Source organism: Siphateles boraxobius, unplaced genomic scaffold, assembly GCF_051911475.1.
Source record: "Siphateles boraxobius isolate OS27281-9 unplaced genomic scaffold, OSU_SipBor_1 7, whole genome shotgun sequence".
NCBI lineage: Eukaryota > Metazoa > Chordata > Actinopteri > Cypriniformes > Leuciscidae > Siphateles > Siphateles boraxobius.
The window spans coordinates 14,924,926-14,985,873 of NW_027509197.1; the positions used below are offsets into that span (position 1 = coordinate 14,924,926).

At 41.3% G+C, this 60,948-nt stretch overlaps 2 protein-coding genes across 3 annotated transcripts; one reads left to right on the forward strand and one right to left on the reverse strand.

The window, feature by feature from the left end:
• Positions 1–22,878: 22,878 nt before the first annotated feature.
• spopla (speckle type BTB/POZ protein like a) lies at positions 22,879–38,982 on the forward strand. 2 transcript variants are annotated; one of them, XM_077216184.1, is made up of 12 exons: positions 22,879–23,256; positions 23,965–24,095; positions 24,671–24,807; positions 27,629–27,750; positions 27,846–27,997; positions 28,145–28,272; positions 29,709–29,886; positions 30,304–30,359; positions 30,463–30,585; positions 36,992–37,134; positions 37,233–37,286; positions 37,707–38,982. In XM_077216184.1, exons 3-12 carry the CDS (start codon positions 24,730–24,732, stop codon positions 37,849–37,851), a joined length of 1,179 nt encoding a protein of 392 aa, XP_077072299.1. In that variant the 5' UTR covers positions 22,879–23,256; positions 23,965–24,095; positions 24,671–24,729; the 3' UTR covers positions 37,852–38,982. The 2 variants fall into 2 exon arrangements, with proteins under 2 accessions (XP_077072299.1, XP_077072298.1); XM_077216183.1 differs by lacking the exon at positions 23,965–24,095 and having other exon boundaries at positions 22,890–23,256.
• A 1,321-nt stretch (positions 38,983–40,303) lies between these two features.
• Positions 40,304–60,498, reverse strand: nxph2a (neurexophilin 2a). The gene is made up of 3 exons (XM_077215364.1): positions 60,339–60,498; positions 60,094–60,236; positions 40,304–43,292 (listed from the first exon to the last, which is right to left on the reverse strand). Exons 2-3 carry the CDS (start codon positions 60,136–60,138, stop codon positions 42,552–42,554), a joined length of 786 nt encoding a protein of 261 aa, XP_077071479.1. The 5' UTR covers positions 60,139–60,236; positions 60,339–60,498; the 3' UTR covers positions 40,304–42,551.
• Positions 60,499–60,948: the final 450 nt, after the last annotated feature.

Genomic DNA, 60,948 nt, shown 5'->3' on the forward strand with positions numbered 1-60,948 from the left:
ACGTCCGTGCTCTCTGGATGCCGTTGGCTGCGGCGCTTCTTCCTCGGCTGAAGTAGGGGCGGAGAAGGAAGCGCGGGTGACGCGGCGCCGCCGTCGCGAGAGAGCTAGCCGAGTTCGCAGCACAGAGATAGGCATGCACTCGCAGGCCGCACATCCGCCGACAGAGAGTGCATTCTCTGCATGGTAGAGTCCCAGGCATTAAATGCAGCTCGCGTGTTCGTAGGCCTCGCTTAACAAGAGGCATATGGAACAACGCTGATACAGATATAAACACATAATAAACAGATATTGAAAAGGATATCGCCGGATAGCCACAGGAGTGACGGCGTCAGGAGAAACACGATTGAGATGTGTAGTCTGCGGAACTGTAGCTCCCTCAGGCTGAAGGCTTGTTCGACGGCGAAGGCTCAATAAATGGTCAGAGACGTGAAGTTTGTCGATGAAGGAGTAAAATCTGCTATAATGGCGAATTCGGGGACTATTATAGACTGAGGTCACGCCCCCTTGGCGGGCTCTGAGGTGTATGACGCAGAATGATCTCATTGGTCAAACGTCAGAGGCGCCCGCGCCATTGGATGTGCAGTTGCCGGAGCGCAGCCTATGAGCGAGCCAGACGCTCATGTTCTAGCCGTGCAGCTGCAAATGCGCTTTACATAAAGGCTTCAGTAAATCGAGGAAAAGGAGTTTCCCCCACTGCGTATAGCTACGCAATACGAAGTGACCGTTCGAAAGGGAACAGCTGGTCTCTCACTCTCAGCCATTCAGCTTCTGCCGACTGTTGTTTGCAAGTTACGCCCTCATCCAAAGGCTGGGCGGGGATATCCAGCTCTTTTACATTTAAGGTGGTACACACCAAAACAGCTCTTTTTAAAACAGGCCCCAAAAATAACATTTTCAAGTGGTTATAATAAATTAATTGTGGGGTATTTTGTTCTGAAACTTCACAAATACATTCTTTTACATCTTGTAAAAAGGGGCATAATAGGTGCCCTTTAATGGGATCTTTTAACGAAAGAAGGCCAGTATCACCGATACCAATACTGCTACTGATGTCTCTATGAAATATATTTTTTCCGCAATTAATTAGGCATTCAGCATTACAGTATAATTGCATAAGTTATACATTTTTATAGGCTATAAATTATATAACAACTTTTAATTTAAGTGAATTTAAGATAATCTTCACATAATCCTGTTTTAATAAATGTCACTTTTAGCTGCCCTTCAATATATCAGAGCACATTTTGTTCTATTGGTCCAGTCAGACCAGTTCAGATTTTTACTTCCCCACTCAAGATGCACATTTTCAGGTATGTCTAACAGGTAGGATATATACAGAAATTGAATAGTTATCGAACACTTCATAGTTATCCCTGCATAAATTATCAATTAAATATTAATCCTTCTTAAAGCTACAAACATTATTCAGTCATGCACTGATTGGTTTAAAGCATGTGCTTGAATAAAAGCGTAATCATATACTGTAACGGAAGTGTCACGTGTGGGTTCAGGAAGACAGAAGAATCAAGTTCGAACGCGACATGTAATGATAAATATCCACAAGGAAGGAAAACAGGCAACACACACATAGGGTAATTAGGGTGACCACCACCAAATGTGGGACAATTACAAGTTTGTGTGGCACAGTTTGGGACATGTTATCAACACTAAAACATAACCTGAAACTGTTATATAATGTTTATCTAACTTAAAAAAAACATTTCTGCCTTTCAGCTGATAAAAATGCTTTGTTCTTTAGTCCCTTCCAGAAAACACCATTACATCACAATGCAACATAACATGTCTTTATTTTACATGACATTTAAATTCAACATCACTGAGCCCAAAGTCTGGCATCATGCAGATAACTATTTTTGAATCAGTTCTACTAAGTCCAACTAAAATCCAACAAAATAAATAATGAACAAATAAAATATAAACCAACATGAATTTAGATCATTGACAGTCTTATATATTGTTGTAAACTTCTTAATTCTTCAGTGTAGAAAAACTCAGAATCGAAAACCAGGAGACTTATTTAAGCAGGATTCTTTATTTGCTGTAGTCTGCTTCGTACCCAAGTCAAGTCAAGTCTAACTAAGGCAGTATACATTGAGTTCATATATACATTTCAAGGGGGAGGGATTACATTGTGATGAACAAAGCATGTAAATGGCCTGAGACAACGAGAACAGGAAAAGCCTAGCCTTCTCGTACTGAGATGGGACAGTCAGGAATATCCCGCTGGGAACCCCTACCGTTTGCAGAGATTTCCTGGTCTCATGTAGTTTATATACATTTCAAGGGGGAGGGATTACATTGTGATGAAATGAGCTGAGACATGAGAACAGGAAAGGCATAGACTTCTCGTACTGAGATGATACAAATGGTCTCAGTAATAAAATAACAGGTGTTCAAACTTGCTCAGCATGACTCTTCACCCGGTAAACAACGAGACCAGGAAAAGCCTAGCCTTCTCGTACTGAGATGAGACAGTCAGGAATATCCCGCTGGGAACCCCTACCGTTTGCAGAGATTTACTGGTCTCATCATTTCTAAACTTTCTCAATATAAAATACAATTTTATTGGAAATCTAAATTAAACATTTAAATAAATTTGTAATCCTACATTTCCCCCTTTGAGAGTTCTAAATAACTCTCACAAAATACAAATTTAGACACTTAAAAGTTAAATTCTTGTAACTTGTGATCATTACAGGCTCATGCTTCTGTGTTGCTGTTTCTGCAATTGCATGCTGACACAGAAACAAACATGGAAAATTAGGGTCCGTGAAGTCCTTAAGGGTAATAGTCTTTTCTATTTGGAACTGTCATTTCTTTGTGAGGGGCGCGAGTCATTTGTTGAATGAAACACTTGATACTGTGGACGCATAGATAGTACGCTATTAGAAGAAATAACAGCAGAATTGCTATTTCCTTTATCCACAGCCAGGGTTTCCCAATCAAGTTTCCGAACCATGAAAAATTAACTTCAGTCATCTGGTGTAATTTTGCTGAAAGATCAAGAATGTCTTGTTGGATTTTGTTCAAGTTCTCTGTAGGATCCATTAACCCGGTGCAGCACTCAGGTCCGATGATGGTGCAGGCTCCTCCTTGCGTTGCTAGAATGTAATCCAAGGCCACTCTGTTCTGTAAGATCATTATCTTGTGCGAAGCGAGAGTGCCCGTGATGTTACCAAGGGCCAAAGCCGTATCATTGGCCAATTTCTGTACAGAATTCGATAAGCTTCTGACTTGATCAAGGGCTTGCATGACACCATAAGATGGTATTAATGCTCCAAGAGTTCTTGACCACCATGTTTGTGCACAAGTGAGTCCTGGAATGCAGCCATCTGCTTCGTTAGTGGTAGGAGCTGAATTTTGTAGCTGTGGGGAGCTTGGGGTGGAGTGTGTATTTTCTCTGATAGCTGGTAGAATACAAACCAGGGTGCACCTTCCGTTAAATTGGCTGGGGAGGATGCTGTAGACAGAAGTTCCACATAACCAAAAAGTGTCAGTTGGTGGAGAGATCATACACAACTGATTTATTTAAAAAAAAATTGGTAGGGATGGGTTTCTGGAGAAACACCCTGTTAAGTCATTTTACTCTTTCTTATCTGTTGTAGTAATGTACACGTGGGATTCTGCTCCTCTTTCAATCACAAAGCTGCAACGTTCACGAGGAATTTCACCCAGTGGAGTCGATGCTGGAGCATAATTTTCCATGCACCAATAGAACATCATTGGCAGGAGTAGATCTGTCATGATGGGAGTAGCTGAAGTTAGGTTGCAGGATGGTAGTCCTGGAATGCAACACGGAGAAGCTGGAGGAATTGTTGTATTGTGACATGTATCCTTGTTGTATAATTCACTGGTATGATGATTGAATAAGGTACACGTGTCACATTTGGAGATAGGGTGTGCCACCCAGGGGATTCCTGCTCCTACTGAAGGTGCGTGTGGCATGCAAACGTCCTTTCCAGCAAACAAGGCATTTCTTGACATATTCATTAGCTCTAAGAATATGTTGTTTCTGGAGTCCACACTTTGTGCGATGTCCATGATGCTTATTAGAACGACAATCTTGATCATGTTGATGGATGATTGAAGGTTTCGTATGCGAGTCTCTGCGTTGTGTATTTTTTTCTTTCGTGATAGTTGGTTCGCCAGTGGGTCTAGTTGTTTTCGTATGGGTCTAGGTTGGTGCGTATGGGTCCCGGACTGTCATCAAGTGGTGTCTGCACAGAATAAGAAAGAAAAAAACAAAAGACAGTAGAGCAGTATTTGTTCAAACACTAGGGTTGTAAACTTTTCTGAGTCTGCTATTGTTGATTTCCTCTTTCCCTATTTCTTAAACCTTTGACACCTAAGGAACAGTGAGGTAAGGATGGACTAGGATAGGGCATATGAGGGAAGTCTTCACCCCAGGGTTAACCCACGAAGCCTGTTGCGTTCGGTTCTTCCCTGGGCTCCTCACTGGTTCCGTGTCCTAACCTATCCCTGTTGGTGGGGGAACAACCTTACAGTGTGTACAATGAGTCCAGGTTTTCCTTCCCTGACACAATACTGCAACGGCTGTAATCAACATCACTTGATGTGGCCCATGCCACTTTGGTTCTAATGGCTTATTTCTGAATGACTTTATCATGACCCATTGACCTGGGATGATTGTGTGTCCCCCTTCTGGTGGAGTCTGCCAACATGACTCAACTCTCCCTCTGGCACTCTGTACCGCCTTTGTTAGGTTTTCACAGTAAGCAATCAGGGCATCTGAGGCAATGTGTACATCAGCATTTCTAAGATCAATCACACCTGGCATCTGCATGGGGCGTCCAGTAATAATCTCATGAGGGCTCAGTCCTACTGTTCTGTTAGGTGATGCTCTCATACTACACAGTACTGCTGGCAACGCTTCAACCCATGGTACTCCTTCCTGATGCATTTTGCTTAGCCTGATTTTGATTGTTCTGTTTGCACGTTCAACCTGTCCTGATGCTTGTGGCCTATAGGGGCAGTGAAGGTTCCACTTAATCTGCAACATTCTAGACACTTCCTTGACTATCTGTCCTGTGAAGTGTGTACCTTGATCTGAGTCAATCCAATCTGGTAATCCCCATCTGGGAATGAAATCAGTGACAAGACATTTAGCAGTATGTGCAGCTGTAGCACGCCCTGTTGGATAAGCTTCTACCCATCTTGAGAACTTGTCTATTACTACCAAAACATCAGTTTTTCTCTTGCAACGAGGAAATGATATGTAATCAACTTGCAGGTGACGAAATGGTCCTGGTGGAGCTGGGGTATGTGCTGCTGGTGTAGTGGCTGCTGGTATATCATTATTTTTCTGATATGTAACACACCTCTTGGCTGTTTCTGTGGCTACATTTCTGAATTTTGGATTCCACCACTGATTTGAGAACCTGTGATTCATCGTTGCTGGACCACTGTGACCTAAACTGTGTATTTGTTGAGCCAAATATGGCAGCAGTGATTCGGGAGCGACATACTTTCCCCTTTGGTCCAGCAAACAGATGAATCCACTGTGGCTCCTTTGTCTAACCATGTCCATGCTTCATACAGAGGAACGTCTTTGTACAGATCAATTATTGATTCAGGAGGCATAATTATCTTCTGTGCTGCACTACCTGAACACACTTGTACAGTTGCATAGAAACAAGCCTGTTTAGCTGCCATATCAGCAAGAGCATTACCTTTAGCTTCCGTAGTATTAGTTGTGAGATGTGCTTTCACTTTGATCACTGCTAATTTCTTTGGAAGTTTCATGGAAAACATTAGATCTTTCACTAATTCAGCATGCTTAATGGGGGATCCAGCAGAAGTTAGAAACTGTCTGGTTTGCCAAAGGACACCAAAATCATGAATTACCCCAAAAGCATATCTGGAATCTGTGTAGATATTAGCAACTGATCCTGAAGCTAGCGTGCATGCTCTTGTTAGGGCTACTAGTTCTGCAGCTTGAGCTGAAAAATGATCTGGAAGACGTCCTGAAGCTAACACTTCCGTGGTGGACGTTACTGCATAACCTGCTCGTCTGTTACCTTCAATTACTTGAGCTGAACCGTCAACAAACAACTCAAATTCTGAATTCTCTGTGGGAGTTTCTTTTACTTCACTCATAGGTGTATATGTAAGCGTAACACAATCGTGTGTCATTTCTCCTTCATCCTCTAACAAAACTTCAGTCATAGCAGACATCATACATGAGGACGGATTCGTGACAGGTGCATGCTGTAAGACAATATTCGGGGCTGTGAGAGTTGCTAACCAATTTCCCCAGCGAGAGGAAGTGACAAAAGTGACTTTTGCTTGATTCATTAATGCGGACACTGCGTGCGGACATCTTACGTTTACAGACTGTCCTAACACCATTCCTGATGAAGCCTGAAGCGCTAGATGCACTGCCTGTACTGCTCTGAGGCATGGGCCCATACCTTGAGCTACTATGTCAAGTTTACCAGAATAGTAATGAATTGGGCGTAAACTGCCCCATGATCTTGCATTAGACATGCAGTCATGAAGCTTAAGGCGAGACACTACAGGTGAATAGGGTATTTTTTTTAACTAGCAGATATCACCATGAAACTTTGCCAGTTGATTACCTACATTAAGATGAGAAAAAAATGTATTAGAAGTTTTCTGTAATTTAATGTTTAAATATGCAAATTAGACATTATCTAATTAAATATGCGCAAATCTGCATATATTTTAAAAAACGAAATCTGAGTATTGGATAAAGCCAGGTTCAAAATTATTTTTGCATTGTGTTCACATATTAGATGGGAAAAAAATTACAGAGGGATTTATGGATATCTACTTTTGTTATCCTGTAAATCAGAATATACTGCCAACAGCCTTAAAAAAATGATTTTCGACATGTTTTTTGGAATAAAATGTTATGTAAATCAGGCTAAGAATAATATATTTACAAATCCCTCTGTAAATGTCTTCATAATATAACTAGGTACAAGACTGGAAAGTTTGGTGTATATAGGTGCTACTGACGTGGAGATTTCGGACTTGGAGTGAGAGAGAAAAGTCATTTTGAGAAAACGGGCTTTAAAGAATTAGCATCAGCCAATGAGATTGCGCATTTAGAGTAAAATCCCCCCTTTTACTTTCGCGATTGGTTGCTGATAAAAAGGAAATTACCATATTTGGATCCGGCAGTATTGTACAGCAGAGAGCAAGCTTTCTAACGGTGTGTGTGATGACAGAGTGCAGATCGCGATCGCGGAGCAGAAGGATGATTTATAACGACAACTTTTGATGAGTTTATGAGAAATCTACAGACGCAAACAGGCAAAGTGTAGTAAAATAAAGACCTAAATGTGTATTTCTGACTTTTTTTCACCACAAGTCTGAAAGAAGACATGTTATTGAAGACAAATATCCTAAAATCTCAAAATTGACCAGTGAAAAAAAAAACGATGTTTTTGCCTACCGTGTCTCGCCTTAAATGTTCATGGACATAAAGCACAAATGGTCTATCAGTTTGGGCAATTCCTAATGCTGGTGCTTGACATAGTGCTCTCTTCAAATCATTGAACGCTTTGAGGTGACATTCTTCCATAAAACCAGTATCAGAATCTTTACCATGGCCTTTCAACAAGTCATAGAGCGGCTGTGTAATTGAGGCATAGTCTTCAATCCAAGGTCTAAAGTAACCTGCTGTTCCTAAAAATGATCGGAGTGTTTTAATGGTAGTAGGCGGGGGTATGGCTTTGACTGAAGCCGCTCGATCCTGTGTAATGGATCTATTTCCTGCACCAACTGTTTGACCCAGAAATGTGACTTGCTTTTTAGCAATTTGAGCTTTGTGAAAGCTGCATTTGTGTCCTTTCTTATGCAAATAGTCCAACAATGATGCCAATTCAGTTTGATGTACCTCGTGATCTGTTGAGGCAATCAAAATATCATCGACATATTGGATCATAGTGGACTGTTTTACCGGACATTCTGGGTCACACAAATCACGTCTGACAGCCTGATGGTATATGGTTGGGGAGTTTTGAAATCCCTGTGGCAAACGTGTCCACTGGTATTGCTCATAGTCAACTGTGAAAGCTAACCATGGCTGGCTGTCAGAGTGCAACGGTACAGAAAATAATCCATTAGACATATCAATTACTGAAAAAATCTTACTCTCTAATGGTATGCCATTACAAATTGTGGAAGGATCTGCCACTAGAGGGGGGATTTTATCAATATTTCTATTGGCTACTCTGTAGTCTATTGTAAGTCTCCATGTCCCATTGGATTTCTTGATGGGCCAAATGGATGAGTTACAGGGATTGTTGGTTTTAACTAGCACTCCTTGCGTCAGCAACTTTTCTACAATAGGTTGGATCCCCTGTATAGCTTCCTTATTGATCGGATATTGTTTGGTGACCGGAGGTGGAGTCCCCGTCAATTTTATTGGTTCTACACCTGTCAACAAACCACAATCATCCTTGTCTTTAGCCCAAATTGGATGATTCTGTAAGAAAGCATACTCTGGAGGGATTACATTATTGGTAGAAACTTGTGCTGAGGAAATTTGAATGCTAGCAGACTCTGAGGACATGTCTAAAGTTAGATGTACCTGTCTCAGGAGATCCATGCCTAAAATTGCACCTGTGTTTAATGGAGCACATAGCAGTTTTGTAGTCAGAGTTTTAGGGCCAAATTGTACCTCTATGGGCGGGGTTTCATACAAAACAGAATCTTCACCTACTACACAAGTTAAAGAAAGTTTGGTTTTCTTGTACGGTATGTCTAAACCTTTAGCCAATTTTGTAGGAATTATTGTAATCTCTGCACCTGTATCAAGCAAAAAATCTATTTCTTTCTCTTGTATGCTACCTTTCACAAAAATTCTTTTGTCATTATGATGGATTACAGGTGAAAGGTAGCTACTCACAGCCCCAACAATTAGTTTTTTTCCTGGTCTTTTTGTGCTCTTAGAAGAGCCTGAACTAGCTGTCCTAAAGTTTCAGTGGACACTTGCGGAACTATTTCAGGGTTGTATGCAGCTGAGAAGGAGCATAATTATGCATAGCATTTCTTTTTGTATCTTGCAACTTCTTCCTACACTCTTTCTCCCAATGTCCTAATTTTCCACAGTAGTGGCATTTGCCTTCTTTTTTAGACCACATGTTTACTGGTGGCGTTGTGCTAAATGTAGCTGCTGCTGCTAATCTCACTTTGGCTTTAACATCAGCATCTCTTTCCCATGCTGCCAAACTGTCTAAGACAAACTTCTGAGAGTTCTGTTAGACCAAGCTATATCTAGGAATGGCAAAGCTCTTCTGTATTCAGCAACAAGACCATCTGACCAGATACTAATCAGTGGTCCTTTGTCATCAAGCACACTTTCAGAGTCATCCACTATTCCACTGTACGTTACGGCTGACTGACAAAACCTCTCAGTATATTCGCACACATTTTCATCTTTCTTTTGTACACAGCTAGTAATTCTAGACCAATCTATTTTGGGCCCTAAGATATTCTTTAGGATTTTCAAAACACCTTCTCTCATATCACTTCTACTGGCATGTTGTAGTTCAGAAGTCACGGCAGATTCAAAATTGTTGAATTCAGTTTCAGTTAAAATTTGTGACATTAACTGTGTGACCTCTGTTAACGACATGTCATATAGACGCATTTTGCTGATTAATGTTCTTCTAAATTCAGAAAACTGTTTACGTGCTGAAGGTAGGCTCTGGGACAGTCGCTCTATGTCTTTAGGTCCAAGTGCTTTTGCAACAGTTTGGATTTGGACAACAGAAGAGTTGGGAGGAACACTTTCAGTTCCCTCAATTCCCTGCGATCTCTTTCTAGCACCACACACATTTACTGAATTTACAGGCACATCAGTTACTGGGCGGAGAGCCGCATCCGTTTCAAAGAACGCTCGTAAGTCAGGGTAAATGTTATCCGGCTGACTAACTTCTTCTACATCATTTTTTTCTATAGGTTTGTTGCGGTTCAATTTCTTAGTCAAAGAAGAAATTCTAGCACGTAGCTCTTTGTTCTCTTTTTCTAGTTCTGAGTTATGCTGAGACTGTTGTGTAGCTAATGCTAAACCAAATTTTCTATGGCAGCATAATATCCCTTTCACATTTTTTTGCGGATACTTGCTCCAAGCACCTTTTTACACTCATCTACCGACCAAATCTTGTCTGGATGAATCTCATATTTCTGTGTTAGTTCTTGTCTAACTTTTTCTGTGACTATTAGGTTCATTTGTTCTCCTAACAGTGTTTTAAATTCACTATCTGACCACAAAGGGGTCGCAAGACCACATTTTTTAGTTGTGGAGATTAGTCTAGCACTTTTCTTAATCATTTTGTGGATTTCTTTGTTACCACACAAACAAACACTAAACTTCTCTGATCACAGAGGGTACGCTTGTTAACACAAATCAACTATTGTTAAACTTCCTTGTTACCAACAGATCACAAACTATTAGTACGTTACGCTAATCTTCCCTAAAAGAAAAATGCAAAAGGATCTTTCACCTTCTTAACTTTTAGAGGATAAAACAAACAAAAACACTAAATCTTCTCTGATCAAAAGAGGCTACACGCGATAACACAGATTACTGTTGTTAATGCTAACCTTCTCTGCCTAAAGCAAAGGATACACAAATTACTAGCAATTTATACTAAAATCTTCCCTGCCTGAAAAAAAAACATTTGCCACTTCCCTGGCAAAGCAGAGGATAAAACAATATTAACATGTACGTTAATCTTCCCTGCCTGAAAACAGAGGGTATAATATATTAGCACTTGATGCTAATCTTCCCTAACTTTATAGAGGATAAAACACTTCCCTGGCAAAGCAGAGGGTATAACAATATTAACATGTACGTTAATCTTCCCTGCCTGAAAACAGAGGGTATAATATATTAGCACTTGATGCTAATCTTCCCTAACTTTATAGAGGATTAAACACTTCCATGGCAAAGCAGAGGGTAAAACAATATTAACATGTACGTTAATCTTCCCTGCCTGAAAACAGAGGATACATTTCATCTCTAAAGCAACTTTAGAGGATAACTTTAGTTAACAAACCCTACAGCTGTCTGTTAACTACTTCTCTGATGGCACAGGGGATAATTTTTACTGGTTTTTCAACGGTTCTTTGAATGGAGTGAAACTCACCAAATCTTTGTTGTATGGAAAAATTCCGTCTGGAAACTCAGTCAGAGATCTTTGTTGAGCTTGGTTCTGGAACTCAGTTAGCTTTGTTGAGATCTTTGTTGAGATTCAGTTCTGGAACACAGTCAGCTTTGTTGAGATCTTTGTTGAGATTCAGTTCGCAAACTCAGGCAGCTTTGTTGAGATCTTTCTGGATTCAAAAGATTCAGTCTGGAACTAGAAAATCAGATCTTTGTTGAGATCTTTGAGCTTTGAAGTTTCAAAAGTTCATTCTTTGTTGAGTTTCAGTTTCTCCATCCGGGTCACGGCACCATCTGTTTAAACTTCTTCCTTCTTCAGTGTAGAAAAACTCAGAAGCGAAAACCAGGAGACTTATTTAAGCAGGATTCTTTATTTGCTGTAGTCTGCTTCGTACCCAAGTCAAGTCAAGTCTAACTAAGGCAGTATACATTGAGTTCATATATACATTTCAAGGGGGAGGGATTACATTGTGATGAACAAAGCATGTAAATGAGCTGAGACAACGAGAACAGGAAAAGCCTAGCCTTCTCGTACTGAGATGGGGCAGTCAGGAATATCCCGCTGGGAACCCCTACCGTTTGCAGAGATTTCCTGGTCTCATGTAGTTTATATACATTTCAAGGGGGAGGGATTACATTGTGATGAAATGAGCTGAGACATGAGAACAGGAAAGGCATAGACTTCTCGTACTGAGATGAGACAAATGGTCTCAGTAATAAAATAACAGGTGTACAAACTTGCTCAGCATGACTCTTCACCCGGTAAATAACGAGAACAGGAAAAGCCTAGCCTTCTCGTACTGAGATGGGACAGTCAGGAATATCCCGCTGGGAACCCCTACCGTTTGCAGAGATTTCCTGGTCTCATCATTTCTAAACTTTCTCAATATAAAATACTATTGTATTGGAAATCTAAATTAAACATTTAAATAAATTTGTAATCCTACAATATTAAAGGGATAGTTCACCCAAAAATGAAAATTCTTTCAGTATTTACTCACCCTCATGTTGTGCCAACCCCGTAAGACCTTTGTTCATCTTCGGAACACGAATTAAGATATTTTTGAAGAAATCTGAGAGCTGGATCACTCCTCCATACTAGTCCATAGGCTTCATCAGGGATTGAACTTGCCGGCCTCAAAAAGTTATTAAAGACATCGTTAAAATAGTCCAAGTGACTACAGTGGCTCAATCTTAAGATTATCAAGCGACGAGAATACTTTTTGTGCGCAAAAACAAACAAAAATAACGACTTTATTTCAACTATTCATTTCCTTCTCTATAGACCAACGCTACTTTTGCGTCATCGAAGGGTAACGCCCCTTTTTGGGAGAAAACAAACGGATTCCTCTGAGAACAGAATTCGCTCTAGATCTGCAAAGTTTCTTGATAGCAAAAACGGCACAAACATACACACTCTCTTTGCCAGTCGAGGACCGTGAGTGGTATTTAAAGAAGCTACTGGATACGGGGTTACAGAGGTGTCCCTTTGAAATGGTCGAAAACTGGATTAATGACCCCATGCAGTGGCCAAATATGGACTATTCAGACATCTACCACTATCTCGTGGAATCAACAAGTAGCCTATTTTTTTGTCATTAACACACTCACAGTATGACAAACTAGACGATGAGGACATGTCACTTGGATCATATTTAACTTGATTTAAACTATTGACATAGTTTTGTTGTCGACTAGCTATACTAGTTAGAAAGACGAAGCTGCTAGCAGCTACATGATTAGCTCTCACTAGGCACGCTACCTTGGCTGTTAACTGATTTTATTGTTGAAACAGTGGCAGGCTAGGACTTAAGTGGACTTAGCTGGTTTCTGCTTGTGTCTAAGTGCTGGGACTTTGAAAGTTGTAAAAAGGTTTACAGTGTACGGCAAAATATGTAGCGTTGGTCTATATGATCCTAACAAATTATATCTCTATTCTGCGTTCACTTGCAAAACTTTTCAATTGCTCGAGAAAGTTTTATTCGGTCATAAAATTTCTACGAAAAATTTCCCCAGAGAAACTTTGGAGAATGAAATAAAGCACTGGGAGGAAATATCTAGCCTATATCAACACAAAAGTTATGCAAGTAAACGCAAAAACTATTATAGCCTAATCTTTCCTGGCATCTCATCTTTTCCCATCACTTTAGGTTTGGTTAACATTTTTAATATATCATTTCACAAGCTATCTTGAACGAACAGAGGCATGGTCTGAGATAATAGTGTATTTACCGGTGTTGAATTCTTGGAAGATGAAGAAAATATCCGTCAGATAAAACATAAAAAAAGAAGTAATTTCTTCACCAAAATACAAACCGCCACAATGGAATATCCCTCATGGCCTCATCGTCTAGTTTGTCATACTGTGAGTGTGTTAATGACAAAAAAATAGGCTACTTACTTGGTGATTCCACAAGATAGTGGTAGATGTCTGAATAGTCCGGCAAAGAGAGTGTGCATGTTTGTGCAATTTTTGCAATCAAGAAAATTTGCAGATCTAGAGCGAGTTCTGTTCTCAGAGGAATCCGTTTGTTTTCCCCCAGAAAGGGGCGTTACCCTTTGATGACGCAAAAGTAGAATTGGTCTATGGGCCACTAGTCAGTTAACTTAGTGTAATAGCGTAGAGCTACGTCACTCGTAGGCTCACTATTGGCCGATGCTGGTCATGTGTGTGACGTACAACAACAGAAGCATACGCTGTTAAACTAGTGAGCTGACTCGAGGCCCACAAGAGAAAGAAATGAATAGTTGAAATAAATTCGTTATTTTAGGGGTTTTTTGCGCACAAAAAGTATTTCCCGTCGTTTGATAAACTTAAGATTGAGCCACTGTAGTCACTTGGACTATTTTAACGATGTCTTCAATAAATTTTCGGGGCCTGCAAGTTCAATCCCTGAAGAAACCTATGGAGGAGTGATTCAGCTCTCAGATTTCATCAAAAATATCTTAATTTCTGTTCCGAAGATGAACGAAGGTCTTACGGGTTTGGAACAACATAAGGGTGAGTCAATACTGACAGAATTTAGATTTTTGGGTGAACTATCCCTTTAAGAATATATCAAACCAAAAACTTTCATTTTTTTTTTTAGGAAGGATGTGAATTAAAAAACCATAGCAGGCAAAAAGTTGATGAATTCTGTTAAATTTAAAATTTAATTGATTGAATTATCCATTTGTTTTCTGACAGAAACACATGGAACGAATCACCGCTCCACATTTTGATCAACAGCCGTCACAACCTACTAGTGACCGTGCTTTGCATTCAACCATTGGAGGATTTTAAAAACGGCTGTTGTATTTGTACTTCCGACGAAGCGCTGTTAAATACAGGTGAAAAACTACGCCGCAAAAAGAATAAATAAAATGCTCTTTTTATAAAGGCAAAAGAACGCACGCACGTTTTCGTACAATAATTAAAAACCAACAGACTGATGAAAATGCGGGACATTTTCTCAATATGCGACGTGCGGGACAAGGGGTGAAAATGCTGTGCGGTAGGCTACAACGCAAAGCGGGACGGGTGGTCACCCTAAGTGATCGGACAGAGAATGAATGTGAGGGACCAACTTAGCGCATACACAAATTAGGATGATTAATAGAACACAGCTGACACATAAACTAATAACGAGGACCGTGAAAACTGAACAAAGGAACACATGATGAACAGGAAAATAAACTAAAAGTCGATGAACATGAAAACAAACTAAAAGTCCATGAAACTAACTGAACATAATGTGACAGGTAGCCAAAGGATGACTGGAAATATTTTTTAAGGGTTCTTGGGACCAAATGGTCCCGAAGAATTTAAATAAAAAAATGTGTAAAATCATAGCTTCATCGGAATGGTCCGAAATTTGGTGACTTTGTTGGTACTTGGTATATGAACACCCCAAAATATTGGGGACAGGATTTGAATAGTCTAAGTGGTTGTAAAAAAAATGGTCACACTCAGGGCCTTCGGGACCAAATGGTCCCGCCATAGGAAATGAATGGGAAATTGGCAAAAATGTGACAATACAGAGTTTTTTTGTGCGTACAATCTACAAATCAGCCACGATCCAGAAAAAAAGCACACAACAGTGAAGGGGTGAATCTATAAAACATCAAGAGTGCAAAACAGACACATCCACACACACACACAAACACACTTTTATACATAAACAAACGAATAAATTCAGATTACATATGGGTTTTGCATTTTTAAAATGCTCAGTTTGTCCACCAGATGGCATCCATCTAATTTCAAAAATTGCTTTTATGAGGTCTAGGCTTGACTCTAAAATGAAATACAGCTTTAAAAAAATAAAAAAAAATATTTTTTTTATTTTTTTATTTTCTATTATATTCAATGGGGGGAAAATGGGTCATATTTATTGCATAAATATTAATTATAAATCTTAAATTATCTCAAAACACCAAAAAAGAAAAGTAAAAATATTATAAAAAACAAGTAAAAAAATATATATATATGATTTTCTTTTAATAAATATGAATCAAACCCTTCAGGACCATTTGGTCCTGAAGACCCTGAAATGAAGGACCCCAGAGGGTTAAATATTAAAATTTAAATGTTAAAAATTGACAGCACAAATTTATATATTTCTATTTGTTGGATGACCTGCTAAAAACGTCCACTCAAAACCTCTTTTGACCATATAAAACTTTTTTTAAGCAGCTCCAGTAGATAGAACAGATAGATTACCTTGTCTTAGGCTATAATTACCACAGCACATTTAAAGCAACATCCAAGAATAAAACAGACAATTAGGCACTTCAGCGTCTGTCAAAATGTATAATGATCATTTAACTGTATTCACATCCATCGTGACCTTGGCCCTTGTCAGCAGAGGATCTTCATTTTAAACTTCAAAAAAGTGTTGAAAAGAGAATGGCTGATCTGCGCAATTAAGACATTATTCTTCATTTCTATTGCTCTGATTTGCACTTGTTTTCAGTTTCCAACTTTACAGTATTTGCGGATATTGAGTAACCATCATTCTGGAGGTGTTGATAAATACAAAAAAATGGTTTTCTTTCTTCCATGTCTTGACAATATTTAAAGTTTAAAGAATGTTTAATGTTCACAGGCAATGTAATAGCTAATGTGCACTACAGTATTTCAATTTTCCTGATGAAATGTGGAATCGATTTTTCAAAGACTTTGCACTCAGCTGGTAATTTTATTATAGGGCTTTGTCCAGCCTCTCAACAGTCTTTCACAGTTAACAAAGAACTCTCCTCAATGTGAAGGCATATTAAGCATGAAACGCTGTGGAGGCCATGAGACCCATGTGAAAATGGTGTATCATTTCAGTAGTGAGACACTTCCATGCTGATGTAAATGCGAATTAGTTATCACAGGCCTCCAGGGTATATATATATATATAATCACAGCGCATTGTTTCAGAGTGGCTTACCCAAAGCTTCTTTTTGTTTGTCAGGAAAATGACATCAGAGCACTACGGAGGACAGTGTGACGGAAGAGTCATCTGCACTCAACTACTGGCAATCAAAGGCGAACGTACCACACAAGCAGAGATCATTTATGTTGCGTGTTTTGCTTTCGAACACAGATGATACATTTTCTGAAGGACATTATTATACAGGTGATTAAAGGAATAGTTCACTTCAAAATGAAAATTCTGTCATAATTTAATCAACCCTCAAGTTATTTCAAACCTGTATGAATTTCTTTCTTTTGCTGAACATTTACATTTATTCATTTAGCTGAACACAAAGGAAGATATTTTGAAGAATGTCAGTAACCATACAGTTGATGTACCCCATATTCATTTTGAAGTGAACTAATCCTTTACACTGACCAGTGCAGTTGATGAAGTTCATCTCCAGGTTTTTATGATCATAACATCATTTCTTTGGAAACATGGTCTTCAGGGTAAATTCAGGGTTTGCTGTCACTTTGCTGCATGTTGTTCTATGCTTTTTGGACACAATCCTTCTTAGTTTTCGACAGTCTTAGTGTTGATTAGTTTTTGCCCTCTATTCTTCGCTGATGAAGTCTTGTCATGCTTTGTGTACACAGTCATAATAATAAAGATTGTTGTTCTTAAAACACACAACAATTGGGCGGGTAAGCAGATGCTCTTGTTAAATGGGCTCAGATGATTCGCCCTTTTGGACGTCTCAAAAGCTGCCCACATTTCACACACGTCTTGTACTAACTGCTAAAAACCACTTATACTGCAATGATATACAAACTAGAATACAAACAACAAAAGGATAATTAAAAGATAATAGTCATGTTTGTTTTATCACTGTAGCCTACACAAATGATATGTACCTCTATAATGGGTGTTCACATTATTTTATCCAACCACTGTATAGGCCTATTATTATCTCCCAGTTTCACAGACCAGGCTTAAGCTAGTCCCAGACTAAAATACACGTTTGAGCTGTTTTAACTGAAAGCAACTTGCACTGACAGATCTTAAAATATGTCAGTGGCTCAGTGCCATTGTTTTGTCTCAAGATGCACACCAGTAATGTTTTCTTCTGAGGCACATTTATAAAAGCTAGCCTAAATGTCATAATTGAACTAAGGCATAATCCTGGCTTAATCTAAGCCATGTGTGTGAAACCAGGCCTAAATAAAATATCCAAAATTGTGCTAGTTGTGATGAGTTGTGAGGAGATCCAGTCAGATGAAGGAATTCTGATAAAAATCTATTTATTTCCTAATAGCAAATTATCAAATAATAAATGATAAAGAAAATGTCCAAAATGATCAGTCAAATTTAAAAAAAGAAAGATACAAAAAAAATCACTTTTAATATATCTAAGTAACTAAGTCATATCTGAGTAAAATATTCTTGCCACCCTAAAGTGTAAAGTGGTCAAGAGCCCTCTTTCAGTAAGCCAGAGTGCAAAAGAGCAAAGGTTTGAGTCAAAGAGGAGACTGACTAAAACAGGAAATCTGTCATCCTTTTATACTTTTCAACTCAGATGAGAAAAGGAAAGTTCCCTTTTTTGTTATGAACTAAAACAACGTGAGCCCAGGAGCCACAGCTGCAAAATTAGATACCTGGCTATAATGGTTTTGAAACTTGGGGTAAAAGTACAGTTTATCATATGGCTCTAGACAAGACGTAATGGAAAACTGTTGGTTTCAATTCACAGAGACATATTGTACCTATTCAAATTAGTATCCAAAAGAAGATGCTCTTGGCTCTTTGCTCTACAATGTAGATGGTTGACGGCTTTAAAGAAAAATATTTGTTCCCCTGTGGTCTGTGGATACTTTTAAAACTCTTTCAAACGTCTACAGAAAGAACAAAAGGTCAACATCAGTCAAAAATATAGATATATCAAGAAAAACACTCATTAAAAGAAACACTAAACAGATATTTCAGATTATATAATGATGAACACAAGAATAGGTCTTATATGATCTATATGATCTTTCATTATTAAAAATATGATTGATTAGATGATAGCCTACAACATAAACAAGAGAGATATAGCCTATTAATAGGGACATCCCGCGTGACGTCACGCCATTCGAAGCAGCCATTTTGACGGAATAGAAAATGCTATACCGCCGGTGATAATACAGCTCGTCGCGAAATATTTCTATCATGCCCGAGCGATGCTGTGCAGTTGGATGCGATCAGATACATGATCATACAAAAGGAATATCTTTATACCGTATCCCAAAAGAAACAAAACGGAGAAACAAGTGGGTAGCGGCAATAAACAGGCAAAACGCTGATGGCGGTGTTACTGTTTGGCTTCCAACTCAACACAGTCCAACTCAACACAGCTTTGCACTCTTCATTTTGGATCAGGTAAGTTTTCCCCTCGAAGACTAATGAATGATTTCTCGAAATTCGGGATCAAATGTTATAAATCCACTGTTGCCATAGAAATCCGCAATGTGTGTGTGCACTACCATTCAGCATAACATAACAGGGCTCTCAAGTGTCACGCATTGAGCGTGACATTCACTCATTTCGGTCTTTTTTCACGCTCTCCCGCCACACATTGTATTTCTCACACTGAAAAACTATTTGTAATATATTTAATATGCCGCAGCGCCCAAAACTCTGGCCGCACCGCTCTCACTTACCCCTTTTCCACCAAGGCAGAGCTGGTGCTGGTTCGGAGCCAGAGCCTAGTTTCAATTCGGTTCTTTGGTTTTCCACACGCAAAGCACCAGCTCCGAACCAGGAAAAGTGGTTCTTAAGTAGCACCAAATCATTGCTGGTCTAGAACAGAGCCAAGTAAGAACCACTTGCGTCAGGGGCTGGGGATGGGGTTACCGTGACCAACAAGACGAATAGAAACTTGTGACCGCCATTTTTAAATAGCAGCTAGTCGAGCTAATAGCAGCTCGATTATAAATATCAGTCTATGTAAGTTACGGCGAGCTGCACAAACGCGTTGGACTCCGATGTATTTTTTAAACCCATGAGCATCCATAGTATTGCAACGTCCGTTATTGTTGATGGCTTGTTCGAGATGCATCGGAGCGGCGCGGACCAATCGGAGCTGCGGGAGTGTTTGGAGAACATACGACTCCTTGTGCTTTTAGATCGCTATCGCAGTGCTTTGATGTCATGCGGAGATCGATCTGCGAGAAGCCGATGCATCTCGAACAAGCTGGCGTACTGTTTGGCGCTACCGCACTAGCGTTGCTGGGCAACATGAGACGTATACAGTGACGTAAGATCTGGCTCTGTTGTGGCTCTCTAGCCATTGGAAAGGCAAACCGGTTCTTAGTAAGCTCGTCAGTCGAACCCACTCCGAACCAGCTTTGGCTCTGGCTCTGAACCAGCACCCGGTTCTTGTTGGTGGAAAAGGGGTAACTGTGGAACCGGCAGGAATCAAGCTCGTCCCCTCTGGTGTTGTTCGTCGAGCTACACAATAGCCAATCAGAAAATAGCACTATTGTATCAGGGTAAGATTTAACACAACAACCAAAGAAAAAAATTTACACGGTTCTAACAGTGTATGGGTTGACTACATTTTTCTACGTTTTTTTTCTGTAGCAGTGAAAAAAAACCTACCAACATTAGCTAGAAACAGTATTAAAGTAGTAGTAAAGAGTAGAGAAGAGAGCCGTGGAACTGCTCAGTTAGCTTCAGAGTCAGTAACGTTACTGGTAAATGCATTTACCTAACACACTGTAGCCCAATGTCAAAACGTTTTATGTAATTATATTATTAGTATAATAATGGCCCACCCCTAATAATAGATCCATTGCCACTGAGTAGCTGACGGATGTATTCCGTCAAAATGGCTGACACGCGGCTAGGGGTCACGTGACTGGGAGATCCCTAAGACGAAATAAGACGTAAAATAAAAATAAGCAGGTGATTTGATGGAATTTACATTTGGGTCAAATCTATCCAATCAGCTGCCGGTCAAAAAAAAAAAAGTAAATAATTTTCATTTACGGCATTGCTATTGCTAGACGGAATAGAGGCAAAATGTCCGAAATAAATTACGATAGTGGAGTACAAAAACAGAAAATTCAAAGGTTCAAAGAAAAACGTGACCAGGATATACTGAAAAAATCCCTGGATACTTCAACGTAGGGGTGTGAGATATTACAATTTTTTGATCGTGGACGATTCAAATGTCTGCACGATCTGCTTTTGTATCGTGCTACAGTGCATTCTATTAGTTCAGTTCTGGTGCCTCCGTCTCAATAGGGATCTCCCAGTCACGTGACCCCAGCCGCGTGTCAACCATTTTGACGGAATACATCCGTCAGCTACTCAGTGGCAATGGATCTATTATTAGGGGTGGGCCACCCCTAATAATAGATCCATTGCCGTGGGTAATATATATTATTAGTATATTATTATACTAATAATATAATTACATAAAAACGTTTTGACATTGGGCTACAGTGTGTTAGGTAAATGCATTTACCAGTAACGTTACTGACTCTGAAGCTAACTGAGCAATTCCACGGCTCTCTTCTCTACTCTTTACTACTACTTTAATACTGTTTTTAGCTAATGTTGGTTTCACTGCTACAAAAAAAAAAGTAGAAAAATGTAGTCAACCCATACACCATTAGAACCGTGTACATTTTTTTCATTGGTTGTTGTGTTAAATCTTACCCAGATACAATAGTGCTATTTTCTAATTGGCTATTGTGTAGCTCCACGGACAACTCCAGAGGGGACGAGCTTGATTCCTGCCGATTCCACAGTGAGAGCGGCGCGGCCAGAGTTTTGGGCGCTGCGGTATATTAAATATATTACAAATAGTTTTTCAGCGTGAGAAAAACAATGTGTGGCGGGAGAGCGTGACAAAAGACCGAAATGAGTGACTGTCGCGCTCAATGCGTGACACTTGAGAGCCCTGTTATTTTATGCTGAATGGCAGTGTGCACACACACATTGCGGATTTCTATGGCAACAGTGGATTTATAACATTTGATCCCGAACTCCGAGAAATCATTCATTAGCCTTCGAGGGGACAACTTACCTGATCCAAAATGAAGAGTGCAAAGCTGTGTTGAGTTGGAAGCCAAACAGTAACACCGCCAGCAGAGTTTTGCCTGTTTATTGCCGCCAACCACTTGTTTCTCCGTTTTGTTTCTTTTGGGATACGGTATAAAGATATTAATTTTGTATGATCACTTATCTGATCGCATCCAATTGCACAGCATCGCTCGGGCATGATAGAAATATTTCGCGAGGAGCTGTATTATCACCGGCGGTATAGGATTTTCTATTCCGTCAAAATGGCTGCTTCGAATGGCGTGACGTCACGCGGGACGTCCCTATACTGTACAACGTGGCATAAATTCACATCACATGTTAATCACATGTACATTCACAAGAGTTAAAGCTTTGCCGGTAAATAATTTCATTCGCTGATGCACTTTTATATATGGTCATAACACTCGCTTTTCTGAGAGCATGTGCATACATAATACGTGGCCGAGAGAGCTCAACCGCGCTGCAACTCAAGAAAACGCATGCAAATAGAAAAAAACACCCGCAAATTAAGAAAACATCTTCACCAGTTTCACAACACACGTGTGTCCAAATGCTCACAACACAACCAAATACAGGAACGCTGCAAAAGTTCTTCAAATAACACACACCACAACGGAAATGTTTTCAGGGGACCCCAGTAAGTGACGAACCCGACTGGGACGTGCTTACCAAGGGGGTAATCCATCAGCCGGAAACTGAAGCTTCACGGGCGCCGCCATTTTAGCAGAACTTCACCTGCTGTTAGCATTCCATCGACTCCCATTCATTTTGGCGTCACTTTGACAGCGAATAACTTTACATCTGAGGCGTCTAAAGACATAATTTGTGCATTATTTATTTCTAAAGAAACACGACAATGTATAAAAGGCCCCATTACTTTGTATCTTACGTTATGGCCCCGTAGAAAGCCGTTTTTGTAAAAATAGACTAACGATTGCGTCATAACCAAGCGACTATCTGTCGCACTTTAGAGAAATTACAGTATAGCCAGGAGGAGACGCTCGCAACAATCTTTTACTGTCTATGAGGCAATCGGGGGGACATAGAGGCATAAAGTCAAGGGAGAAGCCCATAGATAGAGAGTCCATAAAAGCAACAGGACAAAATATTTCAAAAACATGTTTGAAGAATTAGGTGATTCAGATTTGTCTTGGCACAGCTACTAGAAGATTTACAACTGTCAGACTGTCGTCAAGCTCAGTTTGAGCCTGCGCAGTCGCTCAGCCATCAGGAAGGAAGTGCAATAATCGGGCTTCAGTTTCCTCCGTTGAAAACAATGGGGTCGCTGTGTCCATTTCTTTTACTGTCTATGCGAAATACCTGTAATTGTTTGGCCAAGGCGCGCCCCCGGTTGGCGGAATTACGTACAGTCCCAGGATTGAGTTGAGCGCGGCCCTGTCTGCTCACGCTCCTGTGCTTTGCTGTCGCTTCCTTCATTGGCAGGATAAGCAGCACTCACTGCAAGCTACTGTGATGGGCTGCTTTTGAAAAGACACAAATACACTTCAATCTTAAATAGTGGTGATTAAACTTAGCAGATCCACCAGGACCCACCGAACCTTGAATTTAACAGTATTTACAGAATGGCGAGGAAAGGTTTGTGCTTTAACTGCTCTACTTTTGTCAATGTTGTGGATATAGTTTAGCTTGCTAACAACATAACGTTAGCCAACTAGCCGACAAGAATCTGACTAGCTCAAACAAAAGACTTGATTCCTTTTGTCCATGTAAGAAAATATTGCGTCTTTTAGACACTAGGTTTGCAGTTAATGATATTTAGCTAATTTAGACTTAAACAATCGCTGACCACACATTGATTTTAATTAGATTTGTTAGTTTTTTGCATCAAGGCTAACCAGTTTCCTTTTCCCATATTGACCAAGCCCAGAAAACAATCTGACATTTTAAAAACAGAAGCCCAAAACAGAGGGAACAAAAACAGTTATTCGTGTTCTAAACATTTTAATTTTATTGGCCTGAGTTAAATTGGTTGTCAGCTCAATTTTAGGAGCAGTCAATCCGGATTTGAACTCGCTCAGCTGAAGTTAAACCGTAAATGGCGTAATGAAGTTTACAGACAGTCCAGTAGAGTTCGATTAATGCTATTCAAAAAGAATATAGCTGTGGATGTTGGATATGTTTTATTATGTATTTTGTATTAAATGTGATTATTTCTCTAATTGTCAGTATACATAATGTGATGGTGTACTGATCTTATTTTACTTAGTGCCTGATAAATGCTTATGAGTGGATTAAATTGCAAAGTTTATTGTATGAAAGATATGTATTTATTTATATTTACAGGTTGGGATGAGGAGCCTTTGGATCATGCTGTAATGTCACAGTAAAGCTTAAACTTGTTTCTGCAGTGTTTACCTGATACATGTGTACAATGGCATCAAGAAATGAATTTCAAGATATTTACTAAGGCTTAGGTGAGTTGGAGGGTTGTTGTGCAGTCATTATTTCAACTTGAATTTGGTTCTGTAAAGTCAAAAGACTTTGGTCAAGAGTGAAATATAGGTGGATTTGTCCGTTGGTTTACCAAAATGCAACTAATGTGCCCTTGACTGTACCTTGTCAACAAGGGCAAGTTCAGACCTGCCTATCAGGCCTGTGCCAACAAGCCATTTAGTCACTACATTGGACTTAACTGATTCTGATGTTTCTCATCAAGCACAGCTATATTTAGAGTGATGGTTTCTCGTAAGCATTTTCATGGATTTAAAACACATTTTTGTGGTTATGTTCTGTCACACTACAGACCGGATTGTGATATTGCACGCTTCCGGTGTTATAGGTTTTCATAAAGCTCATTCTTTCATTTCCTTCCTCCACTTTTGATAGATTTTGTGCCCTGAGTTGGGGTTTGCAATGACTCTCATTTGACCACAAAATGGCTTGCTGATGGCAAAGTCAAAGATTTGTTATTTTCAGGTCAGGAGGAGAGGCAGAAATTGCTGCCGTTTATTTTTCTTATATGATGTCTTTGCTCTCTGTTTCCATAAAGGTCAAGTGGTGAAAGCTTTGGGACCGTCAGCGCTTCTTGTAGTGGGGAGTGAGCTGGCGATGTCAGGGGTCCCAACCCCTCCTCCTCCAGGGGAGATGTCCAGTGGGCCTGTGGCAGAGAGCTGGTGCTATACCCAGGTGAGATGGACTCACTGCTCAAGCGATCATGTACAGACTATGCTGAAGAATTTTGGAAGCCATTTATATTAGGGCTGAACGATTATGGAAAATAATCGAATTGCGATTTTTTTTAACCAATATTGCGATTGCGATTTAATATGCGATTATTTTAAGTTCTTTACCTTCTGTATTAGTCGAAAAGAAAAGAAATAAATCATTGTACAGTAGGGATGGGAATCTTTAGGCAGCTCATGATCCGATCTAATTTTTTTCTTATTAATCTTAATAACACTTAAAATAGTATTTAATTACATGTGTAAATGCATACTTTATATATATATATATATATATATATATATAAACACATTTAATTGAACCAATTACATGTTAAGAATTTTAAATGGGCTATAAACTAATATAGCTTCAAAATATAAAAGCTAGTAAATAAAGAGGAAAAAAAACACATTACAAGTAATAAACAAAGAGTGCTTTCAGTATTTAAAAGTAGGCTGTCTGAACATTTTCCATTCAAGAGCTGGAGTGATTTTCCCCCTATACGATAAGCTGCATTCACACTAATGCACATATCTCTTTTGAAATTGTAAAGGTGGTTTGTCCTGTTGGTTTAAGATATAACTGACCGTGTTTACATTAATTTCACGACAAAAGCATTTTGAGATGCAAGTACATTTAACCAATGAGTCGCTCACAGCCGCATGCACGAGCGCTCTTCACAAAGCGCGCGTAAGTATTTTAAAAGGAAAGCAGCTTTCTCAGTGATTTTTATATTTTTAATATATAAGCCAACTGCATTCCAAAAGACATAAATAATGCCTTTGTGGAGCATTTGTAAGGAAAATTTCAGCGGCCAAGACCGCGCAAAGCAAGAGTAACATCAAAGCGGCAAAACCTGTGCAATGAAGCCCGCGACTGTCCTTGTAATTCGCTTAAACCCCGAACTTTATGAAAGCTTATTTTTCGGAAGGTTCGATCGGTGTCGTGTGTGTGTGTGTGTGTGTTTGTGTGTGTGAGAAAGAGAGAGAGAGAGAAATTAGAAGCAAGCAGAATACGGTAGTTTCTAAAGCACGCGCAGCGTCATCACGCATCTGTGTTTAAAAACTAAGCTCAGACTCTATTCTGAAATTCTCTGAATCGATCCAGAATTGTTGGAGAGAGAATAAATAACACAATATCACATACATAAAAAATAAACTGTTCTTTCCTGTATGCCAGACCTATGCGTAGCGTGCCAAGGTGATGCTTGATCTGCAGACTGCTTTTCTCTCGCGTGTCACGTGACCAGTGTAATCGCAGCTTTTGCGGTCACAAAATCGCATTTCATCATATCGCGATATTATCGCAAATGCAATTAATCGTTCAGCCCTAATTTATATAGCTGCTTAATTGTGTATATCCAGGTGTATGTGTTTTTCGTGTGTATGTGTTCGTCCAAGCGCAAGTAAACTAAAAAGAGGAATCAATTCTGTGTTCGAGCGCTGTCTGAAACACGCCTCTCTCTCTCTCTGCATGCGCACGCTTCTGGTGTGTGTGTGCGCCGCGGTGCACAAGTCCTGATTTTCGGCTCTTCTACCTCGTTTAATTTCGTTTGAATGTGTACTAAAAAGCACTGCTATTCAAGTTTTCTTCTGCACATCATTTATTTTTACCACGCAGTTATGTGCACCCCTGTTTATATTATCACATAATGTAGACTGTATTATTGCACATATATAGGCCTATATAACCATTTTTTTGCAAATTGTAATTATATTATCTGCCTGCTCTTTATATAAAGTTGGACATATAGCTAGTATATCCAACTTTATCCGTATACATGCAATATTCTCGCACGGCAATATATAGGCCTACTATATAGCATATCTCAACTACTTGATTGCTTGTATCATTTCAAAATATGAACTAGGGCTATATTATCGTCGAATCTGCTAAATGCGACTATAACACCATGTCCTAACCAGATGTGGCACTGCAACACCAGGTAAAAGGTGTCTTTTCCATGTTAATCAGATTTTTTCAACTGTCAACTCAATTGTAATCAAACAAGTCTATTCAATAGCAAAGGTTGTCTCAGTATTTTTAGTTAAAATTGTGTGTCCACATTTCATTGCGAGTGCAGTGCGCTTGCAGAGAGAACCAGCACCCACGTTATTCTGATTGGTTGTGATTTATTTATCTATTTATTTTTTGCATCTGGTCGTTGTCGAGTCTGGTGTGGACAGACAAAATGCTTGTCGCTGGAATCTTATGGCATGGTGTCTGGTTAAGACATATGCTGTCAGGCATAAAGATCGTATAAACATTAGCATCATGATTTTCTGCAAAGCTGCTTTGAAACAATGTGTATTGTGAAAAGCACTGTACAAATAAATTTGACCATTTCTTTCTTTTTTTATTTGAATGACTCTGAAATGACGAGTGTAGCTTGAGCAAGTGCATACGTTTTGATATCTTGCTTGTTACGGCGCTGTGCACAGTTTGATCTAATGAAGGGTAATCAGTGCATTAAAGTAGATAGAATGACACTTTATCAGGCAAGTAATAATGAAACTCAAGCAGTCATATTAATGTGGTCATGCTGGTTTATCAGATACGGTAAAATGATACCATCGGAAATTTGTCTCAGTATGACTTAACCTCAGGCTAATACAATTCAAAGTTGAATAGGAGCTATGCAGTTGCTTAGGAAGTGAATCGGATGTCGGTAAAACATTTGAAGTTGAAGCTACTGGAAGTGCATGTGTTCTCATAGCATTCGATGTGTTGTTGACTAGGGATCACTGCACATTGGTATGCGTGTTGACATTTATCAATTTTTTAGGTCAAGGTAGTGAAATTTTCCTACATGTGGACCATAAACAACTTCAGCTTCTGTCGAGAAGAGATGGGTGAAGTTTTAAAGAGCTCTACCTTCTCATCAGGGCCTAATGATAAGATGAAATGGTGAGGAGCCCAATTAATGTGTGTGTGTTATAATACTTTCATGCTCATAAGATCAAGCTCATAATCTCAATCACTGCATCTTTGTCTATCTTCAGGTGCCTGCGGGTCAATCCGAAGGGACTCGATGATGAAAGTAAAGATTATCTATCGCTATATTTGCTATTAGTTAGTTGTCCAAAAAGTGAAGTCAGAGCCAAGTTCAAATTTTCTTTACTGAACGCTAAACGGGAGGAGACAAAAGCTATGGGTAAGAACTTTGTCTAAAAAAAAAGTTTTTTTGGAGTCCTGTTGTTTTAAATGCTACATAGATTTGTAATTCTGTATCAGCTGATTGCTTTTGGTGCTCTTGAACAAAACGTTTCTAACTTAACTCTTACTTGTTTTCCAAATGCAGAAAGCCAAAGAGCCTATCGGTTTGTCCAAGGCAAAGACTGGGGCTTCAAAAAATTTATTAGGAGAGATTTTCTGCTCGATGAAGCAAATGGGCTGCTACCAGATGATAAACTCACATTATTTTGTGAGGCAAGTATGCATTTAATTAATTATCTGTTCAGGACTTCAGATTCAGACCTCCATGCATGAAAGTATTGGTTTGGGAGGGTCAGTCGCACCTGATTAATCTTTTTAAAATTGTATTTATGTATTTATTTAGGGATGTAAATCTAAAACATAGATGATGTACATACAAAAAATGTTTCGCATTAAACTTGGATATCTAAAATTTGCACAAAACAATCTATCATTGCAATGCTGTCAGCATTTTTCAATAATATAGGCTAAATTAAATCAAGAATTCAAGAAAAATCAAGAATTCAAATAAATTCAAGGATTAAATCTCTTGAACTTGACACTTGCTTTTTGAACTAGATTTGAAACAAATTGTTGAAAACTTTTTTTTTTTCATTTGTAGTTTCTTCTGTAGTTTCTTTCTTTTAGTTACACTGTTACGGTCATTGGGGTAATTTACAAAACATGGAAATGTGGAACTTGCAAAATGTTATGCTTCTCTCCTGCAAGTAGGCCTAGATTGCAGATTGAATTTCCTGCACGCTCTGATCCGTTTGTATGAATATGCTAGTAGCAGTCTGACAGATCACCCTTCTCTTCAGAACGTAGCAGTATAGAGACATCACCTAGAGCGGCAAATGAAATGGGTTGTCAAATGAATTTACTGTAACACAATTATGAGTCTTGCTTGAAAAATAGCCGACATGCCTGTTGAGATCTGCTGCAGGGTTTAATATTTGCAGGGAAATTGGCAATATCACAAGGCAAAGTTGAAACTAAATGCAAATTGCAGATATGTTTTCCCTCATTAATTAGACCGTTTTTGTAGATGATTATTGCCAGAAAAACTATAAAAAAACCTGCAGGATGCTTTCATCAGCTGTGTTTCTGATAACTGCAGTTGTTTTTCATTTTGCAATTTTGCATGAAAGTTTTTTTTTCTTTTTTTTTTCTTCTTGCATTCACCTTTATTTGTATCAACACTCTGAAATATTTTCGAAGCAGGCTAGGTTGCTAATACTCTAAATGAGTTTGTCAACATTGTATACAGAGAAAGTATAAATAGGACCACTTAGTCAATTAGTACTTAGTTTATTAGGAGCTGCATTTTCCCTGCCATATCTCCATTACTGTTGCAATCACACAATTAAAGAAATAGTTTGCTCGAAACAATTCCTTGGACCAGTGTAGTACTTGGATGAGTCGACATAGCTTTGATATGTTTGCACTTTGCAGTCAAATTTACCATAACCTGCTACCTTGGGTGCTCTATTGCTTTTACAGGGTTCTGAGAAGTAAATGAAAACTGCCAAGTAACATGCATAAAAATATGCTTAAAACGTTGTTATAATAAAATATAAGAGGACAGTGTGCAGGCATTGCAGTACATCACATTGCGTTACCAGACCAAGTGGTTTAATTTGACTAGTAATTTAATATGTCTTAATTAGGTAAGTGTTGTCCAGGACTCCGTGAACATTTCCGGACAGTCCAACATGAACATGTTGAAGGTTCCGGAGTGCCAGCTGTCTGATGACCTGGGTAACTTGTGGGAATGCTCACGCTTCACGGACTGCACTCTATATGTGGGGGGGCAGGAGTTCAAAGCCCACAAATCCATCCTGGCAGGTGAGTCTAATCCCAACCCCCAGCCCTGCTGACGACATCACCTCCATGTTCTCCTCTCATCCCAGCGACGCTAGCTCAGCAGCACCCACCCCTCAGAGGGGTTGTGTATGTGTGTCGGGAGACAGTTTGTGTGACCTTGACAGTATATATTTTTTTCTTTCTGAGGTTGTAATTCTTCAATATGACAGTTTTAGATTCATCATTGAAAATCCAGAGTGTGATCCACTATTAATGTCCTCAAAGGACGACTGGGTTCATGAATGTGACTTCTGCCTTTTGGTTTCTTTTGCATATCTGGATTCACAGGTCTGGAATAATTTAATAAAAAAACTGGACACTTGTGTCATTTGTTTTTGACTGTGAGCATCGAGAGATGCTCATATAATGTGACTGACAGATTTATTGCTTTTTTGACAGCGAGATCACCGGTCTTTAATGCCATGTTTGAACATGAAATGGAGGAGAGTAAAAAGGTATGCATTTGATGCACCTCTTATATTGCAATAGCAATATAGTTTCAGATACTTTTGCCGTAATACAGCGTATGAGTTCATAAGGTGCTTTGTTTTCTTCCAGAATCGAGTGGACATCAGCGATGTTGAACCAGAGGTTTTTAAAGAAATGATGGGCTTCATATACACAGGAAAAGCACCAAATTTAGAGAAAATGGCTGATAGTTTATTAGCCGCAGCTGATAAAGTAAGTGGGTGTTTGATGATAACTTGAGATAATGTTAAATGCATATATTTAGTTTTAAGCATCTCCTAAAATAATAAGAGAAATGTTTGCTATCAGGGCATACACTACCTTTCAAAAGTATGGAGTCGGTAAGAATGTTTTTTTATGATTATTTTTATCCAGCAAGTATGCATTAATTTGAATTTAAAAAGTGACCGTGAATGCATTTATACTGGTAAAAAAGAAAGAAAGATGATTTTCAAATAAATGCAGTTCCCTTTCGAGAGGTCTCTCCTATTGCGTAAGTAGCTTACGCTATGGGAAAACTCCTTTTCTCGAGAATATTGAAGTCTTTATGTCGTTTCAAATGCCTTCCTGCGCGTCGTGCAGAGACCTTCTCCCGGACGGGGATCGTCACATCATCTGCGCTCGCTGCCTGGGCCGGGACCACGCAGAAGCTGCTTTGACCAAGGGCGGATGCCCGGAATGTGATGACCTGGGTCTCTCCGCACTGCGGGCTCGCCTCGCCGCTTTCGCCGTGAGCGAGCCCATCGCCGCCACCCCTCTGTTTGAGCCGCGCACTAAGAAAAAGCGCCGCTCACAGAGGCTTCCTGAACCGGAGCTGAGTGACGTCACGCCGAGCCAGTCTCCGCGTGCTTCACCGCCGCTCTTACCTTCCCCACCGCCGGTTCAGTTCACCCAGCTGGACCCACACCCCTCTAGCAGAGCGGTGGGCCTTGTGACTTTCGGCGCGTCCGAGGACGATGGGGGAATGGATGACAGCTTGTCCATCGACGCTGCATCGGACGACTGGCCGGGCTCCACTCTCGACCCCGCCCCGTCGACGCTAGCTAGCACGAGCGGGGGCTCCACCATGGATACGGAGATTATCCGCGTCCTCTCGAAGGCCGTAGAGGACCTCGGGCTCGATTGGTCTTCTCCCGAAGAACCAACCCGAAGCCGACTGGATGAGTGGTTTCTGCAGGGGCGCCAGCAGGCCCCTCGGCAAAGGCCTTCTCCCTTCTTCCCGGAGGTTCATGACGAACTCACCAAGTCATGGAAAGCCCCCCACTCTGCGCGTCTGAAGCCTTCTTTTTCTTCGTCGCTCTCCCCTGTGGACGGCGCGAAGGAAAGAGGCTACGAGGCAACGCCGCCCCTCGAGGAGGCCGTGGCCAATCATCTCTGCCCGCCCTCCACCACCGGATGGAAAGCCAAAGCTTCCCACCCCTCGAAGCCCTGCCGCACTACTTCTGCTCTCGCCGGTCGCGCCTACGCCGCCGCCGGCCATGCTGCATCAGCGCTTCACTCAATGGCGGTAATTCAAGTGTTCCAAGCTAAGCTTCTCCGCTCTATGGACGAGTCTGGCCCCGAACCCGAAGCCTTTAAGGACCTACGCAGCGCAACTGATATAGCTCTGCGAGCCACGAAGGCCACCGCCCAGTCTATTGGCCGCGCCATGGCTAATTTGACTGTTCTCGAGCGCCATCTGTGGCTGACTCTGACGGAGATGAAGGACGCGGATAAGGCGCCGTTTCTCGACGCGCCTATCTCCACCAGCGGGCTGTTTGGACCGGCGGTTAAAGGTTTCGCCGAACGCTTCACTGAGGCCCAGAACGCTTCACAAGCTATGCGCCATTTCCTGCCCAAGCGCTCCAGCTCATCGCAGAGCAGACAGAGACCGCCACAGCCGCAGCGGGCTACAACAGCTCCCACCGCCTCTCAGCCCGCGCCTCATGCTGACGCTCGACGCCGCTCGCGCTCCCACAACCGCAAGCCGCCTCCTGAGCGACGGGGTCCTTGGCCCAAGATTGTGCTGAACCCTGAGCCTCGAAAGCCGTCCTAGCCACAGGAATGAGAAGAGAGAGTGCGTGTCTCGCAAAAGCCGGACCACTCTCTCTGCAAAAGCTCAAACATTACCCAGTCCCCTTACAGGCGGCTGGAAATGTCCATACAGCAGTCAATGGGCCAGTCACAGAGCTCGCTCACCTGCAAACAAACACCGTTTTTACGGCGACGCACAGAAAACACAAAAAGAGTCTTTTTCTGCCTGTGTCACTAAGGGTTCACATGTCCACAAAGTGTGCATTCCCAGATACTGTCAAAACAGTGCCAAATTCATTCCCAGCTCAGGCTGCGCGCCCCATCAATGTAGATCACGTGCCTACGGTCATGTACGCACCACTCATCCTAGATCTCAGACACCTGAACAAAGCACTAATGATTCGCTCGTTCAGAATGTTAACAACCAAGCATATCCTCGCGCAAGTACGCCCAGGAGATTGGTTTCTCTCAGTGGATCTGAAAGATGCTTACTTTCACATTCCAATAGCGCCTCATCACAGGCCGTTTCTGAGATTCGCTTTCGAGGGACAGTCTTACCAGTACACAGTACTTCCGTTCGGCCTGTCCCTGGCTCCCCGTACATTCACGAAATGTATGGACGCAGCACTTTCCCCCTTGAGACGAAGGGGAGTGCGAATACTGAATTATCTCGACGATTGGCTGGTCCTAGCACAATCAGAGAGTCAGTTAATAACACACAGATCTTGGATTATCAACCATTTAGAATGCCTGGGTCTAAGAATCAATTTTGCAAAAAGCATACTATCTCCCAGCCAGAGGATTTCTTTCCTGGGAATAGTTCTAGACTCGATGCAAATGACAGCGCGTCTCTCATCAGAGCGCGCGCTCACCATCCGGCGCCTTGCAACATCATTCAGGGCGGGCGCGCACGCCCCCGTCAAGCGGTTTCAGAGGATGCTCGGTCTCATGGCCTCAGGATCGGCCGTACTCCAGCTAGGATTGTTGCATATGCGCCCTCTCCAACGCTGGCTCAAGAGCCGCGTCCCTACTCACGCGTGGCGTTCGGGCCACTTTTTAATCAGAGCGAACCACGGCTGTATAAAAGCCCTTACGCACTGGAAAGCCGCCGACTGGTACCAGTCAGGCGTGAGTCTGGGTGTGAACACAAGGAGAAAGATGATAACGACAGATGCCTCCAAAATAGGTTGGGGGGCCCTTTACGAGGGCAGGCCTGTCTCCGGCTTTTGGTCAAACCTGGAGAAGCGCCTACACATAAACTGTCTGGAGATGAAAGCGGTCGCTTTGGCTCTCAGAGCCCTGCCTCCACATCTAAAAAACGAACACGTCCTGGTCCGAACGGACAACATGACGGTAGTGTCTACATAAATCGCCAGGGTGGACTCAGGTCGAGCTCCATGCATTCAATGGCCAGGAGACTCATTTTATGGTCCCAGCACAACTTGCGCTCGCTGAGAGCAGCACATGTGCCAGGCGCCCTGAACCAGGGGGCAGACATGCTATCCAGAGACAAGATTCTCCCAGGAGAATGGGCTCTCAACCCGCTGACGATTCAATGGTTATGGAAAACCTTTGGCAAAGCGGAGATCGACCTCTTCGCCTCCAAGGAGAACGCGCACTGCTCTCTTTTCTTCACGAAGAGCACGGACGCGCTCGCCCAGAGCTGGCCGAGCCTCCCCTTATATGCCTTTCCCCCGATCGCGATGCTGCCACAGGTCATCAGTCGGGTCAGAGAGGAGAAAAACGCAGTGCTTCTGATAGCCCCACTCTGGAAGAACCAAACATGGTTTACAGATCTGATGCAAATGCAATCTGCACCACGGCCGATTCCACTGAGGCCAGACCTCCTCAGTCAGGCCAGCGGGATGATATTTCATCCCCGCCCCGATCTGTGGGCCCTTCATGCATGGCCCCTCAACGGGTTCCCAGGAACCTCACGAGCGGAGCGCTAAAAACCATCGCTGAGGCGCGGGCGCCCTCCACGAGACGCTTATATGCCCAGAAATGGAAAGTGTTCAGTGACTGGTGTAATGCCAAGGGCCTGAACCCTGAGACATGCGAGATTACGAACGTACTCGCTTTTCTACAAGGGCTTCTGGAGGCGGGCCGCACCCCCTCCACGCTCAAAGTATATGTGGCGGCCATCACAGCGTCACACAACCCTGTAATGGAACGTCCATTGGGAAGAAACAACCTAATTATTCGTTTCCTAAGGGGCGCTAGGAGGATGAACCCTTCACGCCCCCCCTCAGTGCCGATCTGGGACCTAGCTACTGTCCTAGACGCTCTTAAAGGGCCCCCGTTCGAACCACTCCGAACCGTGCACCTTAAACAGCTCTCGCTCAAGACTGCGCTCTTGCTGGCACTCGCCTCGGTCAAGAGAATGGGCGACCTGCACGCGCTTTCGACAAGCGCTGCCTGCCTAGAATTCGGACCTAACGACTGCAGGGTCGTCCTTAGACCGAAACATGGGTATATTCCTAAAGTGCTCACCACTCCCTACAGAGCACAGGTTATCTCCCTAACTGCGCTATCGTCTCCAGCAGACGAACACGACGCTAATCTACTCTGCCCCGTTAGGGCTCTCAGAGTGTATTTGGAGCGTTCTGCCCTATTCAGACAGACAGAACAACTGTTTGTATGCTTTGGCGGCCTTACGAAAGGTTCCGCCGTTTCAAAGCAGAGAATCTCTCACTGGATAGTTGAGGCTATAGCACTGGCTTATGAAGCTAAGGGACTTCAATGCCCCTGGGGAGTCAAAGCACACTCCACCAGGAGTGTGGCTTCTTCCTGGGCATGGTCGAGCGGGATACCGATCGAGGATATTTGTACGGCGGCAGGCTGGGCCTCACCATCCACATTTATCAGGGTCTACAACCTACAGGTCCCGACATTGCATTCCAATGTACTATCAGCATGATACTAGTTGAACTACGAGTTCGTATCTAGATTATGTATGTGCTTGTGTCACACTGAGCGCCTTCTAGCCGCTCTGTATTTTTCCCACATATAAAGCTCGCCTCTGCCGGCTAGTTGGATGATAACTTTGCTTTTCAGCTCAGGCACCTGCCTCTGGCTATCATAAGGCGAAGTTCAGCACGCACTGCGTTTTGCATGGTGTTCCCATAGCGTAAGCTACTTACGCAATAGGAGAGACCTCTCGAAAGGGAATGACTCGGTTACTAACGTAACCTCGGTTCCCTGAGAGGAGGGAACGAGTATTGCGTAAGCTGCCGTGCTTGTGCTTGGTTAGTTCGCTTCAGTCGTTTTAACCTAAAGAACTCTCATGACGGGGCGCCCAATAAATAGCTCTTGGCCACGCCCATCTTGGCGGGCTCTGACGCGCGCTCATTGGTCGCGCATTCAGAGTCGCCCCGTCATTGGTTCGAGCAAGTTGCCGCAGCACAGCCAATGACCGAGCTTCCTTTGTTCATTGCTGTCAGCTGTGCAGCTGCAATGCGTTTTACATAAAGACTTCAATATTCTCGAGAAAAGGAGTTTTCCCATAGCGTAAGCTACTTACGCAATACTCGTTCCCTCCTCTCAGGGAACCGAGGTTACGTTAGTAACCGAGTCGTTTTCCTTTCACAGTTTACACAAGCAGCACAACTGTTTTCAACATTGATAATATTAAGAAATGTTACTTGTGCATCAATTCAGCATATAAGAATGATTTCTGCAGGATCATGTGACTGGGGTACTGGGGCTGAAAATTCAGCTTTACCATCACAGGGATAAATTACATTTTAAACATTCGAATGGAAAACAGTTATTTAAATTGTAGTATTTCACAATGTTACTGTTTTTATTGTGATCATAAGAGACTTCATTAAAAAATGTTTTTTAAATCTTACTGCAACCAAACTTTTGAACTGAAGTGTGTGTGTGTGTGTGTGTGTGTGTGTGTGTGTGTGTGTGTGTGTGTGTGTGTGTGTGTGTGTGTGTGTGTGTGTGTGTGTGTGTGTGTGTGTGTGTGTGTGTGTGTGTGTGTGTGTGTGTGTGTGTGTGTGTGTGTGTGTGTGTTTAAAGCAAAAGTGGTTATGTGGTTTACCCTTTTTGTGAGCCTGGCAGAAGATAAAAAATGATCAGGAAATGAGCAGTTCGTGTAAAAGAATAGTTCAACTAGAAGTGAAACTGTCATCATGTACTCACCCTTAAGTTGTTTCAAACCCATATGACTTTCTTCTGTGGGAAGAAATTGTGTTCTGATCACTGAAGCCAAGTGATTTACTGAAGAAGATCAGACTCAAAAGAATAATTTAAGCATCACTACTACTTTCATGAATGAATCATGGTGAGCTAGGGCGAACGTTGAGATTTACAGTGAATAAAGAATGTGCTCTGTATCAATCCAGTCATATGGACTATTTCGGTGGTGCCTTTTCCTTTTTGAAGCTTGAAAGCTTCAGAATATTGACCAGTACATGATTACAAAAATGTATTATTTTGTTTCATAGATAAGATGGAAGAAAGACATTCAGGTTTGGAACAACATGAGGGTGAATAAATGATGCCAGAATAGTCATTTTTGGGTGAGCTAATTCTTAAAATGGCATCAAAAACCTTTAGTTTTGTTCTGTGTAAGTCATGTGTGTCATTCTCTCAGTACGCTCTGGAGCGCTTAAAGGTCATGTGTGAGGAAGCCCTTTGCAACAGCCTCTCGGTTGAAAACGTGGCAGACACCCTCATCCTGGCCGACTTGCACAGCGCCGAGCAGCTCAAAGCACAGGCCATAGATTTTATCAACAGGCAAGCGCCGCCAAAGAAACTCTGCTTGATAAATTCCTGCTGCCATGGCTGTTTACCAGCCTGAGAATGAGAGTGTTTTTCTTCTATCTTATCCATAGGTGCAGTGTCCTCCGACAGCTGGGCTGTAAAGATGGGAAAAACTGGAATAGCAAGTATGTAATTAGCTGATATGTGTGACACAAGATTAATACCAAGGTCTTATCTGCACTCTTAGATGCATTAGAATTCATTGTTTTAGTTTCTGGCCAGCCCGAGCTGCTTGGCTGGTATCCACAGCCCGCATATCTCCTGATACTGGTTATTAATAGACTCTGACTGTCTGAAACATCAAGGAAAGGAACATTTCTGCATTATAAACATATCACAAGGTCTCTATTATAGATCCCCGGCACCCTGCTGATCGTACTCTTCAGAATGGCAATAACTCCTGCATTAGTGCATGCTCATTCAGAGGAAAACGGCCTTTCGTATAAATAGAGTTGCTTGAATCTCCCGTATGCACCATTGAATTGAGCCTCTCGATTTTTAATGTCTTGTGCTAATACTGAAATGTCTTCACCCTCTCCTGACAGTCATGCCACGGACATAATGGAGACCGCAGGCTGGAAGTCAATGATCCAGTCTCATCCTCACTTAGTGGCGGAGGCTTTCCGTGCGCTTGCGTCTGCACAGTGCCCCCACTTTGGCTTGCCCAGGAAGCGCCTAAAACAGTCGTGACGACATTTCTGCTGCTCTCTTGGGCCTGTCCTGGGGCAAAAGCCAGAACACTGCAGAGTTTCGACTCAATCCCATTGTCATCTGACCCGACAGCACGTGACTGGGACAGGCTGGCTTCTAAACGACAGCGAAAGCTATTCGCACCCTTCTCGAGCAATGGGACCGGCATCTGAGCTTTATTTTGCGAATCTGTCACTTCAAACAGCCTTAAACTATCTGCCATGACTCTTGTGTGGAGTATTTGAATTCTCTAAGTTCTACTCTGTGCCTGCCTTGTCCCATGAGACCAGGCCTCTTCCCTGTTGCACTAGTTCCCAAAGTCTCGCTGTTTTGATATGGAGCTCTCTAGGAATGTGTCAGGAGTTTGATCCACATGAAATAGTATATATTCATAATGTTTAGTTGTGCGACTAGACATTAAATAAACTTTAACACGATGAGTGCAAGGTCATTTCTTTACACTTTTTGAAAAGATAGCTATGCCCCATATTGATGGCACGATTTCTATGTAAAGAGACACAGTATAACCACGTGGTGAGGAGAGAATACTAGTACTATTCCATATTGTGGGAAAATTATATGCATTTCAGATATTTGTATTGATATGTATACCAGATGAATCTTGTCCTGCCCCTTAACCTGTGAAAACATTGTCATCTAGTCACAATTTTACAAACAACTACATTTAGACTCAATAGTGTTGCTTCCATTGAATTGGTCTACCAAACACAGACAAGTAGTGTGAGGTTGTCGCCCATTGTCACATTTGTGTAACCGGATTGAACTAGTCAAGGCAATCCATCTCCGAACACGCAGCTGTCCTCTGTGATCAGGAAATATTTGGATGCTGAGCATCAGAGTGTGACATTGCTATGTATGTCATATGGATGGATTGATGATTGTGTGAGTGGGAAATACAGATAGATTGACATCGATCTATCACGGTTTTGTTTTGAGCTGTGGTGTTAGTCAAACTGACAGTGATTTGGAGCAGTCTGTACATTGTGTCATGCTACACTGACTTGTTCTGTAAAAGGACATGTTTTGTGAAGATTCTGGAATTTGATCTTTTAAAAAAAAATATTGTCTGCGAGAATGCCTGCATTAACTCATTAAAAAAGTTTTTCAGCATTCAGTGGTGTTTTATGTATTATTTTGTACTCTATACTTCCACTCAAGACAAGTCTCTTATACTCACCAAGGCTGCATTGATTAGATTGAAAATAAATATATTGTGAAATATTACACTTCCTATTTTAATATATTTTAAAATTGTTTATTTCTGTGATGGCAAAGCAGCAGGCATAACTCCAGTCTTCAGTGTCACATGATCCTTCAGAAATATGCTGATTTGGTGATCAAAAACATTTCTTATTATCAAAAATAATTTATTTATGCTAAGTAAATAGTAATAAAAATATATATATATATACACATATACACACATGCATTGATGAACAAATGCAGCCTTGGTGAACAAAATATATATTTTTAATCTTACTGAGCCCAAACTTTTGAACAATATCTATATTATAATACATCAAATATATGTTTCTAAGTAAATTCTAAATTGGCAGTAGCAGTTTCCTAACAATTGGCAATCTGATTTTATTTTTTTTTCTCTTGTTTTGGATTATGTACTACTAGGTGCTTAATTCAGTCCTTATACAGGGGATTAGATTTTCTTCAAAAAGAACAGTGTATTATTTTATGATCTCATTCTGAATAGCTCGTTAAGTTTCGCAGGAAGTGAAATGCCAACTGCAAAATGACTAATGTTTTGACATTTTGGTTTGGTTATTTGTGAATAACGCATTTCAAAAGGGGTGATGGAATGGTCAAAAAGAGCAATAAAGAGAACCGGACATCCAGTTAATTTCAGATTGCATTTTGCTAAACATAATAATCATTTTGCGATTGATTAAACATTGCAGTGTTATACTACAACTGCAGCACAAGTTGTGGTGCCAAGACCATTGTAATCTTTGCAGAAGTCTCAACGTATTGTTCTCCCATCCTCCATGATGGGGAAATCAGGGCTAATTAAAGCGAACAGCATGCAGTCCGTAATCTGAGCTATCAAACACACATCTTTTTCCCATGCCAACATGCCGCTTCATGCCGACCGTTTTCCGTGGCTCCTAGGGAACTGTGATAACATATCACTATTAGAAACCCTCTCTCCCACTCCTGTCTGTCTGGAAGACAATTTTTAAGTGCACCACTGAGCTAATGAGACGTTGCGGATTCATACAGTTCTTTTTTCCATCATAGTACAATTCAGTTTTTGTCTTTTGTTCTTTTCTTTTCTTCTGTGTGAATCGAGTGGTAGGAGGCCGTCTATGTTCAAAGCCAAAAACATGACAATCCATTCTGAAAGAAACAAAAGGTTAACACTTGTGGAAGAGTCCATCGTTTGCATGTGCATATAAACTAATGTAACACAAGTCTATACATCAGAAAGTGTTTTATTGAATATGATCATGTATTAGAGCTTGAAGAAACAAAGCACATATCACAGGATGTAACGTTTTTATCCAGAGGTATTGTGATTTTGCACGATTTTTCACTGATTGAAGAACTAGTGTTTTATGTGGTCATAAAAATGACAGAGAATATGCAAATGTTTTACTACAAATCTCACATATACTGTCTGGGTATGCTTCATGGTTTTCTTTGTGATAGTCATATTGAATAAAAGCAATCAATTAACCCTCTATGGTACATTGTTGCTATATGGCAGCATCATTTTCCTTCACTGGGAAAAAAGAACTGCTACAACGTTGGAAATTAAAGGACATTTGAAAAAGAAACCAATAATATGCTGTTTTAAGCCACTTGACATTTGATTGTGTCTCTTATATATATATATTTTTTTTGGTGTCTCCCACATGAAGGTGCATTGAAGTGCTCTATAAATAGCTTTATTGAATGAGAATGAACTTGTTCTTTATAGTGAAATAGTGAAGTATAAATTAAATAAAAGAGTTGTAAAAAAAGGTGGGGAGGGTTGTTTTACAAGAAAATACTATTTTTGTCCTTCTACTTCAACATGTGTTTAAATGAATGTTACTTGCTGTTTCTTTGTAATATCTGTGAAACTAACTAGCAATGTGAGTGAAAATTGTTTCAAAGTAAATCCTACACCATCTTTTTAGTGTAAATGCCTACCATAGAGGGTTAAAAGAAAGCTGGCAGCTCTTTTCCTTGAGCGTTTTTTGTATATTATAGATATTGAGGACAAACAAAGCGTACAATTTGCAGTTGTGAAACTAAAGCTTTGACAAGCCAGATTACTAAAATCTACATCTACTTGTTATAACTGTCAAACACCAAACGTAGGAAAATTGTTTATGCTGTATCGATAGAATAAAGAAACTAATTCATCATTAAAAGGCAAAATACACGGTTTTAGTCACATTTATACACTATTCACAAAATTGCACACAGGATTATAAACTAAATACAATTATAAACAGCTATCTTTTTATCGACATGTTCTTGATGCTAATGTTCGTGTGACAAGACAGTTACAGTATCAGTACAATTAATAATCCATCTGATTATTTACTTTGAGCAGAACTGTGATCCAGATCAGTCGTCCTGATATGAGAACAATGAAATAAATGGCCATAATCTGTTTGGCACACAAACACCAAAAAACACATATGGAACCTGAGAATTCCAGTTCTGATTATCAGACTATGGCATTTCAACTGGTTCATTGTAACACTGACATAATGTGCAAACAAAAAATTGATCTCCAGGTACTGTTTTAAATAATGAAAGACAATAAAAGGCAGACTCGCATAATGTGTTTCATGAGCATTTGCATAAATGTCTGTATTTACTCCCAACACATCTTTACTTTTCGAGGAATGGAGGACACGAAAAAGTGTGATTCCAGTCCAAAGTCACTGGAATGAATAGAGGTTTGAGACAAGACTGACATGCTAAATTTCAGTTTTTGGCTTCGGTCCCCTCTGTCATGGTTTGTAAGTGAAATTTCCCACTATAATTAATGTTAATTAGAGCCTGGAAATGTGGATCTCTGTGGCGAGACCATGACAAAGGGTTGTTAACCGGCTGCCAGATTCACTAAATCCACCTGTCCAATGAATTGTTCTCTCGTGAGACATCACAAATTACTCTTTGAAATTATACACAAATCTCAATTCACACATATATCTCTTGTGAAATGCAAAATGACTAGGAGTAATTTGTATGTGATGTCTTTGCTGAATGATTTAACCCGTTTGCATTTACCTTGACAACTGCATAAATGATTTCCACAATTTAGTCCCAACACATAGCTCAAAACACACACAAACACACACATAAACCTCACAATAAAAAGGTGTTTCACTTATATTCTATCCCCTGTAGGTCTGTGATTTATTAGCTTGACAAATAGCGAAAGGTGTTTTTGGGAAAGATTCCCAACAGAACTAACCCTAACCCCAACAGAACTCAAACCATGGGATGGGATGTGGGACGTTTAAAGCCAAAAAAAAAAGCGTTGATCGGTTATTTTGCCATCACACGTCATGTGAGGCAAAAGGCAAAGGCAGAGGTTGAAGCACATGCCAGTAATGTAGCCTAATGCGAAACATCTGGATTTATTTTAATTGCTTCTAAATCAGATGAAACACATGGTGAAAATGAGGTCGACCATTCCCACTGTGGAGGATGGACTGACATTAACCTGTGGAAGCGTACGGCGTGTCACTGTGGTAGTTGTAATCTGGGCAGATTTTCTGCACCAGCTTATAGTCAGTGCTGTAAAAGGCGATGTAGATGCATATGACTTTGAAGGGCTTCGAGCAGAGCCAGGACACGTGGCTCTGGGTGGACTCTTGGTAACACACGTTGGATGGGTCATAGCTGCAGTGTGAAGTCTTTTTGCTGCGGTCCGTTTTCTGGTACTCGATACGACAGTTGAAAGATTTTGAGTCTTTCGTCTCCAGGGTGGACTGCTGGGCGATCTCAAACTCCACCACCTTGGAAGGCGGCACCAGGCTTACGGAGACGTTCCCCAGGCCCGTGGAATTATGACGGAAGTAAACGCTGAACGTGCCGTTGCCGTGGTCCACTATCTTGCCTGTAATGAGGAGATTTAGTTTCACAGTCTTGATGTTGGAGTTGAAGTCACCCCAGCCGAACATTTTTTTAAACTTCCCCGTTTTCACGATGGGTCTGCGTTTAGTCCTGCTCTGCGACTCTCTGACATCTGTCTGGTTAGATAACCAGTCCCAGGAGTCCTCGATGTTTTCCAAATATGTAATCTCCCTCCTGTTGCTCTTGAACCCAGGGGATCCCCGGGCGAAAAGGCGCAGGGGGTTGAGAACACGGGGGCTGGCGCTTTTGGGGGAAGGGTTTTCCTCGTTTCCCCCCCAGTCCACAAGCCCCACCTCTGGAATATGGACTCTTCTGCATGTGACCTTCCAACAACACAGAGAAAAACACAAACACACAAACATGAGAATACATCATTCTATATGTATATGTAATATTAACAATATAATCTTTATTATAAAACAGTACAGTGCAACAGAGCCCGTCCACTTTTTAAGCTGCCTTGGTTGAATTGTTTTTCAAATTTCTTTTTCCAATAGGGATTTTAAAGAAAGTCGTTGTTTAAGAGTTATAAGCCATGAATAAAATCAACCAGCTATGAAGTGAATTGCATCATTACAAACTTAGATTTTTAGAAAAAGTATTTGAAAATCAGACAAAAAGACAAGACTGTGCACTTTGAATACTGCGTAACGGCTAATGTGGGATAAAATGCCTTGAAACATTGAAAATAAAAAAAAATGATGCAGAAATATAAAACTTTATTTAAATAAAATGGAAAGATGTTGGTTATGTAGAAGCAATATATTTAGCATTCCAATATATTTAAGTAGTTTGAGTGTATAGGGAAACTGAAGTGATGATTGTCTTGGTAATATATGTGTACCTCTTAGTGTTTACCAGACTTTCAAATGATCTGCAAAGGGGTTTCGAAAGTGTAAACACAAAATTATTTCTGCAATACACTGCAGTTCAGATCCTATGTGCCACATAACCTTTTTGCTCCAGGATTGAGTTCTGGTCCACTTAAGATAAAGTCTTAATAATTTGTAGAAATAAGCCAAACTAGTTTCGCTGGTAATTAGCGCAGGCTGCCATCCTGAGGCACGGCTGAGAGGATCATTTGCTGAAGCAGATGTGAAAGTAGGGCTGTTTGAAATCGCACAGACGAGCAACCCTGTATTTTCTCTATAATTACTAATCTTGCTGTAAGCTTAACAGCAGCATATGAGAACTCAGTCAGCAAAGGACTATGTTCATGAAGACATTTCCATCCAAAATGGTCCAGAGCATATTAGTATTTTAGAGGCTGTGCATTATCAAATATGGTTAAAATTATTATGTGAACAGAACATTTCTGATTGACTGTGTAAACTTTTAGATGGATGTAAAAATGTTGTTGTCAAAAAGTGTAATGGCTATAGAGAACATCATGCACAACATTATAAATGATGCAAACGGCCAGTAATAGCCCAGTAATTTGAAAGTTCCCTGTATAATGTGAAATCAATGTGTCTCCCATGGATTGGGGGGTTTGTTCATCATTCTTCACAAAACTTAATTAAGACAATACCTTCACATAGAGAGAGAGAGAGAGAGAGAGAGAGAGAGAGAGAGAGAGAGAGAGAGAGAGTACACTGTTAATTTCCATAATGAATTTATGGGCTGCAGGTGAAACTTTCCAACATCTTCAGAAAGTCCAATGAACAAAGATGGAAGATAACCCTCAATGGAAATGAGAAAAAAGAAAGAGATTTTTTTCTGTGATGAAACCCCCCCCCCCCCCCCCCCCCCCCCCCCCAATGTACAATGTTCGGTAAACTAGACCGCTCATATCTCTGTTCTTGCCTTGGTTGTGATTCACATCATTTTTCATTTTGCAGACCTCAATGACTTGACAAGGGAAGATGAATACCATTCACATTTAGAGAAAATGTGGTCAGAGACAACTTCAGGTGAAGCAGGAAGGAGATGATAATGCTAATGTGGAAGCAGTTAAAGGATGATGAACAGCTGGGGAAATTGCTGTGACAAGTGGAGGGATCATAGGCAAAATAAAATGCTTTACTGCCTTGAGAGGAAAACTTAAAAGGTTGTGCTGACAATCAGTCCCAATCCTTTCCCTCTCTACCACACTCACACGCTCTCTCTCTCTCTCTCTCTCTCTCTCTCTCTCTCTCTCTCTCTCTCTCTCTCTCTCTCTCTCTCTCTCTCTCTCTCTCTCTCTCTCTCTCTCTCTCTCCTACATGTAGGGTGGCAGTAATTCAACACATATTTTGGTAATATGTTTGATGTCTAACTCAAGGGAAGGATTGAAGCTGTGACTTTGGTAGAGGTAAGGCATACAAGGTTTGCTAAGGGAAAAATCTAAGGACGTTAAGACTTTAAATAAAGTACAGTACTGTCCTGAAGACTATAGAGTCAGAGTAATAGATAGATATTTACCTTTCATTTTCTTCTTTCAGAAACAGCAGTTATATGCAGTAATTAGCCTCAAGTTCATACAAGTGTCCTATCAGACTAACTACAGAATAAGTTCTTGGGGTATTGAATATACAGTTTGTACAGTATAAAATCATTGTGTCCATGGAAATGTGTGCGTGTGGTCCTGGAAAAACCTTATGTTATGGGGACAAAATGTTCCCACAATGATAGTATTACCAGACACCTTTGACCTTATGGGGACATTTTTTGGTCCCCATGAGAAAAACAGCTCAAAAATCATCCTAAGTGATGTTTTTTGAAAATGCAGAAAGTGTTCTGTGATGGGTAGGTTGAGGGGTAGGGTTAGTGTAATGGGGTAGAATATGCAGTTTTTACAAAAATCATGTGTATGGAAAGTCCCCATAAAACAAGAACACCCAGTGTGTGTGTATGCTTACAAAACTTTAGAGTCGAAAAGATTTTTTAAATGGGCCAGGAACAGTATTTTTTATTTTAAAATGTTCTCTGAGGTCCACTCATTATGTTATCAACATTTTTATATAAAAAACATCCTAATTTAGAAGTAATAAGGTATTTTGGTGCTTTGTTTTACAGTCCTGTTTCGCATGAACATACTATGTACTTATTGTAGTAATGACACTAACTAGGTACTAACCCTGAACCTACCCCTAAACCTTAACTTAACCCATATAGTTACCTAACACTACTCATTACTTTTGTGGTAAGAACACTGTCAGTACATTGAAAGTGCACGTACTGTAAAATGAAGTGTTACCGGTATTTTATAGTTTTGACCCTCTCTTTCAAACACTGCATTTTGATAGGTGTGCCACACTCAAGACTTGGAAGTAAACGCCCACTGCTTAGATTGTGTTTTGCATTTTAAAATAATTTTCAATGTCCCCGCCTTACACGTGTGGAATCAGGCAATTAAAAATTTTGAATTATGAGCTTGGTTTCAATAAAGCTGTATTTGGACTAACAAGGTAGTTTTGGGTTCTGAAATGAACAATGCCAAAAGATTTCTTAATTCATGACCCCATATTCTTTTTGAAAGAAGTCTCTTATACTCACCAAACCTGCATTTATTTGATCAAAAATTCAGTAAAAACAGTAATATTGTGAAATATTATTGCAATTTAAGATGTGTAAACTGTTTTCTATTTGAATATATTTTAAAATGTAATTTATTCCTTTGATGGCAAAGCTAAATTGCATCATTAGTCTCCAGTGTCACATGATCCTTCAGAAATAATTGTTATATGCTGAGTTAGTGCTCAAGAAACATTTATTATTATTATCAAAGTTGATCACACAGTTGCAGCTTTAATTTTTTTAGTTGAAAATGTGATTTGTTTTCAGTAATCTTTGATGAATAGAGTACAGCAAGAACAGCATTTATTTGAAATATAAATCTGTAACTTTTGATCAATTTAATGCATCCTTGCTGAATTAAATAATTAAAATGAGTTTATCTATGAACAGATAGATAGATAGATACAGGTATATTGATATCTATATCATAAAAGCAGACATTAAATGGTTTAAACCTCTGATAAATATCTGTAATTTGGTAATGTATTGTACAATGTGTCAGTCACCCACACCGATAGCTGGCCCATTTTCATAGTGATAGCATCATAATATGACATCCACAAAGTGAGAAAAGAATCAGTCTAGATGTTCATCTGTAATGAGCATTATGGAGCAAGCTGTCTGCCAGTCCCTGGGGTGGACATATCTTTTACGGCTTGACATAAAGGTAATTGCCGTGGTGACCAGAACTAGCCCTCTAGAAAGTTATTAAGAAGTCAGGGACATCTCAGTGGCGGATCATGAATGAGGATGCTGTTAAAATGCATTTGCTTCGTCTGGTGGTAGCACACCTCTGATGGCTGTGATGGCTCTCCAGCCCCAGGGCATGAATCTGTTTGGATGTCAGACCTGCAAATTCTTGTCACTTTCCATCCATTTCTCTTTCTTTTGCTGTCTCCCTATTTCTCAGCCCCAGAGACTGTTTGTACAGCATGGTAGTGCAGCTGTGATTTGTACCTCATTTTGAGAATTTAATTCCTTGAATTCTTCCTTGAAACCTTACTTTACTAAGGCTGGAATACACTACACGACTTCTACCTATATTTTTGCCCTGTTTTGCAGTCTGGACGAGTTGATGCCAGTTGCTGAAAGTGAGAGCCAGTCTGCAGCTATTGGACAGTTGACAGAGTTGACAGATTTCACAGTAAATTGTGTAGTATATGGGCACAGACTCAAATAGGCAGATATTTTGAGCTGATTTCAGAACAAATTGTTTTTAATGAGGCACAATTTTCTGTGTGGGCTAGTTGTGTTTAGGGACGATTTAAAAGTCGGGTAGCATGTGATCCTCAGTTGTTTATATCTTTTTTTTTTTAAGTTGGCAATATATAAAAGCCTATAGTGGTTTATAATCTGTTCAGAATTTAATAGACCAGTAGTGTATTCCAGCTCATCCTTTCTCACTCATTCTATTCTACCTGTAAAGCGTTTTTTCCACGGAAAATAAAAGGACACTTTTATTTTGTACAGTTCATAGTGACCATGGCTGTCAAGTTCCAAAAAAAGAACAATGAACATACAAGACTTATGCACCATATTTCATGTTTTCTGAAGTCATATGATAGTTTTGTGTGAGAAACTAAAGTTTAAGTCTTTACACTAATAATAGTTCCCTTTCGTTGTCACTACGAGTTCCGTCGTAACGACGAATGGGTTTTCGCTTAGAAAGCCTATCGAGTATTACAAAACGAGCCAATTGCAAAGAAATGCCATGGGGTTGCGGAATTTGCATGGCGCAGCTCCGCTCCACCTCGTGGGTATAAAAGGAGGATGCCGGCAACATAACATGCAGATATGTTTTCGCTTCGGAGCCAAGAGTATCTCTTCACTCCACAGTCATTTCTGACTTCACTCTACTAGACGAACGACTCTCCGGTGTTGGTGTGACGGCAATCTCCAGCGAGTTCACACTGCCTGCTGATCTGTGAAATTTGCCAGTGTTTCTCCCTACTCGCTTCAACATCCGTGGATTTTTTTCCTCCAACAAAAGTGCTTGCACGCGGCACGTCTTTTTAAAGGGTAACTAAACACTAAAACAACTTTTTTTAGTTAATTATCTGTAAGAATGTAGCTTCATAAATGCTGTTCATTGATTCGAGTAAATTTTTTGACATTTGGGTATAAAGTGTTTTAATTTTCAAATATATGGTGTAAAAACGTCTGAGTGCTGCCCTCTTCAGGTTAAACGGAAAGCTCCTGCAGTAGGGGTACTCTCTGACGTAGAATACTCTCTGACATCACTCGGTCCCGCCCTTGGTGCAAGCTCACCACGCCCTTGGCAGCCCCTGGTATAAAAGCATCTGGTTCCGTCAAAACTACTGTAGTGAGTCAGGAGTTGGAATTACAAGTATTGAAAACGATCAGGATAGATACTGTATATATTAGCATCTAGTTAGCATAGCATGGCATAGCATCCAGTGTGCAACCTGCATTTTACGTGGGATTGCTTCTCCAACGCAATGGAGGTGGAAATGGGCTTCTCCAAACAGCTTGCGCTGCCAAACGCTGCTCTTCATACCTGCATGAACTCCACCACTGCAGCGGCGTCATGATGTGAGTGAGCATATATTTTTAATCACAATTTATGTTCCTTCTTATTCGGCTAAAGTTAATCCTCTGTTGTCGACAAACGCGCCGGCGCGATTTGCTGATTATTTTTTTCACATAGCAGCAAAATATATTGAACGTAATAGTAATAATAATCCTGGAAAAAATTACCTCAAAATGACTGAATATACGAATAATCGGATGCCGATCGCGATGCGGGAGTTAATACCGCAGTTTGAGCTGGTGTCCACAGACAATTCACCCTCCTCCACTTCAGGTGAAGGTGGGGGAGAAAAGTTCTCGACTTCAAATGACCGCTCTGTTGCAAAGATACTTGCGTCACTCCATTTTAGCTAGTTTGACAGCAGCTGTCACTGCGGGTCTCAGGTGCACGCCCCCCCCCGCTCAGCCCTGCCCTCGGTTCGTCGCCTCTATCTCCGCTGGGCTCTGCCCACTTTTCCAGCATTTTTCAAATATTGCCATTGGGTGGAGTCAGGCTTTGACCAGGGGTTTAGTTACCCTTTAAAGACAGCTCGCCCGTGCACTTCTGGTCGACTCAGTTCCGACTCTGATGGGCACATTTTCTGCTCTGCGTGTTTGGGCTTGATCACGCTAGAGCAGCGTTTGTGGATGACTCATGTTCTCCCTGCGGGAACATGACCATCGCGTCATTACGTTTGAGACTCAACGATCTCGTTAGAGAGAGAGTCCCCTCATCTACACCCCGATCTACACTCTCCACATGAGGTGGTCCTTGGCTGCTGGCCAGGGTGACCTGAGGGTGATTGCTTCCTTTGACGTTCCAGAATGGGATCTGATGTCCATCGCAGCATCACAGGGCAGGAAAGAATCTTCAGGAAGTGAAGATTCGGCAGTGCTGCCACCTTCGGGTGCGCATACGGCATTTGTCGAGTCGGATCCTGAGATGACGGCCATGGTTTCCCGGGCCGCCGCGAGCATCGGATTAGAATGGAACCCTCCGCCCTGTCCTGAGCACTCACTGCTGGATGATTGGTTTTTGGGTGCAGCCGCTGACACCCGTCGGCGTCCAACCCCAATACCTTTCTTCCCGGATTTGCATGAGTAGATCTCGAAATCCTGGAAGACCCCCATGTCTTCCTGTGATCCCTCGTTGATCTCCTCCGCCTTTCCTCCCCTCGACGGGGCCGCTGCCCATGGGTACACTGGGGTTCCCCCAATTGAACGCTCTTTTGCGATGCTACTGTGTCCTCAGAGTGCTTTTTCTCGGAGCGACCCTAAGCACTCGTCCGAAGCCTGTAGTTTTTCATCTACGCTTGTGGCGAAATCCTATAGAGCTGCAGGACAGGCAGCCGCCTCTCTGCATGCCATAGCCATTCTGCTGCTCTACCAGGCCCAGATGCTCAGGGACATGCACAAGGGCAGGACTGACCCAGGGCTCTTTAATGAGCTGCGCGCCGCCACTGACCTTGCTCTCCAAGTGATGAAAGTGGCCGCACGCTCCCTGGGTCAGGTGATGTCCACCAATCACCTGTGGCTGAACCTGTCCGATGTGCAGGATGCCGAGCGGACTCGCCACAGCCCTCTCCAGCCCCGCCCCCGCTAAACGCCGGGCTAAGCAGCGCTCCTGTCCCGCTGGGTCGCATGAACCATCAGGCTCGGCTATGCGATTCAGTTTGCAAAGTCTCCTCCACGCTTCAGGGGAGTCCGCTCCACTTTGGTCGGTGGCAATTTACTTTTATGTCTCCGTTCTCCTTCGACTCAGACCATTCCTGCGGTTTGCTGTCAAGTGGCGGGCATATCAGTACGCCATTCTCTCTCCTCGCGCCTTCACGAAGGTCGTCGAGGCAGCCCTTGTTCCTCCAACACGGGGTTCGCATCCTGAACTATCTCGGCGATTGGCTATCCTAGCTCACTCTCGAGACCAGGTTTGCGAACACATAGTGCTCCGGCACCTAGCTCGTCTGGGCCTTCGGGTCAACTGGGAAAAGAACAAACTTTGCCCCGTGTAGAGGATCTCAATTCTCGGTATCGACTCGGTCGCCTTCTCCACTCAGCCACTGCTGACTTTCCTGAGACAAATCAAGCGCAAGAGTGCGGTTCCACTGAAGTTATTTCAGAGGCTCCTGGGGCATATGGCATCCGCAGCCACAACATCGCCCCTCGGATTGCTCATATGAGACTGCTTCAGCTTTGGCTTCACGACCGAGTCCCGAGGTGGGCATGGCAACACGGCACGCTCCGAGTAACAGTTACTCCGACCTGCCGTCAGACCTTCACCCCGTGGTCGAACCTGTTTTCTACGGGCTAGTGCCCCTGGAATGAGCGTCCGGTATGGCGGCAAATCAATGTCAATAAGAACCGAGCGCACACCTGATGCTGGCGCGCGTGGTAAATGACTTTTGCGAGAGGATAACAGATCTACACACGAGGAAAAGGGAACTCGCGAGCTCATTCATACCCTGCGCATCTTAAGCATCTGAGGTCGCTTCGAGCCATTATTTTCCCGGAGCCCTGAACTGTGCAGCCTACGAGCTCCCACGGCTTCACCCCCTCGGAGAATGGCGACTCCATCCCCAATGGGTTCAGCTGGTTTGGGACCAGTCCGGGGACGCACAGGTAGTCCTGTTTGCCTCCCACGACACGTCCCATTGCGCCCTGTTTTACTCCCTGACCGAGGGGAAGCTCGGCACAGCATACTCGCACACTGCTTGCCGCGGGGCCTCCACAAGTATGCGTTCCCCCCAGTGAGCCGTCTTGCACTGACCCTGTGCAAGATCAGGGAGGACGAGGAGCAGGTCATATTGGTTGTGCTTCATTGGCCCACCCGGACCTGGTTCTCCAAACTTTCTCCTCGCAACAGCACCTCCCTGGCCAATTCCTCTAAGGAAGGACCTCCTTTCTCAGGGACGGGGCACCCTATGGCACCCTTGTCCCGATCTTTGGAACCTCCACGTGTGGCTCCTGGACGGGACGAGGCAGGTTTGAGTACCCTACCACCACCTGTGGTGGCTACCATCACTTCCGCTAGAGCATCGTCCACTGACTTGCCTACGCGTTGAAGTGGAAACTCTTCGTTAACTGGTGCTCTTCTCACCAAGATACCCCAGGAAATGCCCGATCAGTGTCGTGTTTTCCTTCCTGCAAGACGGGTTGGAGCGAAGGCTGTCTCCCTTCACCCTGAAAGTGTATGTTGCCGCTATTGCCGTACATCACGACGCAGTTGATGGTACGTCCGTGGGAAAGCACGACCTTATCGTCAGGTTCCTGAGAGGAGCGAGGAGACTGTATCCTCCTCGCCCTCCTCTCGTTCCCTCTTGGGACCTCTCTGGTTCTAACTACCCTGCAGAGTGCTCTCCTTGAGCCTCTGCAATCAGTCGAGCTTAAGTTCCTGTCTATTAAGACAGCGCTCCTGGTTGCATTGGCCTCCATCAAGAGGGTAGGGGACCTGCTCGCATTTTACGTTGACGAAACGTGCCTGGAATTCGGGCCGGCTTACTCTCACGTGATCCTGAGACCCCGGCCTGGATTTGTGCCCAAGGTTCCCACCCAGGTGGTGAACCTGCAAGCGCTGCCCTTGGAGGAGGCAGACCCAGCCTTGGCACTGCTCTGTTCAGTACGCACTCCCTGCCTACGTAGACAGAACGCAGTGTTTCAGGACCTTGACCAGCTCTTTGTCTGTTATGGTGGGAAGCTGAAGGGAAAGGCTTCTCCAAGCATAGGTTGTCTCACGGGATGTGGACACCATTGCTTGGCATACCAGCGGCAAGGTCGACCATACCTCCTTGGTGTGAGAGCCCACTCCACCGGAGTGTGGCTTCCTCTTGGGCTCCAGCGCATGACGCCTCGCTAACAGACATCTACAGAGCTGTAGGCTGGGTGACACCCTACATATTCACCACATTCTACAATCTCCGAATGGAGCCTGTGTCCTCTCGACTACTCGCTTCAATCAGCCAGTACTAGGACCCGCTCAGGTATCTTCGCTTGCTCGCCATTCCACTCCACGGACTGGATACGTGCGATATTTCCTCAGGTGAGCTTCCCCAACAAGCCCTGAGTTCCTCCAGCACTGCTGACGTCGATGCCAGTGTCTATTGCCTGCGCGTTGGCTAGGTGTCTCCGTGTACATGGTCCCCCCTCTGGGCAACCCCCACATGTGTATTTCCACTGTAAGCCTCTCTGAGCATGTGTCTTTCCCTTGGCAAGCCACCTTGCCACCCCTGGGGTTGAAATAGTCCACCCTCCTAGCTGGACACTCCAGTGTTCTCCTTATGCATCCCCCTCCGAATCATTACATGAACATAATCATGAACATTGCATAGTTCAAGTGGGATAAAATTTTAATTTATTTATTGGCTTTTTTTCTACATGGCTGTAAAGAAAAGACAAAAAAATGAAAAGAACAGACAAAAAATGAAGGGAAAAAGAGAGGGGGGATATGGGATCTGATTCAAACCTGAACGATTCTTGTGGGTCTAGAATCAACCATCTGAGATCACCAAAAACCTACTCATAATGCTCTGTAATAAAACACATCTTACCATTCTGCGTCATCAAATACACACCACACAATTATCCAGACCAAAATATATACTACACACATATAATAGCATTTCTTTTAAGCCAAGGCACCCATAATGCAATCGAACTGCAGTTTCTTGTTAAACAGTACTGAACATGGCAGCAGCTGCCTCTCCATTACACCTTTCCAGCCTCCTGTTCCTCCCCAAAGTCTCTGTCGTTTTATTCCTTTCTTTGCCTCTCTCTCTTTGTCTCCCCACTGTTTCTCCTATGTGGTGTTACAGGGCATTTCATTTGTAATGATTCACACAAAGAGCAGTTTCAAGAGAAGGCCCAAAAGGCCTTGAGGAGGCAGGTGGGGTCCTGAGTCTACACACGACCGCAGAATAGATTGCTACCCTGATGGGTGAAACAGCCGCAAACCCGAAACCCATCATTCTTAATCAAGAGCCGGGCTGCTAACAAATGGCAGGTTTTCAGCGGAGAGGATCAAAGAGAGAAATCCTCACCCTCAGCCGGGACTGATCGCTGAACTGTACGCTGTGCTGCATGTCTAATGCCATATAATCCCCGCTGTCATTAGCACCTGACCCTTACAGAGCCAAACGCTCATGCACGGCTGCCTTAGGCACCGGACCCTTAAATCATCCGGTCAGACCTGTAGCCAATCAGAGGTACAGTCGCTTTCAATGACTTCCAATTAAAGTGATGTGAGGCCAATGAAATGTGTGCTTTAACATTTGTATGTAACTGCATTTAAAATTGTAATTCTGAACATGTCAAAACTCTAATCTATTTTATACATGTGCTCTAGATAAGATAAATAAAATAATAATAAGAAAACCCACAGATGTGCCAGTGGTATTTCAGTACTTTCACTTTCTCTGGTAATATGGTAAGGGAGTAATTTTGTGATTATGCATCATATAATTGTATAATAACTAAATAGTACATTAAAAAAAAAAGTGTTATTTTAGCAACAACTAAATGCCCGTATAACGGTAATGATAAAGATATCATTCTAAATATAAAAGAATAGCAGAGTTCACAGTCACACCAGAACTATGATAATGGCACAGAGAAACAATATCATTGGAATCACTTTCCAGCTGATGAACGATAAAAACATTGACAAACAATCAACAACTTTAATATTATTATATTTATCTTTATAGTTAAAGTTCTTGGTGTAAGCGGCCTTTAAGTGTCCTAGAGCAGTGGTTCTCAACCAGGGGGCTGCGGCTGATAGGGTGCCTAAGCAAACTTCTAAGGGAAGAGACAAAACAAGTTTTAAAATACGATAAAATTACGATTATTTATTTAACTAACTTCCTAAACAACATTTTGTTTTCTTTGAAGAACCAGGGTTCCAACACAGCAAGCAATTTTGTATTTAAAAAAACGTCTAATAGCCGTACAAACACAGCCCTGACGTCTAGGCTAAAACAAGGCAAAATTTGGACTGACTGTGAAAATTTCATAGACGTCTAACCATAACCCAAGCATAGACTAGTCAACAACTAGATAACATGTCAAACAAATGAAACCAAACCCCCTGTAATCACCGTTGACTTTGCTTACATGATGGAATATCATACATCTTGCAAGTTATTTTGGCAACAAAAAAAAAATTAATTCAAGGTTATTTTGGCTATAAGGGTTACTCATAATCAGACTATATCGGGTCTATAGTTAACCTAGACCGGTGAAATGATGGCTATTGCTTGCTGTATGGGGTAGCCTAATTTTAAAAGCCAAATTTTTTAGACCTGGAAAAGTCAATAAATTAATACAAATGCCAGAGGCATTTTTTTAAAGAAAAAAAGTTTCTTGTTATACCAAACTCTAAAATATTTGGTAGAAACTAGTCATGTAAAAGTCATAGAAATTAATTGGTTAAAAAGAGTGGAATCCCTGAAGAATATTCAGCTCTTAAAACATCTTGAAATATGAAATCTAAATTATTTTAGTAACTTATTTTTATCTACAGGAAAAATAAGATTTTGGAGCGCGGTCATGTGGTTGACATTAACAAAATGAAACGGTTATAATGTCAAATTGAATAAATGTGTTAACAGATTTAAACATGGTTAATTATTTGCATGCGTTAACGCCCTAAATATGTCAACAACTGTGGGATCAAGCTGCTGAAAAATATGTGAAAAAGCATTATGGACCAACATAAATGGAGTCAGACAAGGTGCTATTGTATTGAATTTTACCGTACATCATAACCTGTTAAGATCAGGACCGTTAGGTGAGAAGTGATTCTTATTCTTTCTTTCCCCTTTAATACCTGTCGGTTCTTTGTTCCACACTCTGCTGGTGTACTAACTATCATCCCATCAACACCTCTACAATCCCATTATACCCATCTGTCTGATCTTTGTTCCCACAAATGTGTTTGACATTTCCTCAGCAAGAAGAACAGCTATGATCACAAGTTTCACATGCAAAGACAACACTGGAGAGAAATTATCGGGAAAAAATGTGCATGAAAATGTTCGCGGCACTTCAAGCTTTCTCATTGGGAGCACTTCTGATGTTTCTTAATTTCCCTCTTTGCGTTTGATGAAGATCATACAAATATAAATAGTGAGAAGCATGCATGTGAAGCATGCAGCAGCCCTTCCTACAGTATCTGTCAGCGCAGCGTTACAACTGACAGTACAGATGTCTGTTCTTTGATTAGGATGAATCCTAACTGTTTTCAGACATACCAGACTCTTTTGAATACAATGAAGCAGCAGCAGCAGAAAAAAAGAAGACGCCTTTTTTGGCTTCTTATAAATATGATAGTTTTTTCATAGAAGCGGGGCTGAAATCCTCGCATCAGAGTGACAACACAAGAGACAACAGGATGAATTAAAAAATGAAGGTTAAGAAAATATGACGGAGATGTGAAATAGCTGAAAGCTCAAATAGAGATTCATTGAAATGAGAAAACTATTTAATCTTTTACCATGAATAACAAATACTAAATCTGCGGACTTAAAGAGATAGTTTAACATTAAACATTTGTCATCATTTAATTACCCTCATGTCCTTCCAAACCTGTATGATTTCTTTTTTGTAGCACAAAAAGCACAAAAGTTTTTTTTTTGTTGTCCGTTCAGTGAAAGCTAAAGTGCGTTCTTCAAAAAAAAAAACATCTTTTGCATTCTGCAGAAGAAAGAAAGTCATAATACAGGTTTGGAAGGACAGAGAAGCTACACAACACATCTATCATGATATAAAGCCTGAAATATACAGGCCTGTCCTTCAGCTCTGGAACTCTCCGAAATCACAGTTTCCAGCCCATAAGTGGAAAAGCATTGATTTTATATCTCAGGTAATGGATGACCCTGGCATTACATCCATGGCAAAATAAAAGTCAGAACTTTGACAAATGACATTAACATAAACTGTCTAATGTGTGAGACACACATTTAAGATTGCGCTTGCAAACCTTTTAGAGTAACTATCAGTTCAAGTGACAAATGAGCCAAAACAACAACTTTCATTTTCAGATTTCTATAGTAATAAATGAATACTAATTTATGAAATTCCATTTGAAATTAACACAAAGGATACTAAGAGAAATTTCCAAGGCCAGCAATTCCACTGCAGGCTAATTCTTGCAGTCTTTCTAAATCAATCAATAATAATAATTGTATTATTATTATTATTATGATCACTGGAGGGGTGAGAAACTGTCATCCTAAATCACTGAGTTTCATCACCATGTTTCCATGTATATACTGTCAAGAAAATCTATCAATTAAAATCTGTCAATATTCATTCACAATAAATGTGTCTAGATGAAAAGTAGATAACTTGAAAACCAACTTTGAAAACCAACAGCAAACTTAAAAACGATGGCAACATGTAGATGGCACCTGATCTTAGGTGTGACATTGATTCCTGTGTTTTTCCACATGAAATTAACAAACACGAGAAAGTGCACACCACCCAAAATCACTGCCTAGAACGGTAAATGTCACAGACAACATTGTTTACGAGGGATTACTGAGGCCAGGCTTCTGGAAAGCAACAATGACCCCAATATAGACACAGATACACATCACTAGTGTATAAGCTCAGCGCTGATAATGCCAATCTAGAGCGAAACGCTCATATTTACAGACGCACTCACTGAAACCCTCATGTAATCTCTCTCGCAGGAATTTCTGGGTTACTGGACCTACAAACACATTTCACGACTCCATTCTGGTTATGCTTTTTTCCTCTCATTTGGTGTCCTCAGTCCAATTTTGAGAGCCCGATGTACGTTCTCCCCTCACATGGCAAATCCAGCGAGGGCTTGATGTGAAGACTCGGGCTGCAGCAGGTTCTGAAGAATATAAACAGCGTTTTTATTGTCCAGAGGGACGGGTGTGTGAAAGAGACGAGGGCCTTATCACAGCCCAGCAGCTCTGTAATTCGCCTCCGTGATACAGCACCAGAGCAGAGAACCTTACACGGCTGGCACAATCCAAAGACGGATTAGTTTTTCTGACATAAGCTTCCTGAAAAACTAATCAATCAGGCCATGCGGCATTATCAGAGGCATAAGATTAAAGCGTGGCTCCTAATCCGAGCACTGTAAATTTTTAGTAAATTCTCCACTGCTAGTTTTCCTCCAGTAAATAAATAATGAAATCAAAGCTAATTGCGCACAAAGACAGCGGGAGAGCTGGACGACCTCGCGATAGGGAATTCACTGCGAATCATTATTCCGGCTTTAAATTTGCTCTCCATAAACCATTGAAGTCTGCGTTTTCAAACGCGCCCTCTGAGTTGAGGTTTTGGCTGAGGCAGAGTTTCATATTGAAATAACTGTGAGGACATTAAACTGACTTACATTTCTGTGGTGTTCTTACAGACCAACATCATATAAGTGTTTCTGTTTGAGTGAACAAACATCTGTGTGCTGTTGGAGTTAGTTGTATGGACATCACACACCACCTTCCTAAATTAATCATTATCTATTATAATCATAATCTGGAAAATCTTGAGCACAGATTGATGGCTGTTATGCATCTTATCTATGAACAAGAGCAATTTAAGTACATTGGCGAGCAGCAGAAGGGGGTGTTGAAGAGAGCGGCGCTCTGGCAGCAAAGGCCAACTGCGCTGAACTTCAGCCATGCAGAGAACAATCATCATACAAAGATGAGGAATGAAAGCAAATGTGTCTAAACAATAGAGTCGTGCCGTTGTGTTCAAGTGGATTTAGTGCTGATCACATTGTTCTCTATCCTGCTCTCAGAGGTTGACTGCAGCAGATGTCATGGAATGAATAGTTACTAGTGTGTAGGCTCTGACCCTCTTATCTGTCCCCAGGGAGCCGCACAGATGCTGAGCTACTTCTCCAGTATTTGAATCACTGTGTGTGTGTGTGTGTGTGTGTGTGTGTGTGTGTGTGTGTGTGTGTGTGTGTGTGTGTGTGTGTGTGTGTGTGTCTGTGTGTGTGTGTGTGTGTGTGTGTGTGTGTGTGTGTGTGTGTGTGTGTGTGTGTGTGTGTGTGTGTGAGAGAGAGGGAGAGAGAGAGAGAGAGAGAGAGAGAGAGAGAGAGAGAGAGAGAGAGAGAGAGAGAGAGAGAGAGAGAGAGAGAGAGAGAGAGAGAGACTGTAGGGACTCTAATCCATTGGGACGCTGCCTTTGGAGGATTGTACAAAAGTGGATGTACTCATAGACAGAAGCCATTCCCACAGGTACAGCCGAATGCAACGGACAGCCAAATATGAAAAATGATTATGTGCAAGGTTGGATTTCTTCATAAATGCATCTAACTGAAAAGGACTTTTGTATGCAGTTCTGTGACACTGATGATTTTGAAGTGTTTTAGAAACCATCTATATTACCAGTCAGAGTTTTATGCAATAAAATGGCTGAATTATTTTTCTCTAAAAGTGCATGTGACTACACTTCTCATCACAATCTGCTTGTAACTAAAATAAAAATAAGACCAAAATCGAAGAATGAAAATTAGGCTACACAATAATACACATCTTTGCTTTTCTCTATAAATAGAAATTATGTAATGTGCAAAGTTTCACTCAGCCGAGAATAAGATGGTTCATGAGCTACCTGTAATATTCTTTTGTTTTATACATACACACTCGCATCCTATACATCTTTTTCTTCCAATATTTGTATTTTTTTCTCAGTACAGCATTCATGTAGTTAACATTTATTTTCAACATTGTATTGACTTCATTGCATAGTTAAATAAAATTAAGATCTATCACATCAGCTGAAACAAATGTATGCTGTTATGTGCTTTGAATAGCCTCTAAATTGTAATGCAACATGCATGAGAGAAATAAAAAGTTGGTAAATGTGTATTACTACTTTCTACCAGGAAAAGCAAATAGAAAAGAGATTAAAAAGACTATGGATAATGATTGAATCGTCCACCAGAATTAAGCAGATACTGTACTATTATTTTATTTAAATTAACTAGTTTAACTAAAACATTATATAAGTATTTAACTGAAAATCCCATAAGTACAGAACATTTGCTTAAAGTTTTCACATAATTGCATACAGTTTTCATATAGACAATGTGTAAATGGAAAGAATGGTACTCACCTTGTGAAAACAGAACAGGAGCAAAACAGCCGAAACAATCTGCATCTTGACTACAGAAAATTGTCTTTGACTCTTACTTGGGGTGGGAGAAGCAAATATCCAATTCACAGGGTTTATAAGAAGGTGCCATTGCTCTCAACTACCTGGATTTTAAAAAAGAACACGAAAATGAATGCGTTTATCAGAAGATTACTGTCTGAAGTGTTGAATGGCATCATATTCCATAAAGCAAAGTGTTTGCTTACCATTGGCAAAAGGTGTTGATCATGTTGAAAAGTGACGGTAACCAGCGGGGTTTATGACGGCACAGCTGGAGAAGGTCCCACAGGCGTCGGTGATACTGATAAATGTGCTCGGGACAGGAAAGGCTGCTTTTAGATAAATTTTTATTGGAAAGTAGTGTCCGAGTGGCGACGGAACGCAGCGATTACTTACGAAACGCGCCGAGTCCGATCAGTGCGACGGTGTGAAGCCTCGCAGCATTTTGCGTTATTGATGCGAGTGCTCGCTCGCGCAATCCGCCGTGTGTCTTCTTGTTTATGGCAGTTTGTTCTGATTAAAGTTTTATACAGCCCCAAAGTAGAGTCGATATTTTACCAAAAGCTCAATATCTTAGTTGGTTCGTCTGTAGTTTGATTTGTGAATGTGTATGTGTGTAGTGGTGTGAATCCCTCTTTGAAGTGCTCTTCAGATTTAGCGCCTGTGAGGGACTCTCAACCGAGAGACGTCAACTGTAGATTAACCCATTGTAGACACTTGTCTGTTTTCTCTTGTCTTTATCTGAGGTAAGGGTTTCATAAAGACAGAATAACATACTGTCAGAATTACTAATTTATTCGTATATAATGTTGGTGT

What these genes read in the sequence shown, in the direction of transcription:
- nxph2a (XM_077215364.1), bottom strand. Translation starts at nt 60,138, where the DNA reads ATGCAGATTGTTTCGGCTGTTTTGCTCCTGTTCTGTTTTCACAAG. An exon ending in TCCTGTTCTGTTTTCACAAG is followed by an intron (nt 43,293 to 60,093) that starts GTGAGTACCATT and finishes TGTTGTTGGAAG; the next exon opens with GTCACATGCAGAAGAGTCCA.
- spopla (XM_077216183.1), top strand. An exon ending in CCTAATGATAAGATGAAATG is followed by an intron (nt 27,751 to 27,845) that starts GTGAGGAGCCCA and finishes GTCTATCTTCAG; the next exon opens with GTGCCTGCGGGTCAATCCGA. An exon ending in AAATGGAGGAGAGTAAAAAG is followed by an intron (nt 30,360 to 30,462) that starts GTATGCATTTGA and finishes GTTTTCTTCCAG; the next exon opens with AATCGAGTGGACATCAGCGA.